We start from the raw sequence: 72089 nt of genomic DNA, 5'->3' as shown, positions 1-72089 counted from the left end.
CTGATCACTGGTGAAATAATATGCTGATATGTAATAAAAATGATTCATTTTCAATGTAAGACGTTACAAATGTGACAGAACAAAGACATGGAAAAGAGAATAACAGGTTTATAGGCTACACAGACATAGTATAGTAGTATAGGGTTCCCTTTGAACACTGATTCAATACAATGCACAATACAGACAGCGTACAGTGGAAATGTGTATTGAACACAGTAACCGGTTTAAACTTGGATTGCTTCGTTTTTATTCAGCAGATACAGCCGCTGCCTTCATTTGTATTCTCTGAGCCAAGCCATCATTATTGTGTTGTCGCAGTGGGTCACCAATCAGCCATCAGAAGAAAACAGCACTTTGCTCGCTCCTGATCCTAATGGAAACAAATGACCCAAACAGCGTCTAGATCCTGGAGAGGAAGGGGAGGGAAGAATGACAGAAAAATGTGAAATGTGTACAGATAGAGGTTGACAGAAAGAAAGGAGATGGACCATGTTTTTTTTTTCTCAGCAGAATAAATTCCCAACAAAACATCTCCACAGAATGATAAAACATGTTTAAAGTTTGTCTCAATCAAAAAGGTTTTTTGTCTACGTAAATTTTGTGATCAGTTTTAAAAACACAAGCCGTTATCACACAAACATGTTGAGAGAATTTAAGGACTGCCCCCCTGGTTGTTCACACATGGACCTCTTGGTGGGAGACTTGGCTTGGCTGGTCGGACGGGGGGCGTGGCCAGAAGGTTTGTGTTTGTCCTGTCATGTTACCTTCTTGTATGTGACATGTTAAAGAGGATGTGATTCTGCTACGTGTTGCTGCCATGACGGTGCTTTGTCTCATCCCCATGGCGCCTTCTGCTCTCCACAGAGTGTCTTTGTCACTGATTATCATGGCGTTGTTTAGGTGAAAGTCACAATCTAATTATTCTCAAGGGACAGACATTATTTCTTGTGCTCCACTTGCCGACCCAAGATTCACAAACAAATGGGCTAAACAGATCAAATGGAGTTGTGTGACAATACTGCATCGTGCTAAATCATGGCGGTGGGAATTCTTCACCCTCGCTGTTGGATGTTGTCAGTGCGTGATTACTCACTGGTCGTTGAGTAATTTGGGCTGCAGATTTTTTGTCACTGCTTAATGAAAAACGTTGACATCATATTTATAAAGGTTTCTGAAGGCTTTTAATAAAAACTAAATTTTCATGGATTCTTGGAAGTGTATTTACTCACAGTACCATAGTGCCGCACTTTCTTAGTGCTGTGTCCGCAGCCCATTAGGGAGGCTTAGATGGGAACACACAACAAGTTACTCTAGAATTTAACCATTGTTATTGTCCCACACTTCATGAACTGCTCCACATCTAAAATATACAGAAGTTGCTGTGTCGAGCTTAAAGTATCTGTCACCAGTTTAGACATTTTAAAATCTTGATTGACAGCTTTTCTTTATTAGAATCAATCAAAAGATCCTGTTGTAAAAGCAGCAGTCATGCTTTATTAAAGTCATATATGTTTACGTTGAGGAGCTGTGTCCACTGACAGCACTCACGACTGGCTTCACACTGACGCTAATCGTTGCTAGGTTACAAAAGTAATCTTCCACGTCTGTCTGTAGTGACCTTTAGGTCTATTTTAGATCACTCTGAGTGCTTCTCAAGGTAACATCACCGAGAAAAAACACGACAATATAGTGACTATTACAAAAACAGAGCATGCTCAAGACGTCATGTCAATCTTTGAAATCTTTTATTTTCTGGAGTTTTTTCTTGAGTTGAGGAGGCAATGATTAAATATTTCAGGTAATAAATTATGGCTGAAGGGGGGAAAAAAACATGTATTTTTACTGCCTTCTTTTTGTAATTGTATTTGGTGTATTTATATCTAAACTGTTTAGATGTTCTCCTCTTTGTGTTCCTTTATTTCCGTATATCAGTCATTTTTAAAAGCCTCCTGTGGTCAGGTGATGTAAATTAGCATTTTGTGTGAAACTGCCTTCAAACAGCATGTCACATCGTATCTTCACGCTGCTATAAGTCAAGCTCCAGAGTAAAGGCTATAGACTTTTTCCTTCCTTTAACCTTTCATCTTTTTGACTTGAATTATCACCAGTGGCTCCTACACAAGCAAACACAGCTACAGATTTAATCATTGTTGTAGTGAAGCCTGACCACAATGGGAAATGTCTCCTGAAATTCTCCTGCCACTTCTAACCACACACCTCTTACATGCTGGAAACAGGAGACGAAAGGGTTAATGACATCACTCACTTTCTTCTTCTTTAAAATGTATCTTTAGGTTCACAGTTCTCAGTTCGTCTTGGTTGTTGTGCATCCCATCATTCAGAAGCTTTCAGGAACCGTTCCGTTGTTTTCTAACAACTGAAACTGACAAGAAGTCACCTTCAGGAAATGGAAAGGAAAAAAGGAGTGCGATGACTTGTTTTTCCCTTCCATACGGGCAGGATGTTATTTAGCCCTGACTCCCTCTCTCTCTCGCCCCCCCCCTCCCTCCCTCTCACTGTGATGCTATTTTACAATAATAAATGTATTACAATGAAAGTGTTCTCATGGATCACTAAATAAAAGCGCTCTGTGTTCTCTTACTCTCCTTCCTCCTCTACCTGGGATGGCTCCATTGTTTTTTTCTTTTGTAGCACACTTCCACTTTCTTCAGTATCCATAGCAACGTGCATTTTTCTTTTCCTTTACCTGATAAAATCAATGTAGGACAGAGGTTTTCAAGTATTGCCTTTCAATACTGGATGCATTGTTGAGGATAATGCAATGACGATTTCATCATTTTCCTGAACAATGCATGTTAAGCATCAGTGGCCGAGCTTTTTAGTGGCCATGGTAACCACCATCATTTATAATGTTTGTCAGTATGTCTTAGTCTGACTTGTGTGAACATTTTATTACCGTCGATAGTTTTACAATGCTGAATGACCCTACAAGCTGGGGAGCAAAATTTTAGATCACAAGGCATGTGTTGGAGTAATCCCAGGATTAGTCTGCAGAGGGCGCTGAACAGCATGTTCTGCAACTCAAGTGATTGTTCCCTGGTATGAAACAAAGACATTTCACGAGACCGCTCAAGGTTAGCAGGTGAAACTTCTTACTTAGACTCTCTTCTCCAAGCACGGGAGAGGTCGCTCTGTCCTGGCAGCCCTGCAGCGTTCTGCCCCTCAGAGGGCTTTCAGAGAGCTGACCAATCAGGCAGCAGATGAAATAAAGACTTTTAGGCCGAGGCTGAAGAAAGTGTGGCAGTATAAAACAACAGACAGAGACAGATCTGTATAGTGAGAGGAGCACTCTGGACTGAGGCCAGCAGTCACTCACAGCTGCAGTGCCAGCGGGAGACACCGGGGGGACACACAAGGAAAAAAGTAGCTCAAAGGTTGGTCAAGGTAATCGACAAATGAGGGAGAATTATGAAGTCAATGATAATAAAATGCTTATCAATGCAGCATTGCTGTGTTGGTAAAAGAATGAAATTCACTGTTGAGGCTTAATGTTGTATGGACAGTGTTGTGACAAAATCTCTAGTATTAATGGATGAAGCCTGAGTGACGTCACCTATCTGCTTCTGCAGGAGGCTCATCGGCAGCAGCCGCCATGATGGAAATCCTGTCTCAATCTAACGACATGATTAGAGACAAAACTGAGGCAGGTTTTAAGCCTCTTATTGAACCGTGACATCAGCCCACCTGTCTATGGCTAACACGTATTTAAAATCCTCTGAGTATAATGTGTGTCCATGATGACAGAAACTAATCAGACCTACAGTATGTTGTTTTTTTGTACCAGGCTGTAAACATGTTGATTTATGCATGTGACCTCCTGCTGGAGCCAGCCTCAGGCGGACACTCAACATTTTTCTTGACCCGAGGTTGCTGCTTGAATGTGGCAAATTAACCGAAAATATTTGTTCAACACAATTTTATTTTAAAAAGGTGTTAAAAGGAACTACCTACACTGATTAAGTCAGCTTTGTTTGTCCTGTCAGGAATTTCAAATTAAATTTTTATAAAAACAAGATTTGGACTTCAAAAAGTCTTTTTCTAAAACTGAGTCTGAGAGACAAAAATGCTCCTCTTCTTCTATCCAGGCCAATACAGTACTTACATAACAAAAGAAGAGACGAGGTCAGCGCTGTACATCCACTTACTTTATATCCAGACTTTTTAAAGTGCACATTCTGGAAATGAGAAGGTGAGAATATAAATAAGCTTTGACTGGAGGAGAAAATAAATGGACAGTTATGGCTCTGCAGAGAGGATGTGTACCAGCGAGCGGTGTCTGGGTGCTGACTTGAGGTGCTCTAGCTTCCTGAGGATGAGAACAACTTGACAGTAGCTGTGTCACACTCTGCACTTTCTTCACACGTGTGTGGGCAGAGAATATGAGCTTTGTGTTCACCTCTGTGTGTGTGTGTGTGTGTGTGAGTGTGTGTGCGCTGCATCCTTGTTACCCATGCCTGGAAGACTTGTGTCTTGAAAATAGACACACTTCCTCCCCTCCAGTTTAAATAGCTCTGTCTCTCTACCTCATATCAGCTGGTTGTCTGTGGCGTACTCGTGTAGCCTGTGTGAGGTACTGTGGTGTTAGCCCGAGGAACTAAAATAGCTTTACTTAATCCCTCAGGTTTCAATAGCTGTCGCTATACCTTATATCACCTGAGCTAAGCAGGGGGGGGGGAGCTGTGGAGGCAAAGAGATGAGGGTGAGACAAAATCAGACACAAAAGGAGGTGACAGACGCAGGAGGGCATTAGGAGAAACAAAGAAAACAAAACAAATCAAAACTTGTTCGCAAAGACAAAAAAACTTTGTCAAAGAGCTTCAATGCAGACCCCCCTTTCTTCCTCTCTTGATTCATCTGGCTTTCCTTTTCTCTCTGCGGGGGCGACACTTGGTCAGACAATCAGACGGTCGGTCACTCTACCCTTCAAACAGTGAATCTTCATCTATTATTTACCCTCAGCCCTTGTTCTTTCCACTACCGATTGCAGGCTTATTGCAGAGCGCTGTAATCACATCTCCCCTGAGCCAGCTGGGCCTGAAACAAAAAAACCCCCCCAAAAAACAGGAATGGAGGATAGGTTCACATCTGAAGCTGCAGCATGCCGGGATGTCATCAAGCCATCAACAGCTCACAGGGTCAGTCATCCCGCCGTGACTCAGGCGCAGAGGCCTCGGCTTTTAAATAGCTCATAATGTCCTGGAGGAAAACAATGTCACACACACACATCGAGTGCTGTGTCAGAGTGCACAGAGAGGGCGGACTGATGTGGCAAGAGATGAAGTTTTGTGCTGCGGTCAAAGACACAAGCATCGCCTGGAAATTTTGCCTTTCAAATTAGATTTGTTTGAATTTGTAATAAATCTGAATACTAAAAAACTAAAATACATGATACAGATCTAAATCGACTATGTTTAAAGTATGTCACAGCGAGGAGGAGTGATGGGAAGTTTGACTCTTTTCAGAGCCGGCTCTTTCGACTCGGCTCTAAATTTAGGATTTTTTTTAGCTGAACTTTACAAAACGGAATAGTTTGGCTGTTCGAAACTCGTTTGCGTTCCGTGTTTTTTTTTCTTTTTAAAGGTTTATTTTTGGCCTTTGTAGCCTTTATTGTATAGGACAGTGGATAGATTGGAAAGTGGGAGAGAGAGTGGAGAAGGACATGTGGTATGGTTGCCACAGGCCGGACGCGAACACCGGCCCGCACTGTGGCCTTGATACATGGGGACGCATGCAGTGCCACCGGTGCCCCCTGTGTTTTAATAAGAATTCCTTACATTGCCTCGTTCTGTACATTTATTCTGTTACAAAGCATTCTTACTCGTGTTTAATCTTTCAATCAGACGTTTGAATGGCACAAATACAAAATAAAAAAAAACTGAGAACAAATTCACAGAACAGAACCAGAACTCTTTAATCAATCATCTGCTGTCTGCACAGTTTCAGAGCGCTTCTCACGAGCTCTTGTTGTCACTCGGTTACTAAACTTGACGTCCACTTCGCTCTGTCATCTCTGTGAAGTGTGTTTTAGATATGTGTGTGTGTGCTTAATATTTGCTTTAATTCAAAGATGTATCTGTAAGACACGATGAAAACAACGGGAAGGAGTCGTGTCTTGGCATCAGTTTAGACCTGGGAATTCTTCCCTTGATAAGAAAGTCAGATGAGTTTAGACAAAGCTGATATTAGAAGGCCAGCGCCTTCTTGATTTTGATTGGTCAGTGAGGGAGTAGGGAGATTGACGAGCATGAAGCTGTTCTGAAAGTTGAAACTGTTTTCAAGTGAGTGCAGCGACAAAAAAAAACCAGATGCTCTCGACATGAAGCCTTAAAAAACGCTGAAGTCGCATTTGTTGTGTATTGAAGTATTGATGGGATGTCTGTGGAAAATGACCTTTATACACAGACTGGTATCAAATCTACAACAATTATCACTATTCTGCTTGAATAGCATCCTCTGCAGAGACAGCAACTAAACACACTTTTGCTTCACGAAATGGTCTCATCGTCAGATGTAGGCGTGTCGTCGTGAACAACGCATCTGTGAAGCAATCTAAGCAAAAAAAAGAAAAAGACAAATAAACCCAAGAAGGTGGGCATGAATTAATAAGACAGTCTAAACGTGAAACATACTCCTTACAGAAATGAAGCACCAGGCAGCTGCAGAAAGTCGAGTAAACCTTCAAAGCGTGCGCCCGCAGCGGCTTCAGGTAACAGGGCCGTGACATTCTAGAAAGTTCAGAGGTTTCTTAATGAGACTGAGGTCTGCACACAGGAGGGAGAGGGGCGGCTACACACACACACACACACCTACACACACACACACACCAGGTGTGGATACAAAGGCACAAGATAAGGAAATAAATGAATTGGCCTCTGAATTATTCACTAGTGCACACAAACGGAGTCACAAACAATATCCCATGCAGCTCTAAGAAGCCCGGCTGATCAGTGCAGTTCCTCTTTGGATCTCCTTCCACTGTAAAAGGATAAGTATCAATTAAACAGCAGCCTGGCAGATCAAATGGTTTGTCTGTGTGCATGTGAAACACGCTCCCCTGAACATGCACGCGTTTTAATGAAGGTCCAGGTCTTGGTTTACGTGTGTGTGCTCATGTGAGCGTGCAGCGTGGGTGTGAACGTGTGGAAACCTGCTGCCTGCTTGAGGCTTTGCAAACACAATCTTATGACAATTTAATGAATTAATCAAAGCTTAGTGGTTTCCTGTTTTTGGCTCATGTTCAGCTTGTAGCGAGGGATGGAGGGCCAATGAAACGCTGACCTACAAACAACATGAGAAGCAGCTGCAGAGTCGATGAAGCGAGCAGGTGAGACCGCATCACTGTTACACTATGGAAGAAAACTTAAACTTTCGGAGAATAAAAGGGATGTTTTTTACGACATTAAATTTGTTAATAAGGCTCTGGTTATTCTGTTATTCTGACAGGTTGTATCAGAAGAGCAGCTGCTCAAAAATGAAGAAAGTGGAAGAAATACTCACGACAGTCTGATGCTGATGTGCCAAAAGGTAAAAGTATTTCCTTATTAGTGAAACCTTAACTAAACATGCTCCCCCTTCCTTCTTTTCATACAGGCGTCTCTGATATTACAAGAGACTCAAAGACAGACCTCGTTCACATTAATGTGCTGTACGACTCAGGTTTGGTAAATTTACAACATACTTTAGTTTCCTCTGAATGTGGCTCCAACACTTCTTGGTATTATTACAATTCAGACAGTTTTTTTCCCCGTTGCTGTGCAGGAGTCAAAGTCATCTGGATTGTCTATTATTCATGATGTTCTGGACATACAGAAGAATTGAAAAAATGTTTCTCTCTGAACCACGGCGTAAAGTAAATCGTAAACTAAATCGTAAACTAAATCGTAAACTAAATCGTTAAAAGATTTTTAAAATGATATACATAATATGAAGGATAAAACAAAAAATACATATATAGAAACATTTCAAGATAGCAATTCATTCATTCAAGATATCTGTAGAAAAGACCAGAAAAAACTCCTCGTCTCTCTTGAACATTTTGTGGCGGCCTGGTTGTGTAGACGTTTAACTAGTGTTAGTGTGACGTTCCTGACTGAACAATTCAATTCTGTTCTTTTAATTTCACTATCATGATTTGCCCAATTTTCATCCATCCTGATCAACCCGTTCACTCCCCTTCCCATGAGCAGAGAGACTCAGTCAGTGATGAGAGCGGCTATTTTATCAAGGTCAGAACAGAAACACTCATGGAGCCCGGGTGGGCCCGGCCCACCTATTTTGACCCATTCATTCTTGCAGTTCATCCAATAAGGAGGAAAGCTTTTAGTGAAAGCTTCTCAGCCAATCAGCGGCTTCGACCCCACCTGTGGACTCTTGAAGTGCCCACAGGCTGCATCATCAGTCACCAGCAACATTTAATGAAATGAATCAAGTCGGGGGGAGTAAACTTTTAAAACAAGCTGAATGCAACTCAACTGTTAATTAGCCAAGCAAAGAAAGCAGCTTGTTTTCATTGAAATTCAGTTCAAAACGATCCGAGGAGCACAAGGAGGAAACTCCTGCCATTTTAAGGAATGCGATTAAAAGTGATGAGCTGCCATCCTGCACGGCCGCCCCATCCAGTCCACCACGGGATGGTTACAGGTGGGTAGGTTTGCTAGTTTTATCGTGTTATTTCATGGCGATGCAGCGCATTTGTCATTCTGAATTTATAGCAAAGTTATTGAATTGTGGACAGTTCCCTGACTGCCATGCTGGGTAAATAAATGGAGAGAGAAACAGACCCTCCAAAGATCAAATTCCGCTTCAGTCTTTTTGTGTATTGAACGTTCAAAAGAGATACATGAAGTTAGGTTTATTGCCAACAAGGTGTATGCGTCTGTCCGCTTCAGCACTGAGCCACACAGGTACACAGGTAGCCGCTGTCCTCAGCGCCGCAGAAAAGCGTTGAAACGGAGATGAAGGGGAACCCGTTTTTTTCTTTGAGCTTATTTTTGGATCATCCAGTTCTCTGGAGGCCCACCCTAAATCAAAATCATGGCGCCTCTACTGGACAGAAATCACCGTTTTGACTCTCTTCTGCACGTCTAAAGAGAGAGAGAGGTGGTCGAGCTACAGAGTGAATGTACAGAGGGAGCGACTTTAGTAACAACATATAACCTGAGTGAATCAGAGAAAAAAATACAGTTTTGTTCCGTTTCATTTATGTGAATTATTTCATGATGTAAAGCGGAAACAAACACAGGCACATATCTGAACATTACAAGAGAGGATTTTTCTCTGCACTTTTCCGCCAGAGCACAGCTCTTCGTCGATCACGCTTCTTCCTCGTGACTGCTTTGTGACCTCTTTGCTGACCACGGCCCCCCCACCCTCTACATCTAACCGTAATGGAAAGATAATAAAAACACACTAACTAAAAAAGCAATGACCACATCTTTTCAACGGCTCTTTGAAAGCCACATGAACCAGCTTCCTTCAAAAAGCTGAGAAACCTATCACTAACATTGCTGTAGTATGCTAAATTGGCAATTAAGAATCAAGTATTTAACACAGCTGTGTAAAAAGAATTGATAGCACACTCTCACTCACATACTGTGTTTGCATGAAGATGGATACAGGCGCTGTCTTTGATTTATAATCACCTCAAAAACACGACACAGCAGATCATTTTGGAGGTTCACATGTCGCCCTGTCGGCATGTTTTGACAGCGGCCTGGAACAGACGAATCAGAAAACAGTTGGATGATTCTTCACCCTGAATGCTCGCTGACACCTTAAAACCTGCACACTGCTCATTTCACAGGACAAAGGCGTTTTCTTTTCTGGAGCATGAGGAGTCTGGTCCAATACGACAGTGTGATGGTATCAACAGAATCAAAGGGAATGTGTCATCACTGACAGATATTTGTTGTATCCTAATCCATCTGGAACCTCTCCTTTGTAATTCTAAACAGCACCAGAGAGCCGCCAAAGCCCACGAGCCTTCCAGTATTAATATGATGATGGGGGATATGAATAAGCCCCGTTTCCACTAAGCGGCCCGGTATGGATCAGTACAGTTTGGTTCGGTAAAGCCTGATCCTGTTTGTGTTTCCACAACCAACCATGCCACATTTGGCAGGTGATGTGTAAGCCGGACGCCGATAGCTGCATTAGCTACGTGATAGCGCCACATCATAGCAGCTAATCGCTAACAGCTAACCCGCCAAGAAAGTTAACAAAAGAGAAAAACGCGACCCAGTAAATAAAGACCAACAATGGAAGACATCCAGAAGCTTCTTTGTGGCGGGGTTGTGTTTGTCGCTGTCACATGGAAAGTGACGATTGTTTTGACCAATCAACGGACTGCAGTGTTTAGCTCCACCTTTTAGGGTCGGATCAATATTCTTAGCACTCTCAAAGTTCCAAAAAGTAGGACAGTATGAGTTGGTAATTTGGGGAACTTCCCCGGCTTTAGTCGATGGAAACGCCACAAAATGCCTGCTGTACTAAGTTTGACAAACCAAACTGAACCGCTTGGTGAAAACGGCTCTGGAAAACTTTAAGATCATCATTAGTTTATGAGGACACTTTCACTGTTATTTGGTCTGTAATAATATAGGCCCAAGGACATGTAGATGTGGACAAATAGAAGAGTCGACATTAAGTTATTTGTTCTTTACCGATATCATCACTCAACATCGGAGGAAATGATATGATGGATTAAATTTATTGGTATACAAGTAGTAAATGTGCTGTTATAAAATAAGTAAAACACACAGCCTTCTTTTCTCAGGTTCGAGCAGTGATGCAGGGATGTAACCTCAGTCCAAACAATTAGACCAATCCACATCACCTGGCTTCACCCTGAACAACACGTCTCCTCTATGCTGACGACTCGCTGTTGTTGTCTACTCAAGCACCTGAACCTTCTCCATCAGGCCTGATCCTGACAGTAAACCAAGAGAAAACTAGGATTGTGATTTTCCAGAAGGAGGCCAGAAGCCAGGAAAATATTTGTCAATTTTATTTGGGCACCTCTAAATTACATCACACACAGTTACCCATATCTTAGCCTGAAGATCAGGTCCACAGGAAGCTTCACCCTGGTTGTGAAAGATCTAGGTGTCATGGCCTCTGCTTCATCCTAGCCTGCATGGTGGATGTGTGTTCTTAATTGCAGGAGTGGGATCAGATGTGTCGGCTTTAACTCCAGCACTCTGCCAGATGGTAGACTGTTACCGCAGTTAGCCTTGCTCAAGCCAATTCTCTGAATATCCTTTTCCTTCCCATATCACTGAAACTTGTTCTCCTTTGCCTACAGTTATCCCACGCTCAACTTCTGCCTCCATCCTGCTCCTTCTTTCACTGGCTTCAGATCGGATTAGCACTACATTCTGGACTCACCTGCCGGCCTTCCACCTCTGCAAACATACCTGCCTATCTCAGCTCATGATCCTCCCGTGAACTACAGAATCACTAAGATTGTGGTTTTGTTAATAAATCACTCCTCTGCACCTGCTCCCAGCCTCCGACTCCGAACTCAGCTCTGCTTAACACTGACAGACAAATCAAGAAGGGCCGTCTATGCTATCAGAAGAAATATCCAATTGGACATCCAAATTTAAATTTGGTTCAAAATGCTTCAGTTTGTGTAAAGAGTAAATGATTCCACTCACCATCACTTGGCATACAATATCGCCTTATTTTACGACATCAATTGTTTAAATAACCATTGATAATTATTTCTAATCAGTACCCACTGGGACTCTATGTAACATGAGCGCCCTCTGCTGGAGCCCGTGCAGACTTGAGCGGTGCAGCCCGTGTATCTTTGTCTGTCTGCACTATGTTTATTTGTAAATAAGCTCTTCTAAAATACTACAAAATAAATGTGTTCTTCTCGATATTGTAAGTAAGTAATATTGTTCCATTAACATTTTTAAATAATCTCACAAATTTTTGTACAACTTTTCTGTGATTATATCACTATGGTTTTGAGTCACTTAAGTTCACCACATTGTGTGTTTTGCTAGCTAAAATGCAAATTTCTGATCTCTGTCGTGTAGCCTGCCTAAAAGTTAGCCAAATTATTTGCTTCTATGTTTTAGTAATTGTGGAGCTTATCACTAAAAGAGGCTGTGAGAGAGCAAAAGTGCTTCTGTTGTTCTCAAATTAGACGGTGTGTTGGTGCCAGCATTTGTCTGATCCATCACACAACGCAAGAGAGAGCAAACAACCGCCACATGAGAACAAATTATTGTGTATGACAGCGAAGTCTGGGGACCAAAATTAAATCAGGACTTTTACAGATGGGACAAAACAGTAGTCAAAAAATTTCATTCTGAGTTATATGTCTAAAGAAAGACCCCAAACAACGGATGGAGAGCAGAACTTGGCAAATATCCCCTCCGCCTCAAAATACAAAAAAAGAGAACTCCAATTCTATCAACACATAAAAACAAGTGAACACCAGTCCTACCACTGCATCACCTTGAGCCGCAGAGAGCTAAAACCCAAGAAAATGTCCCATAACTACCTGGTCCTGAAGCTGTCTGGCCCAGGTCATGTGATCTGGGCAGAGTACATCAACACCCGAATACAACCAACCCAGGCTCATGACCCAAATACACCCCAAATTAGACCAAACTATGACCCCAAGACCCCAGTGGTTCCACCAAAGAAAAAATACATAAAATATTGAAAGAAAACAACTAAAAACAGCGTTTAGGGTCAAATAACATTTTAATTTCCAGAGATTACACATTCACAGATTACCTGAGAACAGTGAAAAGTCCTATAAGAAAACCCTGATGTTGTACAGACTCAGCGAGCACAGACTAGCTGCAGAGATGGGGCGCTACAAAAACAGCTGGCTCTCAGAGGAGGACAGACTCTGCCCCATGTGTGACACCTAACAGGTGGAGACGCAGCTCCACTTCCTCACATCATGCCCCGAAATATCAGGCTGTGAGGGAGCAATACTCCCCTCAGATAATACTGTACATGGAAACTCAGAGCTTTTTGGGCCCGGTGTTCTCGATCTATTTAAGGTGGCCTCACGTCCTCGTTCGGGGGGAGACAGGAGGAAGAGACTGAGGAGAGGCTGCATGTTGCTCTCTTATCTGATTTTTGGTTGTTGCTGATGTAACAGGTTTAATAAACTGGGAATTTGTACACAGTTAACTCTATCTCCTCCAATACTTTGTTGCGGCTCTGAGCTGGCCGTGACAGTTTGGACAAACAAAAACTCAACTGTGAATATATCGCTGCAAAATTCATCCCAACTTGTCAGAACCGGAGGACAACCAGTGGAACCCATACAAAGACAAAACCAACCCTAATCCAACACACATAACACTTACGTTGACCTCATACACACACACTATATAAATATATATGTTTTAATGATCTGTTAGATCAGGGTTAGGGAGGTCACTGAGTATGTTGAACTGGCCTGTCACATGCTGTAAATGAGAGTGGGTGTGAGGGGGGTTTGCAGCCTCTTTCAGAGTGATTAAGCCAGCGCCAGGTGTTCTGCATCATCCTGACGACCCTGAGCTTCACTCAATCTGCAGGCCTCCACCAGCCCCAACTTCTTAAACACTCACTTTGCAATGAGCCTGACCTGAAAGGCTAAAAGAGTCCAGCTTTCAGACAAGTTTGACTAAAGCATGCTCACTTTCAAAACCGGACTTTCGAGATATTTCTTCGAGTCTCGTCTGAAGAAGCGTACAGGTACTTCCAAAACTCAACTCGAAGAAAATGGACGATTTTGACAGAGACTGGATCCCAGTCCAAAATGCACGCATGCAGACACGCCCCCTTAGACGTCTTGATACCAGATGGATCAGAAGAAACTAAATAAAAATAAACTAAAAACAGAAACCTGAGAACACGCGCAGGACTTGATGGCAGTAGTGTCAGACGTGGCAGGAGAAGGAGAATTTTAAAACCACATATCCTCTGCACACCTGACACACCCAACCACAACAGTCACACACTAACACACATCTGCATGCCCCAAAAGACCTCAAGGTCACTTCCAAAAAACGAGGACACAAGAGAAGGCTTCGCCACCTCACAAAAGGCCTGCTCGGCAAACACAGAACGATTTGGAGTTCATCCCCCCAAAAAAACGCCACTTCCTCCCCAAACAAACGCCACTTCCTCAGACAGTGGGATAAGACCCTCGGAGCATTTCTGAAATACCCACACCTCCAGAAAAAAAAAAACAAACAAACTCAGATGACAGAGAGCTTGGTGCTGGTTCAAAACATCTCTCCCAGTCTGATACCTACTCACAAGGAAGACATAACTACACAATCTACGAACAAACACACACCCTCACACACAGATCAGAGGACAGCATAGAGAAGAAAAACCCATCTCAAACAAACAAAACTAACAAAAACACTCACACAAAAAGAACAACAATAAATGAATGAATTTAATAAAATGACGAGTTGTTAAAAAGTGGCTGTTCCTGGGAGACACGATCCTGGCACTGACCCTGAAATTAAAATAAAGAAGCTGCAGGTCGATAGCTACCCTGGCACCTGTTTCTGTCACAAGAAAACAACAATGATGTCAGAGGAGGAAAAAGCCATCCTGAACTTTGGTTTAAACGACCACACAGAGCACTTCACGATGGACTCTTAAATTAGGATCCCTGGGGTTGAAAAAGAAGAGCGCCAGTTATCAATTTTTCACTTCCGCTGCCCCAAAAGGAACAATGAAATCTGATTCACCTAAATAATAACGTAACAAAACGCACTTGCCCTTTACTACCTCTACCTGTACTCCTCTTTCACACCAAAGACAACAACGTACACTGGACCAAAGAGATGACGGCAGCCATACTGGACCACTGGATCCAGCGAGTCTAAAAAAAACCTTGTGTGAGAATAAAGTTCAGTCTAAGTCTAAGGAGGCTGTGGTAGTTCCTATTTCTGTGGGGCATCAGATAGCCTAGTGGTTATGACGTGCGCCCCGTGTACAGGGGCCTTGGTCTTTGTTACAATTGCTGTGGTTTAAAATGTGACCTCAGGGCTTTGCTGCATTTCATCCCCCGCTCTCTCCACCGTCCTGTCCATTTAAGGCAAGGGCCTAAAAGACCACTTTAAAAAAAAAGTTTCAGTATCTGTAGTGACAGATTCTCAGTCTGACAGACGACAACAGTTCATCATCCAACAGTAAACATCTGTACCCAAAAAAATGGTACAGTTCAGTCCTGGGTTTGTGATTTTTCCTCACGCTAACGTCAGCAAAATAGACCAATTCACATGGAAGAGGAAAAAGTGTAAATAATAGTCTGAGTAACACCCACCCATAATGTAATCCGCTCAAATACAAACCTTCAGCATGCCATTATTGTGTGACTTTTTGTAATAAAGTAAATATAGATTCTGTTCAAGCAATCGACTATAGCAACCATATTTAAAGTCCATTAGGAAACCAAGGACGAATGTGGATTAAAAATGGTGCAGTCAGGGAAAATACAGGAGGAAAACAAAGCAGGCGAGGGGCCTGAAATAGCTCACATTAAAGCTGAAAATGTTGGGTTTTTTTGTAAGATATTTGTCTTTGGGAAAAGTGCATTTCCTTTTTTATTTCTCTCTCTACATATATTATCATCATACATATAGTTAATCCAGAACAAATTCTCGGCCACACAGCAGGAAACAAGGGGCCCTTTTTCTCCTTCCTTCTATCTCCATCTGGTTCATAATTTATTAAGAACACATTGATATGCAAGGCACTGTGCTGCTTGGGCTTCATTCATATTCACTACACTGGTACAGCAAGGAGGTAGAGAGAGATATACTGTATGTATAGTGAGGCCATTCATATGTGTGTGTGTGTGTGTGTGTGTGTGTGTGTGTGTGTGTGTGTGAGTGAGTATGTAGTGTGTCAAATGATCAGATTAACCTGAGTTGACGAGTGGACCTTCAGAGTACAGTCGATGGAGATCGGCACGCTGTGTTCGGCTCGCTGTGCCAATCGAGGACTTTTGACCATAAAACGACAGCTAACTGAAAGTCACATCTTAAAGTAGTAAATGTGATCTGTCACGGTTTAAACCAACATGGTCATGTTGTTACAGGATACCTCGTTTAACATGTTAGATGTTGAAAATATAATTGAACCGAAACATTACCCTTATTATCCCGGGATCTTCTGTGAAATGGATTTTTTATGCCGTCGACTTGTGCAGTGTTTTCATACACATTTGTCTTTTAAATTCTTCCAACATGTATGAAGTTCAATATTCAAATGATATTTCCCATGTGTGCATAATCAGGTCTGTCCATAACGTTTATGAACATCCATACAGGACTTGTTTTTGTCAAAGCTAAACCAACATGCTTTGTACCCTCAGGTAGTGAGCATGTCCGCTCCCCCTTTTTATGAAAGCCCAGAGCACACAGCAGGCACGCTATAACACGCAGCAGTGCTGGGCTCCCTCTGGAGTCGAGCGAACCACTGGCTCAGTGAAGGGGAAATAGATTTGCCTCAGTGCCACAAGAGAGGTGACAGCTCACCACCCACAGAGGGCCTGGAGCATTATTAGGTCGTACGGTCCTGCGATTAGAAATGGATTTCCTTTTCCCAGTGAGACCTAAAAGCTTGATGACCCCCATGAGCTCCAGCCTCAGTGCCAGCCAGCAGCAGCAGCAGCTTTTCAGCTAAGTTTTACTGCAATGCAGCAACTTCAATATATACTTAGCATGTGTGAATTAAGAAGCACAATTAGCTTCGATATTATGACCTGGATTTCTATCTGCAACTAAACTGGACCTGCTCAGAACTAATTCATCGTGTCCTCCCAGCCTCAGGTGATCAGGTGTCTGTAGCTCCAGAGCCTTGAAGAGCTCTCGTCTGCCGTGCTGAGGTTTATACAATGTTAAGGCCATTGTTTTTCATCAACAGCCATGGGCAAACGGTCAAAGGAAGATGACAGACATCGGCTTCTGCCAGCACACATTACTACTTTGTGAAGACGTGCTGAAGTAAAGGTGATTGTCCTCTTCTGACACATGGACAGCAGTAAATCTGACAATGTTACTCTAATTAAAATAATGTCCGGATGAAGGTGTTTATGAGTTTCTTGCAGTTTTAATCTCGTCAACAAAATAAATGACCAAAACATTTTTTAAATGAGTTGATGAAACTCTCCTATTTGACGATTTGATGGATAGTACTACTCCATCTAAATCATGAAGAAATGAAAACTACATGGTGATGAGCACATCGTTGATAACGAAGTGTTAAACCCCCTTTGCTGTTCTACAGTCATCAAAAGGTCTGTGGTGAGTGTGTGCAGCCTGGAGCCTCTCGTCTCACGCTCTCTGCCTGCTCACTGAAGCCCCGCCCCCTGGAGCTTCAAAATAAAAGCATGCGTCTGATCCGCTCATTTCAGAACAACAGGGTTCTTCAACAGATTGCAAGGAAGTCCGTTGTGCCATCTTTATTGTGTGTGAGGTGTTCAGGCTCCAGCTCAGCTCCTATGAGATGTGCACCCCCAGGAACTTAAAGCTGGCCACAGGTTCCACCTCTTCCTCATTTATGTGCAGACTATTGTGGAGTGCTTTTTTGTTTTTTTCTTGTAGTCAATTATTATTTCCATAGTTTTCTTTGTGTTGAGGTGCAGATTGTTGTTTTCACACCACAAAGAGAATATTTGAACCTTCTCCCTGTAGGCCGCCTCGTTATTGGAGATCAGTCCTACAATGGTGGCGTCTTCAGCAAATTTGAAGAAGGTGTTGGAGCTGTGCGTGGGTGTACAAGGAGTCGAGGATTGGGCTGAGGATAGTAAAAAGGACAAATGAACTGAGGCGTCTCGAGTAAAAGTGAAATTCAAATCAAATAAGGCGGGGCAATGAGGCCTGTGTCACTTCCGGAAAATGACGTAACCGATGACAAACAAGAAAAACTCAGTTTGGACAGATCACATCATTGGTTCGTATCACTTCCTTATAAAACACTTCAAACCCCACGGCACACTGTGGGTGTTGAGAATAAGTAGAAGGAGCAGTGTAAATTATTTCCCCCACTGTAGGGCGTTGATGTGAGATATTCTATGTATTTATTTCCTTTTACACCAGTTGTGGGGAGTAAAAATGTACATGCGTGAGGTGTGCGTGAGGTGTGTGTGTGTAGGTGTGTGCGTGTAGGTGTGTGTGTGTCAGTTGCTGTGTTTGTAAATGCCATTTAGTATGTGCACCTTCTTTCACCTCCTTCAGTCACATATGAACTAGACTACTGTTGACTGATGTATGTAAAGACGTCACTGGGGAGCCACAGTTTGACAGCAGTGTTTTATGTATCATGAATAAAATGTATTTAAAAACAAAACAAAAAAACCCCCCACTGGTGTAGGGTAATGATTTATTCATGTGATGGTGCACGTATATGTTATGGTAAGTGTGACTTAACAACAAAACACTCGAAGAGCATTAACATTCCTGCCAGTTCCATTTGGGTTTGTTTTGCCACAAATCCCTTTTTCTCACAGATGGAGCCAGCAACAAAGAAGAAGTCCTGACCTGTATGGGAGTAGATAAAGTTGATGTGTAAACACTCATAATGAATATTGTATACACGCTATACATTGAACTATCAGTCTTAGTATGTATGATTTCTTTAAAGGTGAGGTGCTTGCTGTGTGACAAACATACAGCAACAATACTTCGCCATTACAGAACCATGCACTAGCATGCTCAGCCTGCCAACAGGCCGGATACAAGGGGTTGTGGCTTTGCTTCTACACTCAGCAGACGAGGCACACCTGACTCCATTCAGCAATCACCTCCTCTATAAGAACCTTGTCTGCTCTCCACTGCTCTGCCAGATAATTCCATCACGTTAGTTAGCGTCTCTGTATGCTTCCTGTTGCGAATTATTTAATCCTGTGGGATTTTTTCACGTTGGTGTACTTCCTTATGTTTCTTTTTGTCTCAAGTTTCGTTGGCGTGCCTCCTGCTGCTTCAAGTTTTCCAGGCTGGAGTTTCCTTGATGATTGCGGATTGTTTTCTGGCCGGCCAGCTCCCTGTCCTCCCTGACTGCCCAGTTTTGTTTATGTTTTTTAGAACATTGAAACTACTTTTGAACTTTTTTATAATTGAGTGTCAGTCTCTGTAATTTGGGGTCCAACGAACTAAAACCTAACAGGGTGTGTGCGCTTCAGGCTGCTCATGCATGTAATGGATCCCAACTATATTCTCCCCTGTAGAAAGGTGTGTGAACAGAGCCAAGGTGTCGGTCATCACAACAGCTCTTCTTTTCATCCTCAGGCTCTGAAAGCAACAGTGGATAAAACAAATATGAGGAGGCCAAGGAGAAGGCCAGAGAGCAGGTCTAGAAGGCTGTGGCCGCCAGTCTCACATCTGACATGTGGACATCCATCAGTGTGGACGCCTACCTGGCAGTGACCTGTCATTTCATTTACAATGAAGACCGGCTCTGCACTACTCTGATTGGGGTGCAAGACTTTCCGAAGGCCAACACAGCAGAAAAGCTGGCAGCGGGGCATGCACAGCTCATGGAGGAGTGAGGCATCAGAGATGAGGTGAAGTGTCTTGTCACTGATGGTGCATCAAACATGAACGCGTGTGTGAGACTCAGCTAAATGTGAGGCAAGCAGTATGCATTGCTCACACAATACACCTGATTGTTTGCAAGTCCTTGGATGATGTGGAAAGAATAAATGAATTGAGGCAGAAATGCAGGAAGTTGGGGACCCTCTCCCAAACGAGCACTACGGGGAAAGAGCAGCTGGTCCAAGTGCAGGAGCAGATGGGAAGGCACCCTTACAAGATGATAATAGACACACATTGGAACAACACGTAGTATATGTTGCAGCGGCTGTATGAGCTGAGAGAGCCAGTGGGGGCAGCCCTGGCCTCACTTAAAACACACATTACCCCCCTTACAGCAGCTGAGTATGACTCAGTCAACAATACTCTGTGTACTCGCCCCATTCCACCAAGCAACGGCTGAAGTTTCTGCTAACAAGAGGATATCCTCTTCAAAAGTGATGCCTCTTATGAAGATGAATCATGCCATAACAAACGAGATGCAGACAATGAATACATCCACCATTGCGAGGCAGCTGGGGGACAACCTGGTTAGACGTCTACGGGTACACATGAATCGTTTGGAGTCAGCAGGTGCCCTGACGATGCCAACCTTATTGGAGTCAAGATTAAAAAAAAAAAAAGGGATTTCAAAATGCTACAAGAACAAAGAAAGCATGGCTGAAAAATGGATGTGCAACACAAAAAGGAAATGAAGCCTCATCTGCCACCCCAGAGCAGCTGCAACACACCCATGTGGCTCAATCTGCAGGCAATAGCAAGTAAGCCCATCTGTATCCTCAATTATAATAGTGGTTTTATGCATGATACCCCGTCCTGCCCTTTCTTGTTGTTAGGTGAACTATCAGCTGTTGGATGACCAACAGATGTGAAGATCTACTGGTATATTAGAATGGACATAAAACCCAGTATCCTCACCTGTACAAACTGGCAGTAAATTGGTTATGCACCCCAGCGTCCTCAGTGCCTTGTGAAAGGGTGTTTTCCAAAGCTGGACAACTTTTATCAAAAAGAGGAAACTGCCTGAATCCCAACACGTTGGATAAACTTTTGTTTTTCAATTAAAAAAATAAACTCTTGAAATGTCATTTATTTAAGTACAGAACTCCATGTCTGTGTTGTTGTCCATATACTTACACATGATCATGCTATAGAAATGGATTGTTTATTGTTTCTACACAGAAGTAAAATCATACATAGTGAACCTTTAGGTGAAGCAATGATCTGGAAAGCCTCAGTGATTCATGGGGCTTCATTTGCCCATCATTAGCTGAAGATGCAACCTTGGGGGTACGCCAGTGTTGAGGATGATAGTGGAGGAGATGCTGTCTCCCAGACAAACATGCTGGTGAGAAAGTCCTGGATCTATCCATCTATCTATCGATCCACAGAGAGAGGGGAGGTGTCCTAACTGCAAGGTGTGCAGTTTGCTGGGCTGGATGAAGTTGAATGCAGAGCTTAAGACAACAGGCAACATCGTGACATACTGTAGGTTGGGCCAGGTGGGCGAGGACATCGTCTGCAGATCTGTTGGTCTTGAAGGAAAACTGGTGTTGATCAAATCATACATTCCCCCTGGTTTTGATGTGGGACAGAACCAGTCTCTCCGTGCATTTCATGATTAGCAGTGTCAGGGTTGTTATCATCCAGGCTTGAGGCTGCTGATGTGTTGGGTTGTTGTGGTTTTCTGGCAGGTGGGGACTGTGGCTTTCTGTGAAGACAACAGCAAGCTGGTCTGCACAAGCAGTGCTCATCCATGGACTCCATCGTCCGTCCCCCTTAGAACTGATCATAATTACTCATGTTTCTTCTGTGAACTGTATGTGTTGCTCTGACTTTTTCATGTAGTGAGTGATCCTATTACAGTTTGAGAAGTTTTATTTCAGCTGCAGCTCTGACGATCACATACAGAGCAGCATGGAGACGTCAAAAATTAATATGAAAGTACAACTCAAAGCCATAAGAAGCTATTCGTAATCATACATATTAAAAACAACAAAAATGCCCCAGGACTTTTTCTCTCTGTTGAATGCTGAAGGAGATCAGTGAAAAATAATCATTAACTTAATGGACGATAACCTGACGCAAAATCCTGCAGGACACATGCAGTGCCCCTCTCAGCTCCAGGAGCTTAAAGATCTGATTGGTCAGTGGGCGGAGCTTTTCACAGTCTGCTCTCTTATCTCCAACATAACCTGCTCCGGAGTATGTTAGGTGTTCAGCATAAGTTACTGTGGGGATATACCCAGGTAAGAAGTGAACGACCCTTGTAGGACTGAAAACCCAGGGTTAACCCTGAAGTTACCTCGCTAAGCTCAAATCCGGCTTCATAGTACAGGCCCCAGGTCTGCTCTTGCTCTCCTGTATGCATCCCTGGCTTTGAGCAGCACTTGCACACTGTTGTTAAACCAGAGTTTTTGGTTGGAGAATACTTCAAGCTGCTTTGTCGTGGTCATGTTGTCTTGACTTGCCCGAGACCTTGAAAAAGTGGTCGAAAGACCAATTGGGAGTACTACAACACTAGAATCAAAAAAGAACACGGAGCATGTCAGAGCTGGTTGTTTTGACAACTTAGGTTGTAAAAACAGAAGCAAAGTAAACATAAACCTCATATAATCCAACATATTCAAATATAGCATGGTTGTTGGTCATGCAAATTGAAGGGTGACTACCTATTAAAAAGGTACAATGAAGTGTCCTCGAGCTACAATTACAGACGTACCTCAGGGCTGAGTGATTCAAGAGGTTGAGTTAAAACAAAGTGAATGCTGAGGCACAACCTAAAAATACTATCATCAAAATGGATGAGTCATTTTCATGTTTCCACAGAAAACAGGGGCCCAGAAATTGAATTTCTTTGTAAGACGGATTTGGCTCCTGATTTGGCATATTAAAAAAAAAAAAAAATCATTATCAAAGTTGAACGGAGAAACCATCAAGAGTATTCATGGAGAGGGTTGGAAAATGTGCTTTAATTTTGGTGCAATTTAAAAACAGTTCCTGATCAGAACGGGTTTTCTGCAGAGTGTTGAAATCTGTTTGTACTTTTAAAAAGCTATGATGCAGTTAAAGCCTAAAGTGTATTCAGTTGGCTGAAAAATTTTTCTTGACTCGAGGTTCTTACACCACGTCCTGACAGTACACAAGCATTATATATCACGTAGCATATCCAAACTGCTAAATATTGAATTCATTGCTCTGTGCATTTCAGCTCCCCCCGTGCAAACAAGGTGACATCTCGTGCTTTTCTTTTAAAGGTGAACAAACTGAGGTGTGATGCTTTGTATGAACAAGCAGCTGACTCAAATCACAACACTCAAAAGCTTGTCAGTCGACAGCTCGCAGTGAGCTGAGATGAGTTTGTTTCGTGGTGTTGACAGAAGTCAGCGCTCAACATTTTAATTACAGATTCAGATGTATATTAATGCAGTTATCGCCACTTTAAAAATCAAGCTAACGCTACAATAGGAAACAACAGAATTAAGCTGATATTGTCGCTAACGCTAATCGCATAATTTTAGGACAGGTTGTTTTAGTGCAGGGTTATTCATAAAGATTTCAAAACTAGAAAATGTCCTCAAGCAGAAGTCCATAACATCAGAATGTCCAAAAGCATCAAAGGCCGCACTCTTCAATAGAGAAGTCCTCTTCAAAATAAGCCTGGGTCCAAATTCAGGCCGCAGTCCGCCATTTGAGTACATGTGAGAAATACATGTTCGTATATGAATGTGGAAACTTCTGTATATCCAAGTCTTGAGTCTACTCAAAGCATTATTCATTTGAAGCCTCGACTTGTTATGTAAATCACACTCACAGAGTCAGCAAGCATAGCAGGAACCTGGCAGAGCTACAGTCCACAGAGCATTCTTGTCTTCCACCAGAACAAACGTCATGGGCTGAGAAAAGTTTATCTTAAGAAATGATCAGAAATTCTGACGTGTTGAATGTTCACCCCCCAAAATCCTACATCTTAAAACAACATCAACACAACCCACATACACATCCATTTAACTGCTTCGATCATAACCTCCAAAATGTCCTATTCATGAGTTGTATACATCCTGTTCAGGTCAGCCAGGATCAATCCAGTATGTAAAGGCAAGGGAAAAAAGAGTGAGTACTTTAAATGATGTTTAGGACCCATCGCAGTGACCAAACTCTTCTCCAAAGTTACCTTCATGTCATGTCAAACTTTCCCGAGCACTGGAACTCTCCTGTCAAACTTCAGCTTCACGGATTTGCATAACTTGGATCCTCTTCCTCCTAAAACATGGATTGCACGGCCGTTTTCAGAATTATTTCTCACACACACACACACACACACACACACACACACACACACACACACACACACACACACACACACACACACACACACACACACACACACACACACACACACACACACACACACACACACACACACACACACACACACACACACACACACACACACACACACACACACACACACACACACACACACACACACACACACACACACGAATCCAACGCTATTTATTCATACATCTGTGTAACAAGACTGAAGTGTAAATATAAGTCTCCATTTTTTTCCAACACTGTCAAAAAATAGTTTCATGGTTTTAGCCCATTCTCCATGATGATGAGTCACGTTGCCAAAGTTTGACCCCCTCTGTCCGTTCACATTTAGTGACAACCAAGGAAACAGACAGTGAAAAACACTTTTTCACTACATTATGAATAAGACAGTTTTTTTTGGGATATCAGATAAAAGCTGAAGTGTAGAAACTACTCCCTTTCCTTTGTGCTCTCATAAGGCAAACCACTGGGGAGCTGTGCGTGCATGTGTGTTCCACTAATGACTGAAAGATTAGAGAAATCAATCATGGTAATTATTGTCAGTTACTTTGAAAAAGGTTCAGGATGAGGTCAAGGATCGAGTTAACAGAATAATAGTGTGACTCTGTACTTGCTTGTGTGCTTGCGTTTGAAAAAGGCAGATCTTTGTGAAGGCTGACAATCAGCAGGGCAGCAGATGTTTTTCTGTTTTTTCTGAGGCTTTCATGACAAAATCAGCCGACTATCACCTGAAGAACATTTCAAGAATTAGAGGACTTATGTCCCAGCAGGACCTGGAAAAAACTTGTCCATGCTTTTATCTTCAGTCGTCTTGATTACTGTAACAGTGTCTTTACAGGTCTGCCTAAAACATCAGTCAGACAACTGCAGCTGATCCAAAACGCTGCTGCTAGAGTCCTCACCAAAACCAAGAACATGGATCACATCAGTCCAGTTCTGAGGTCCTTACACTGGCTGCCAGTCTGTCAGAGGAGAGGTTTTAAAATCCTGCTGCTGGTTTATAAAGTGCTTAATGGTTCAGGGCCAAAATACATGAGTGACCTGCTGATTTAACTACAAACCGCTCAGACCAATCAGGTCTGCTCCTCTGTCCCCAGAGTCAGAACCAAACATGGAGAAGCAGCCTTCAGCTTCTATGCTCCGTATATCTGGAACAAACTCCCAGAAAACTGCAGGTCAGCTGAATCTCTCAGATCTTTTAAATCAAGGTTAAAGACTCACCTGTTTACTGCTGCCTTTAACTAAAATATTTTAATAAAGGTTTTAATCTTTTACACTGCACTGTAACTTTTAAATCCTTTTTATATTCTTCCTTCAATTAATTTTATTTGAATTGTTTTTACTTGAACAAATTTTAAGTTTTAATAATTTAAGTGATTTTTAACTTTTATGTGTATGCATCTTTTCTTTCCTCTGTCATGATGCTTTTGATGTCTTGTGTGAAGCACTTTGAATTGCCTCGTTGTTGAAATGTGCTATACAAATAAACTTGCCTTGCCTGCCTTAGATATATGAGGCTGTGGCTCAGTGGTAGAGTCGGTCGTCTCTGAACCAAAAGGTCGGGGGATTTTAACCCCAATTCACTCAGCCTAACATCTGCAGGAGCAGAAAGGAACCTTGGAAAGAACAATCCCTGGTGATCTACATCAGTTACCATGGTAATAGAGCCGCAGAGTTGATTGTTACTCAACTGGAAGGTTGTGTGTTCCCAGCTCCCTTTCAGACACTTCCATGCGTCCTTGGGCGTGACACGCTTCTGATGGCTGCTTTACCTTGCGGCCTCTACCCTCAGTTTGTGAATAGGTGTAAATAGGTGTGACGTGATGTAAAAAGCAGGAACCTATAAGTGATTTTATATAAAAGCTGAATAAACTGTGTATTTCTTTAACCGCTCCTAATAACCAATAGTGATGTTCTAGTTCAAGGCAGCAGTGATATCTTTATGAAAGGCAGTTATTGGTCTTCCTGACAAGATTCACACTCGGCCCCGACCAAGCAATCAAAGTGAGGCAGAGTAGAGGTTTCAAAGTGAAGTAGTACATAAGAGCAACAAACTAGGATATTAAACTAATTCCTAAAAACGGCAACTACTTAGCAGAGATCCCCACGCTCTCGCAACAATACTGGACTCAGTTTGCACTTCTGTGTACGGTTTCTCTGTGTACTCCAGCTTCCTCCAATGGTTTAATGCCCCACCATAAGGTAACCCTATGTGGCTAATTATGTGTTCTACTTGATCTTAGAAGTCGGATATTCAGAGTTCCCAATCGGAGGTGTGAACTGGAACGCCCCCTGAAGTCGGAATTCCGACATCGAAACTCAGAGAAAATTCAGTAGCCTGAGTTAAAATCCAACATGGCTGCTACATCTATGAACCGTCACATTAAAGCTGTCACTAATATTTTTTTTTTATCCGCTTGTTTCTCTTTTTGTGTGATTAAAATCAGTCACACTGTTCTATCTGTGGTAGGGTTTTCAAAAAAACTCGATACTGAATAAAGTAAAGTGAAGCCGCCCCGGGGTGGCCGCACGTTACAGCAGCTCCTGCCCGTCACTGGGTTTTTCCTTATTTTATTACTCATTTCCTTTCTTAAACCTATTCTTTTTTCGTGAACCATCTGCCACGGTATGGACACAACTCTAGTTGAGTTTGCTCTGGTTTTTCTTCTATTTTTAACTTTGCTGACCGCAGAGGTCTCGTGCAGCGGTGACCCCATTGTTTACATTTGTGATCAGCTGTTAGCCCTTGGTAGCGCAGCAAAGCTAACCGGCAAAAGACCCGATGTGCCCCGCAAGCTCAGGAGACAGGGATACAGTGCCAGGGTAGAGTGCTGCAACAAGAGAGGACGTTTTAAACCTGTCCTACCATCAATTGTCACTGGAAACGTAAGATCTCTGCCCGCCATAGCTGCGTACGTTCTCCCCTCTGCCAATGCCTGCTCAGCGTGCGATGTCCTGCACTCTCTCACAAACAGGCTGCAGACACTACACCCGCAGGCTCTCTTCCTTATCACTGGGGACTTTAATCATGTCTCTCCTTCTACTTTGCCCATCCTCAAACAATATGTCACCTGCCACACCACAGACAATAAAATACTGGACCTTTTCTATGCCAACACTAAGGAGGCATACACCTCATCAGGAATGGGTGAATGACACTGAACACTTTCTTCAATAGATTTGAGCTATATAAGTTTAAGTCCAATGCTAATGCTAACTGCACAGACTTAACCTGTAATTATGTTTACTCTTAGTCACATAGGGGCTGCTAAATCTTGTTTGGGGATTATTGTATACAGAGGGGAGGGGGACAGCGGGTGTGTATTGTAACTAATGTCTTGTGTCCTGCCTGTCTGTATACTGCTACTGGATGCCTTGAATTTCCCTCGGGATCAATAAAGTATCTATCTATCTATCTATCTTGAGCAGCCATCTACCCCTCCCCTGACCCATTGCATCCTGCTGCAACCATCACCATCGTCTGCCCCTACCCTCACCTCATCCACCACCCCACCCCGACCTCTCCTCCCACCCCCACCTCACCCCCATCCCCACCTCATCCTCCTGCACACCACTCTGTCCCCCCACAACCCCACTCTCATGACTACCAGCCCATAGCCCCCCTGCTCCAGCCTGTCCTTCACAACAGCCCAGGTGAACAGAGAACAGAGGAGGCTAAAGGTCAGGAAGGCAGATGGTCCAGATGGCATCAGGCTCCTCAAAACATTTGCAGACCAGCTCTGTGGGGTTATGGGGCACATGTTCAACTTGAGCCTTGAACTGGGGCGAGTACCACAGCTCTGGAATACATCCTCCATGGTACCGGTGCCAAAGACTTCCCGCTCCAAGGACTTCAACCACTACAGGCCGGTGGCCCTTACATCGCACCTGATGAAGACCCTGGAGAGGTTCGTCTTTCAACATCTGTGCCCCCTGGTGAGCTCATCAATGGACCAGCTGCAGTTTGCCTATCAGCCAGGCATTGGGGTGGTTGATGCTGTCATCTACCTCATGCAGAGAGCTCTCTCTCTCACCTGGAGAGGGCTGGGAGCACTGTGAGGATCATGTTCTATGATTTCTCCAGTGCTTTTAACACCATACAGCCCATGCTTCTGAGGGACAAGCTGCAGCTCACAGGAGTCAACCTCCTGGATTACCTGACCAACCGGCCACAGTTTGGACACGGGACTGTGTTTCTGACCTGCTTATCTGCAGTACAGGGTCCCCACAAGGGACCGTCTTGGCTCCCTTCCTCTTCACCCTGTATACTGCAGACTTCTCCCACAACACGACCAACTGTCACCTGCAGAAGTTCTTTGATGACTCTGCCATCGTCAGCCTCATTCCCAGGGGAGGGGGGGTACAGAGAACTCAACAGGGACTTTGTGGACTGGTGCCAGCGGAACTGCCTCCAGATCAACACGGGTAAAACCAAAGAGCTGGTGGTGGACTTTTGCAGACACAGACCCACTCCCCCAACACCGGTGAACATCCAGGGAAAGGACATCGAGATAGTGGACTCTTTAAAGTACCTTGGTGTTCACCTGAACAATAAACTGGACTGGACTGACAACACACAGGCTCTCTACAAGAGAGCAGGGCAGACTTCACCTGCTGAGGAGACTCAGGTTTTTCGTAGTGCAGGGAGCAATCCTGATGACTCAGTGGTGGCATCAGCTATCTTTTAAAGGAGTGGTCTGTTGGAGTAGCAGCACTACGGCTGCAGACAGGAACAGACTGAACAAACTAGTGAAGGAAGCCATCTCTGACCTGGGCTGCCCCCTGGACCCTGTGGAGGTGGTGGGAGACAGGAGGATGATGAAGAAGCTGTCATTCCTGATGAAGAACGTCTCCCACCCCCTGCATACATACTGTAACAGCACTTGGCAGCAGCTCCTTCAGTGACAGGCTCCGCCCCCCTCAGTGTCTGAAGGAGAGATACCGTAGGTCCTTCCTTCCTGCTGCAGTCAGACTATTTAACCAAGCCTGCTCCCTGTAGATCATAAAACACACCAAACTGGACACTTTACTCCGACCTCTTATACAATAACAATGTTATAAGATGTCCCCTGATATTACTTGTATTTTTAAATTTGATTGCATTGCAATATTTATTTATGGGCGGGGGCCTCAGCGACCTGATCCCCGGACGCAGCTTCTGGCCTTTGGGACATGGAATGTCACCTCACTGGAGGGAAAGGAGCCTGAGCTGGTGCGGGAGGTTGAGAGAAACCAACTAAATAAAGTCCACGCACTGCTTGGGCTCTGGAACCCAGCTCCTTGAGAGGGGCTGGACTCTTCACTTCTCTGGAGTTGTCCGCGGTGAGAGGCGGCGGGCTGGTGTGGGCTTGCCCATAGCCCCACAGCTCAGCTGCCAGGTGTTGGATTTTACCCCAGTGAACGAGAGGGTCGCGTCCCTACGCCTTCGGATAGGGGACAGGTCTCTCACTGTCTTCTTGGCCTACGGCCCAAACGGCAGTGCGGAGTATCCGGCCTTCTTGGAGTCCCTGGGAGGGATGCTGGACAGTGCTCCGACTGGGGACTCCATTGTTCTACTGGGGAACTTCAACGCCCACGTGGGCAACGAACGTGAGACTTGGAGGGGGGTGATGGGGATGAACGGCCTCCTTGATCTGAACCAGAGCTGTGTTATGTCATTGGACTTCTGTGCCAGTCACAGTTTGTCCGTAACAAAAACCATGTTCGAGCAGAGGTATGTCCATAAGTGGACGTGGCACCAGGACTACCTTCAGCACGCACTTCGGCGGTTCACTACCGAGTGTGAGACGGCTGGGATGAGGATCAGCTCACCAGGGGTCACCAGGGAGGAGCTCGGAGTAGAGGTCAGCTGAGGTGGTTCAGGCATCTGTTCTGGATGCCCCCTGGACGCCTCCCTAGGGAGGTGTTCCGGACATGTCCCTCCGGAAGGAGGCCTCGGGGTCGACCAAGACACGCTGGAGAGACTACGTTTCTCGGCTAGCTTAGGAACACCTCGGGGTCCCACCGGAACAGTCGGAGGTGGTGTCTGGGGCGAGGGAAGTCTAGGCGTCCCTGCTTAGACTGCTCCCCACGGATAAGCGGTAGAAAATGGATGGATGGATCTTAAGTATAGATATCAAAAAGTGAGTATCGTATACTAACAGTGCTGTTTTTTTTTTCCTCGCTTCCTTTAGTTGACAGTTGACTTTGGCTGCTTCTCACTCCCCTTATTCGCAATCTCCTCAGTCAAACCAGAAGTAGTTCCAGACCCGCCATGTTGAAGATCGTTCCAAAGCTCTGATAGTGAACAGAGTAGAGGAGTTGAACGGTATTAAAACTTTGCCCCCACATCTAGGAGATTTGAACGAGATGACGGCGGATAAATTGTTTAAGTGTAAGTATTTTTTCCTCCTAACATTCCCTCGCTTCATGTGTTCACTAAAAGAATATATAATGCAAGAGGATGGACATTGAAAACATTTGAATTTGCTATCCTTGGTGATTAAAACAATTGTTAATATGAATGTTCATTAATTCTTTGAATTTGGTAATAAAGTGTATATACTATTTAATCTGTTAACTATATTATGGTCATTGTTTTAGGTAAGTGTAATAAAAAGGTGACGTAAGACATCTCATGGCAGCAGAGCTTTATTTGAATAGGAGCCAAGTGTTTGTTGTGTGCTGAAAAGTAAGTATGGGTTACGGAGGCTGAACTAATGTATCGCTCAGATATTTACAAGTCACCCGTGTACCCAAATAGAAAAGAATATGTAGGCTGTACCTGCTAACGGAATATAAGCAAGACTGTTTCCATGAAAAGTTTGACAGCCATATGTTGCTGTTGGTTCACCTCAGCATACATTTGAAAAATAATCCACAGTTTGTATCCCCATTGAGCATTGAATAGCCTACAGAAACACCCCCACCAAACAATAACATGTTTTAGGTTATATAAGCACACTACAGTGTGTAATGTCATCAAGGTTTTTTACCTCTGGCTATGCTGATCTCCACACTGGTGTGTTGAAAACAGGGATGATGTAAAGATGGGAACAACAGTGAATACAGGGCAGAGACGGCGTGAGTACTGAAGTTAAAACTGAAGCATCACTGCTACAACATAAGCCTCTCATGGAATCATTTAGAGGTCACGAGTGTGAAAATAAAAGCATTTGATAGCGTGAATTGGTGCCTATTGATGTGAAAAATAAATTGCACGTGTGATTTAACAAGGACAGATGAAATAACGATGGCATTGATTAAGACCCGTAAAGAGAACGACCGTCTCTTTACGGACAAACGCCACCCTGCAAAGATGGCGTGGGGGTGAGTTGAAAGTCACAGTTGAGTCATGTGAAAATGCTGACCAAAGTCAACTAATGCCCAGTGATCAAGCCTGCGTCATGCTATCACAACTGTCATAAATTCATACCCTGTCACTAAGACCACTTCCATTATGTCTCCACAGGGAAATCATCCATTTGCTTCACCTGGCGGGACAGGTTACTGACTCGCAGGTGAGCAAGAAATGGGACAATTTGATGCATCAGTTCAGGTAGTTTCATGAAATGCAAAATGTTCCGGTATCTTATTTTCCTTTAGTCTGCATCCTGCTGATAAACCCTCTTTTAATGTCTTGCAGGAGCTGAAATGTCCACCTACGAGTGTGATGGTTAGAAATAACTTGATGTTAAAAATTGTTGCAGTATTTTTGTGGTGTTTTTGTGTTTATATATCTCTAGTTTATTCTAATGTTATTGTCGTTGTCAGAAGACACCAGCAGGGGGAGCAACCGTTACCGAGTGACACATGACGCTGCGCTTCACCTCACCACTTAATACACAAAGGAGTTGAGGAACGCATGGACGTGTCGTGTCTAATTCTTTTTACTCAAGTACCCCTGTTTCAGGTATGCGTGTCTTATCCTGATTTAGATTGAGATGAATATTCCCACAGGAAGTTATTTCTCTTGGAAAAGTATCTTTTTCTGTGAAGTTTTCAGTAAAATGAAAGACAACAAGTAAAGCTAACAGTTGAGGATCTAAAATACACAGTTGTGTGTGGCACCGTGTTGAAGCGTAAAACCTTTGTTGTAAGATTGTATTCGTGTGTCGGTTTGTGGTCGCCTGTATGTGTGCATATGTTGTCACCACTTAATACACAAGTGAGTTGAGGAACGCATGGATGTGTCGTGTCTAATTCTTTTTACTCAAATACCCCTGTTTCAGGGCTTTACACGAGCACGGGGACAGACCACGGCAGCAAGCTGGCCGTTGTTTGCCCTCATGCACGATGCCATCGGAGGACGACCCTCTATCGAGCCGCCCGTGATGGACTTGTGTGGGGGGGAAGCCACACGCCTGAGGCTGCTGTGGTCTCTGCAGATGGCTCATCATCTGGTAGATCTGCAGCTTGTAGCCAGGCTTGTCAGGAGGAGGACGAACAGCCTGGCACTACCCCCCCCCCCCCCCCCCCCTAAACGTCGCAGGACAACTCGCCGTGACCTCTTGGCTTTTATGCAGGAGGAGGCGAAGAAGGAGGACGCCCGCTATGAGAGGCTACAAAAAACCTCAGACAGCCTCCTCCAGCTCTTTACGGAGAATTTTAATTTAAAAAAAAAAATCATAATTTGTTCATTGTTGTTGACAGTATGGTTCTGTTTTCTATTGGGAAACATGTAAATGTATTCTGGGACTACAGTTACGCAATGCAGGTTAGTACGGTCGTTATTCCGAGTGCGTTAGAGATGATAAAGTTGAAAGAAAAACCAAACAATGCTATTAGGTTTAACATCAAAGGGTTTCTATGTCCAAAGGAACTTTTTATGGTTGGTTCTGACAGGTCGTGTACACAATGAAGATGACTTTCCAGTCCATTGTGGGCATGAAGGTAGGATGTGAGTTTTCAGTTCTTCACTTGGTTCCATTTCATACCAGTGTAACCTGATACTTGTGACCCAGAGAAATAACAAACTAACAAAGTGTGGTTGTATGAGTGAAACACTTTTAAGGAAGTAATGCACATATGGCTCAGAAAGGTTTACCTCATAAACAAGGCTATGTTAAAGAATTACTCAGGATACAATGTTCAATGCTTCATTACAGGGCACAATTCAAATGTGTAAAACAAATTTAGACACTGTAAGATTTAAATAAAACAAAGTAAACATTTAAATGCCGGTCAAGGATTTTTGCCTGATGGTATGTAGCTTGTATAAAGTAGTATAAATGCTCTGAAATGACATAAGGTTGCTTGACAAAAAAGGAAAATAAACCCCAATATGCTTATTATACACTGAGCCACAGGTGGAAAATAAGACTTCAGTGGTGTTTATATATTCTCACTGATGATTTGAGAAAAGACAGGGAGATGCTCTCACTACCTCTGAAGGTGAGATAATGAGTCAGCACAAAGCACTGCAGACTCAGGGTTTATAAAAGCTCCACACACCTGAGCTCAATCACAGCCAATCAGTGACACACACACACCTGACTGCAATGAGTTGATTCTCTTAACACTGTCGCAGAGCTGAAAGAGTGAGTGACTCAGAAATTTACATTAAATTTGCTCACTGAAGGAATCAAAAACTATGAATGAACACAGAATTATATAGTAAATAAATCTAAATAGGTTTTATATGTTAGATTCTTCAAAGTAGCCACTGAGTGCATTTACATGGACTTGAGTGTCCCGGTTTTCATCATATTCGGGATATGACGTTTACATGCTCACGGAGAAACCTGGTTATTCAAATTCCTGTATACATGATAAAAAAAATAGTATCCCGGTTTCTGATTACTGCATCTTATCTGCGCAGGCGCACATGATGTTTATGTTTTACAACACAACACTGTGGATATTTAGAAATATAAAAGACAAATATATCACTTCAATTTATTCCTTTATGAATCCAAAATAAAGTAAAAGTCCCAAACAAACGTAAAATGATCTTTGAAAGTTTAAATTATCTTTTTAGTCCACAGAAAAAGACGACATCCATTTGCTCATCCAAAACAAACTCAGTCCATCCAGAGTAAAAAAAAAAGCAATCCAACAAATGTCGATCACTGCTATACCAGAATAAAAACGAGGCGATCTCACCAGGATGCGTGCCGGATCGGGCCGTATTTATTTTGCCCGCGTGCTCTATATTATAGCCTAGCTTCAATTATGTTTTATGTTTTATTCGTGAAACATAAAAGTTTTTCCTCTCTCCAGAATAAGACGCTCTCGTTGGTGCTGTCATGTTTGTTTTACGTGTACGTCACTTGGCTGAGTCTGCGCAGGTGTTGGCAGCTGTCAGAAACCGGGGTAAGGCGTATATTTGCGACAGCATCCCATTTTCTATCAGAGTTCTCCAGGTAGCAAAACCGGGTTTCTCAGAAAACGGGATACTGCAGTATTCTGGTTTCTGAAATCAGGATATGATGTTGACATTGCACAAACACAAAAACGGGATACTTAAAACCCCAATCATAACCGTGATACTCAAGTCCATGTAAACGCACTCACTGTTTGCTTTGAGTACTGCTTTGCACACTCTTGGCATTCTCTCAATGAGCTTCATGAGGTAGTCACCTGAAATGGTCTTGAAGGAGTTCCCAGAGATGCTGAGCACCTGTTGGCCCTTGTGCCTTTACTCTGCTGTCCATCTCCTCCCAAACCATCTCAACTGGGTTTAGGTCAGGTGACTGTGAATGCCAGGTCATTTGGCGCAGCACTCCATCACTCTCCTGTTTGGTCAAACAGCCCTTAGACAGCCTGGAGTTGTGTTTGGGGTCATTGTCCTGTTGGAAAGTAAATAAATGGTCCAACTAAACTCGAACCAGAGGAGGTTGGCACATCGCTGCAGGATGCTGTGGTCCCCCTGCTGGTTCAGTTCACTTTCAATTTTGAATAAATCCCCAACAGTGTCTCCAGCAAAGCCACTCCCACACCCAAGGGTGTAGCTTTGATTTTGACATTGCTGGGGACATAGAGCTTAATATTTGGTTGTTAATCTTCATGTCAGACTCTTTTTAATCCCAGCTCATCACAGACCAACTCTTTACAAACTCACCGATGTTAATAATCTCTTTAAATGTCCGTCTAGTCTCTTTTTAATGTCCGTCTTTTCTCCGGTTTTAAACTCGGCTCACGTCGAGAAATTTCATTGAAGTCTGATCAGCTGCAGCGTCCAATCAATGAGTGATATTTGATAAGGGGGCGGGCCCGTCAGTGAAAAGACTTAAAGTCAGCTCCCGTTTCCTCGGTCCCCGTTCCTCAGATCTCCCTTCTTGATCCTCCTTTCAGTTATAAGAGCTTTGGGACGATCTTTAACATGACGGGTCTAGAACTACAGTGCTCCCGGTTCAGCCGGGGAGCGAGGACAAGGAGATAGCAAATAAGAGAACTGAGATACAGGGATTGTGTAGTCTAACTGATGTCAGTGGTGATTTTCTTCTGTTTTTTAGTCTTGGTTTCAGCTAAACAAAATCACATTTGATTCCAGAAAGGACATCCACACCCTCCCTCTTGCTGCCGGAGAGTCGGTGTGCTTTTTTCATTTAGAGACTATTTTAGGTCGATGAGTCGTGACAGAAGTAAAAAGACATATTTTCAGGAGTGTCCTTGGTGCTGAGCACAGTAAAGTACAATCTTCCTGTGTCGCTTCATCTCTCTCGTATGTTATCCTGACTGTTAATTCCACATTCTTTCACTTTTTTATGATGTCTTAAGAAAATCTGTATATTCAGGATAAAAAGGGAACTATTTTCTTCGCTATCCTTTATCTATTCCAAACTGTAGAGCAGGTTTCCTCTCACCCACACACCGAGGTTAAGCAGCTGCAGAAGTATTGCACAATATATTGAGTTTGAACTATTTAGCTGGTTTTCTGAGGCCCACATTTTCTACTGAAATAATTAGAGAAGGGAAACATTATTGTCCCAGCTCACACTAGATGTAGCAGCGACATACAGCCGATAGTTAAATACTTGGTGCCCAACTCATGTGTTCCTTGTGATCGGTCACTAACTGCAGTAATGTTTAGTGGCAGAAAGCTAAGAGGTTTCACTCTACAGACAGTATGTCACCCATTAAACTGACAAAGAGTGTCATGGAGCAAAAAAATAAATAAAAAAACCCAAAACATTTGTTGTCTCAATTCACCTTATTTGATGTCATTTTGTAGAGTGAAGCCTTTTCTGTCATCTTTCCTTCGATGGGTTCCCTCTCTATTGATTCATCTCATGCGCCCCACGTTTATTCCCGCATCTCAACCTGTGAGTTGAACCTTTTTTTTGTTTTGCTCTCCCAGCCTTTAGACCCTTCTCCCTACGATCTCTGTCAGTATAACTGGTGACATACTGTCTGTAGTGGAGTGAAACCTTTTAGCTTTCTGCCACTAAACATTACTGCAGTTATAAGTGACAGATCGCAGGGGCTGCAGACACACAGATAAGACACAAGTGTTGAAACAGAACTGCTTTTATCCTGTGATTTTGTTTGTGGGTTTTATTGTTGGTTTGTTTACTTTCCGTCTGTTGCTTTTATTGTTTCTGTTTTTATTGTAGGTTGTAAAGCAGACAATAAAAGCACTTATAAAGAAAGACGCTCTACAAGTAAAGTATTATTCTTATCAGGTTTGCATTCCTTCATCATTGTCATTCGTATATTTATATTAACGTGTTCATCAGGATTAATTAAACTCTGCAGTGAATGTGGGATTTTTTATTTATTTTTTTTTAAAATCTAATGACTCACATATCACAAAGGCGCTCCACTGGATTGAGTAAAGAGTAGCTTCCATGTGATTGGCTCATCAGATATTTGCATTTAGAAGTTTCATCAGGTTTTAGAGCTGTTATAACATCACAATCCTTAAAAAAAAAAAAAAAAACAATTTCAAGATAAATGTAAGTTTGTATTTAACCTCAGTCTGAAAGCAATACGCAGATTTAATATAGGATACAAAAAAAGCAGAGTTTAAATGCAAAGTAATGGAATTTCAAACCTAAGATGAATCCTGATTAACTATTTGTGAGGACAGTGGGGGATTGGGATGCAAGTGAGGACCCAGGGGTCTCTAAAGTTATCTAAGAAGAATAACCACTAAATTGCTGATTGATTGGAAAGGGGGGGGCAAAAGGATTAACTGCTACCAAACAGCTAACGTAGAACCAACATTGTCCAGGAGACTCAGAAACACAAAACAAAAAAGTAATGGCTGTCAGAGAAGGCTGGAGTCAACATGACACTTTCCAGCACCCCAATATGCTGATTATACACTGAGCCACAGGTTATTGGAAATGAAGACTTCAGTGGCATTAATATATTCTCACAGACGGTTTGACAGGGAGACGCTCTCACTACCTCTGAAGGTGAGATAATGAGTCAGCACAGAGTGCTGCAGACTCAGGGTTTATATAAGCTCCACACACCTGAGCTTAATCACAGCCAATCAGTGACACACACACCTGACTGCAATGAGTTGATTCTCTTAACACTGTCGCAGAGCTGAAAGAGTGAGTGCCCTCACACTGTTGATATTCAGAGATTAATTACGATTACATGGGTTTGACAAAGGTATGAACCTGTTGTGCAAATATTGTGTACGTGTCGAGAACAAAAATGGCAGAAGTAAAAAAAAAAAAGCAGAAACAATTTACTGATGCTGGAAACAAGAAACCATGGACAGGTGCAAAAAAAAAGGAGCATGCAGCAAACTGGCCATGTGAAGAAAGACAATCAATAGATGATAGATAGATAGACACTTCATTGATCCCGAGGGAAATTCAAGTTTTTTGTAACATGGTTAAAGTCCCCTGAGATGGCAATGAAAGCATCAGGGTGCAGTGTTTGTAATCTCGAGATGTTAGAGTGGATGACGTCACACGCAGTCTCGATGTGCGCTCGCGGAGGAATGTAAACACAAACAACAATGGCGTGGGAGAACTCCCTGGGCATGTAGTAAGGACGGAGACCTACTGCCAGCAGGTCGATGTCTTTGCTGCACGTTGCCTCCTTCACAGTAACATGTCCATGGTGGCACCATCTGTTGTTAATAAACAGCGCGAGTCCTCCTCCTTTCCGTTTGCCGCTGCGTTTCGTGTCTCTGTCCGCTCTCACTGTAGTGAAGCCCGGTAGATCCACGTTAGCGTCCGGGGTGTTTTGTGTCAGCCAGGTTTCTGTGAGGCACATTGAACTGCACTCTCTAAATGTCCGGTTGTTCCTCACAAGAGCAGCCAGCTCGTCTGTTTTCTTGGTTAGACAGTTTACGTTCCCCATAACTATCACCGGAACTGATAGTCGCTCTCTATCACCTCCATCGTTTAGCCGCTAGCCTAGCCTTTAGCTTCGCGCCGGCTCTGCAGCCTCTGTACCGCCGCCTCAGCTCCTCGGGTGTCGGGGGAACGATGCCGGCTTGTCCCGCTGTCCAGAGTGAGAGCAGCTTCTCCCTTGAATAAGCAAGTTTTCCGCTGATATTTCCACGAAGGCACGAAAAAGTATCCATAGGATACATAAAGTTATACACTGAAAGTGTACTATAAAAAGTAGAAGTTGGCACAGAGCCAAAACAAACGAATAACATATCTAGACGAGTACAACAGGGACGGAGCTACTGAATGTGCGGCCACTCACGTCGGCGCACAGGTGATTACTGCTATGAAAGAGTAAACAGTTTACTTCATTTTTCATTCATTTAAGTTATTATGATTTAGAGAGTCAGAGAAGATAACTGGTGGTATCTTTGTGTGCAAATATCAGACCTGATCTTGAGGAAACCAAACACCATGAAGACTGATCTGATGCTCACAGTACTTTTTTACTCAATCAGTACAACATCCTGGTATTGTGCGCTGCATGCTGCACTTTACCACTATTAGTATAGTAGGAAAACAGCCTCAGAGTATAAAAGTCCACAGAGAGTCAGGGGGAAACGAGACACAATTGAGCCCTGTGAGGTCACGACTGACACAGGAAGCAGAAAATCTAAAGACTCAATTCAACAGCTTCATCCTTTACAGGGCGGCCCATTCTGAAGGCTACACTAAAATGCAACCAGCACACAAAATGCCTTCCATCTTTCCTGGGCCGAAACCAGGAAAGACATTAACGAAACCAATTCATGTAAAATGGTGGACTTTCAGGTAGCAGATGATAGCACTGATAAATGTTAGTATTTTTTTTTTTTCAACTTAAAGGGATACTTCACCCATTTACATGAAGCTGTGTATCATTAGAAACATGGTAGTAGTGTTGAATGGTCGTGAATCCAGCCCTCATTTTGCCCTGAGACGAGAAAAATATGTTTTTCTTTGCTTGAAAGTTTTCTTCATGTGATGCAAAAAGCGTCCTAAAAGTTCCCTCGTGTGTGCAACTTGGTCCTGTCTGGAAAGAGGGGGGTGCATGTGGCTGACTCACCGATCTGCTAACCACCTCTCGCAATCCGGTGGTGTGTCGCCCCGCCAGCTCACGCTTTCTTCCTGGATGTCCGCTCGGTATAGTGCTCAAAACAAAAGTCCCCCGTGGTGTCAGTATTAAGAAAAAAAAACAATTGTTCATCGGGTCACCGTGCTCTCCTTTCAGGCGACTTGCGTCTTGGCGTCCTTTTCGTTGTATTTCCTCCCCCGAGGCACCTCCGCAGGTGCTGCTTATCAAGGTTTTTGAGCCGCCACCACACCTCCCCTCCAGGTGTGATATCAGTCCTGACCCTACCGTTCCACCTACCAAACACACCCACTGCCAAAGACACCCCCCCCCCCCCCCCCCCCCCCCCCCCCGGAAGAGACTGCCCTCAAGCATAATCATAACAGCGTCACATTGCATCACATGAAGAAAACTTCAAGGCAAAGAAAGACATATTTGATACATGAAGCATGATACACAGCTTCATGTAAATGGGTGAAGTATCCCTTTAACATTTGTTTAAAAGCTAGTGCTAGTGATGTTAGCTTGTCCTGATGTTGCTGCTGTCTAGGTCGCTTACCTAGGTAAAGGTTTGGGGACAGCTGGTAAAGTCCTCTTTTGTCCAGACTGTCTCACTTCTGTTCGCAAAGTAACATTTGTAAGGCTGAGTCTTTCCAAGGATGCTCTCCTGAATTGGGGAAACAACACACTTGACTGGATGTGTCACTTTAAAGCACAGATTTTGACATGGCAGCCTGTGATTGACAAATGACCTGTCCACCAGTGTGGAGGTGTAACAACTCCTGCAGCTTTCTCACTTTTTTATGCAGCTGATTCAGAGGCCGGACTGTGAGTGTTTAATCTGTGTTGTTTCTGCTGTCTGCACTCACCATGACGCCAGCTTTAACCTGTTTGGCTGCTGTTCAATAAACTTATATATTTTGGCCTGAATATTAAAGCATGTCGGTCTTCATCAAAATAAAAGCTCTTTATTTTTAGAGCTTGCACTTAAGACAGAGAGTGATCTATCAGTGAAGAGGCTGGTGAACAGCACACTGCAGACAGTGAAGGATGAAGAAAAGCATCAAGAGAGGCTTGGTTTATACAAGACGTTAAAGAGAAGGCTGGACGAGCAGCAAAGGCTAATGAAGCTGTCATGAATGGATCTGTAAAGGGGTCATAAACAAAAACAAATGGGGTCAAACATAAAAGCTATGATGAACCCATAGCACATCCAGATGCTTGTTCTGTACAATGATGATCACATTCATCGACCGGTCTGTGCTGTTTATCATTCTCTGTCATCTCCTCTCCCTGTGAGTATTATCATCTCTATCTTATGTTTCTCTATCCCCACTGCTTTCTTTTATTCTCCGTTTCTCTGTCACACACACACACACACACACACACAAACACATACAGACTCAGTCCTAATACCCCTTCCAGACAGATATTGTTATAAATCCAGCATGAATAAACACACAGGCTGCTTCTGCTTACTGGGACCTCAGACAAGGAGCCATTGTTGTATTGTACAGAGATGCATTAAACTAAATGAATTCCGCAGAGTCGCAAATATCGGATGCTGTTGGAGGCTTTTTTTTGGTGTGATTGACCAGAACAATGTGTATTTTTGTAGCTTGTTTTTTTGATAATATCCAGGTGAAGGATATTGTATATTTCCCGCTGTTTAGTTGCGACAAAAAAATGTAAAAACCCTTTTTCCTTTAAAGTTGGGACACTGTCGAGAAATGTGTTGTGATTATTTTCTAAAGATTGAAACACAATGTATCATTGATAATAGCACAGGAGAACATATTACATGTTTGATCACACAAGTTTCATTATTTTTGGAAAATGATATAACCGTATTAAATTTGATTCCAGCAGCATGTTTTAAAATGAAAAAGGCATGTTAAGCATTTAGTTGCATCTGTTACCAGAAACTAAAGTCAAGCTGCTTTCATGTAAACCTGTAAATATCTAGATAATCTGAGAAGGGCTGCTCCTGATGTTCTGCTGACCTGGCTGTTCACATCTGCTCCTCACATCAGGAGACTGCCAGACAGGACATCCGCTATACGACATTATGATGACAATATTTGCCTTTATATCAGTCCTGCTTATTGTTCAACAGAAAACCAGCACCAACAAAAGAGCAGAGATCTTCATACTGGAGAACAGAAAACGAAATGCAGCTGTTTAATTACATCCACGGAGATCGTTTTTCAGGAATTAATACAAGAGTCCAAGTGACACACTGTCCAGCAGCTCCAACATCATTGATTATGTTTGGAACATTTTGAAGGTGAAATTAAGACAAAGGACACCCTGAACCCAGGGAAGGAGCCAGCCACACAACAATATGTTTGCTGTTTTGCCTCGTCAGCAGAGATACACTCTTAAATCTACTCGTTAGACTGTGTTAAGCCATGTGCAGGTTTCTTGGCCCCATAAGATGCACATTTTATTTTGTGGGTATTGTCACCAACAGAAGTCGGTGGCCCAGTTTGGCCACCCCAGTCTCTAAAAAGTGGGACGAGGGCACTAACAGAACCAGATAAAAACAGGGCACTAAACTGCAGACTCACACGAGGCAGAGTTCAGTAAAAGCAGAGTTTAAATAACAGTCTGTCTTTAAAAACAGACAATCAGCAGAGGGAAGGGCGAGTAACGTGGACGCTAAGAAGACAATGTGTGGAATGTCTCTGTTCTATCTGAGTGAAAAGTTGATGGGTACTGCATGAAATAATAACATTTATCTTTTAGCTTTAATCAAACATATTCTGCCCCACATTTCATATAACAAACATGACATCAAGTCGGGAACCTCAATATTTTACTTGAGCTTCCAAGTTGTTCTGACTTGAGCAAGCATTCATGTGCACAACTCAGGATGAAGAACGTACTACATGTTCAGGGAATAAGCACAAGGCGGGAAAACCATAGGCCGTGAAAGGCAAGGTAAGGCGAGTTTATTTATGTCGCACATTTCAACAACAAGGCAATTCAAAGTGCTTTACACAAGACATCAAAAGCATCATGACAGGAAAGAAAAGATACATTAAAAAATCCAGTGTGACTTATTCATAACGATGTATAGGTTCTTAAAATCATGTTGGGTCTGTTTATAACGAACGACTACCATAAGTCATTATCTCAGTGTGCACACTTATCTTGTTGCTTTAAAGTCCCTGTTAAAGTCTTATGTCCCGCCGGACACAGATTCACCTCCTGGTCTTACTCGTACCGAAATGAATTCTTAATAATCCACCCCGGAACGTCTCCCTGAGGAAACGAGTTCACAGTTTGATCTTATCTGTGTCGAGTCACAGCTCAGAAAGCTGGCTCAGACCTTGAAAGGATGAAGACTGAGTATCGTCAGCTATCTGTTCGGCTCTGGAGGATCATCGGCAGCAGCCTCAATTCTGGAGATCCTGTTTCATGCTAGTGTTCAGTCAACACAACGACAGACTGCGAGCTGGAGCTGAGGCGGGTTTTAAACCTACTGACAAACTGTTACACTGCGCCCACCTGTTAGTCACGTACTGTTCGTAAAATGAAAACTGAGACCTTTTTTTTTTTTGTTTAAATCCCCCCATACCATGTCAGCCCATGAGGACAATGACTACTCAGACGTAGTTCGTTTTATTAAGCAGGCTGTAATCATGATTTTTATGCTGTAAAAACTGGCTTTGTTGCTGTGGTGGGACTTCTGGTGTTCCTGGAGTGGACACTTGACAAACTGCAGGATTTTGCACTTTCCCATTGGCTTAATCAGTACAACACATGGAGCAGGATCTAAAAGACAGAGACGAAGGTAAGTGGAAAACAAAACAGAAACTGACCATGATACTAAAAGATAAGGACAGAAACAACAAATAATGACTGAGGTAACTGTTTACTGAGTGTTAAACATGATCGTTTTTCAACTATATTGGAAATAGGGTTGTATGAAATGTGGTCATCCAAGTTTTCTACTTTTAAAATCTCAGATAACTGTGTCAAAAAAATGTGCACAGAGTTCTCCATTTTTTAAATGGAGGCCCAACATGGTCACTGATTGCACTTAGGGCCTGATTTACTAAAAGGTTTGTGTGTATTAAAACGTGTGCAAACTTGATACCACCAGCACAAAATGTGCTATCTGATTTACTAACAGCATGCAGTGAGGATTGCGTCTTTCATATGAGCAAAACAACACGTATTGTTCATTTAGTTGTTCATTCATTGCCTTAATGAATATGCAAAACGAAGCGTTTCTGCCTCAGCGTGCAAAATACTGGGAGGAGAAAATGCAAAGAAGTTCAGTTAGTACACGCAATGTGATTCACCAAGCCAGGTAAAGACTGCTGTGGTTGTGACGGTGTCTGAATTTAACACCTTTGAAAAGAACGAGCTAATCCAGGAGCCCCAGTGTTACACACTGCAGGCTGCAGTTAGGAGGAGACATAGGCACAATAAAAGACGTGTTAACATGTTTCAATGACAGAAAAATAAATGGTATGCATTTATTTTGTATCTTAGTTCAATAATAGTTTAAAAGAAACACCATGATTAAACTGTGAACATTCACAGCGTCTGCATTCTAAAGATTTTCAACATTGACATTATGTCGTCCTATTTCCCTCTTCTCGCCAACATTACATTTTAAACTGGGCATTTCCTTTTCTCGGGGTACGCGTCTCTGGTGCGCTCCGGAGCGCTTCTCCAGAGCGCGCTCGTCTCTTCACTCTACAGCCCCCTCCCCTGCTGCTGCGCTGTGGGACGCTTGAACTTGACTTTTTGTAACGTACTTGACTTTTTGTCTTGACTTTGACCTTTTGTAACATTTTTCAAACAATTGGACCCTCAATTGTTGATATCATAAACCTCTCCCTTTCAACAGGCTCCGTCCCCACTCTTTTTAAGCATGCCATAATCCAGCCTCTGCTGAATCAACGAAATCTTGACCCCACCCTTCCATCTAATTAAAGGCCCATCTCCAAACTGCCCTTTGTCTCAAAAGTTCTGGAAAAGGTAGTTGCCACGCAGCTTACAGATGCTCTATACACGTATGAGCCTTTCCAATCTGGTTTTCGCAAGCTGCATTCAACAGAATCAGCTCTTACTAAAGTCACTAAAGACCTTCTGATGGCAGAAGACGACGGGAAATGCTCACTGTTAGTACTTCTTGACCTCAGCTCCGCTTTTGACACTGTGGACCATGGTATTCTGCTAAAAAGGCTTGAGCACTCGGTGGGTATCTCAGGATCTGCCTTGAAATGGTTCTCATCCTACCTCTCTCACAGGAGTTTGTCCGTTTCAGTGGGACAGTTCATGTCTGACACAGCCCCTTTGACTTGTGGTGTCCCACAGGGTTCTGTCCTGGGTCCAATACTGTTTCTAATGTATGTGTTGCCCCTGGGTCAGATAATCGGCCATTTCAGTGGGATGTCATACCATTTGTATGCTGATGACATACAATTATATTATTCTTTTAATCCAGAGGAGAGCCACAAATTATCAATTTTTAATGACTGTTTGCAGGCCATTAAAACCTGGATGTCCGAAAACTGCCTGCAACTAAACGCAAGCAAAACAGAAGCCCTTATTCTCGCTCCCCAAAAATGGATACCATCCGTTACGCAGCACATTGGGGCCCTAAGTAACTGTGTAAAACCTTCCCTTCGGAATCTTGGTGTGTCTTTTGACCAATCACTATATTTAGACAATCATGTCAGCCAGCTAACACGTTCATGCTACTTCCACCTACGCAATATAGCCAAACTTAAATGTATGGTTTCAAAAGTGGAACTAGAAATGATTTTACATACTTTTATCTCATCTCGTTTAGATTATTGTAACGCTCTTTTTACCTGTCTCAGTCAGTCCTCTTTAAACCGGCTCCAGAGTGTCCAGAACGCAGCTGCTCGCCTTTTAACAGATACAAACCGTAGATCCCACATCACCCCTGTCCTATCCTCCCTTCATTGACTCTCGATTTTTTATCGCATTCATTTTAAAATACTGGTGCTCAATTTTAAAACTCTGCGTGGTCAAACACCCGGGTACATAGACGATCTTCTCCACCCGTATGTCCCCAATAGACCTCTTAGGTCTGGCAAACTTCAACTTCTGGCAGAAACAAATACACATTTTAAAACCCGTGGTGATCACGCATTTCAAATTCTTGCACAAAGAGCTGTGAAATGCGCTTCCTCCGAACCTGAGATCGGTCGACTCCTGTGAAGTTTTCATGAGGCAGTTAAAAACACTTTAGTTTAGACAGGCTGTTTTATTCTACTCTTTTATCTATTTTACATATTATATGTTTGTTTTGCTGTTTCTGTTTTTAACTGTTAATCCCCTTTTTATTGTTGTAAAGCACTTTGTGATCTTTTATCTGTGAAAGGTGCTCTATAAATAAACATTACTTACTTACTTACTTACTTGAATGGGGGGCTCACCATGCTTGAGTACTTCAGTACCTGTTGCCATGAGATTTTTGTCCGATCAGACACAGCGCTGACCAGCTTCTGGTGCGCAACGATGGCACAAGTGGCACACACACTCTGAGCACCAGTGCCAGAGAGGGCCGTGTTTAATTTAAAAAGGTTTTCTTATAAGCCACTTTTTCCTTTTGTTATATTTACATTTATCTGCTATTACTTGAAAATACTGGACGTTCATTTGCCTCTCACTAATACCTATTTTGCACCTGCAGTCGTCCAGCTTTCCGTCCAAACTCTCCGTGACGCAAAAGCCTGACAGAAATACTACCGCCTCCACAAGGTTTGCACCTGACGTCATTCACGCAAATGTTCTTAGTAAATCACCCGCAAAACGCCCACAAGCCAAACCTGCAAACTTTTGCGGTGAACACGCTATTTAGTACTCTTTAGTACTCTAGGACTCTGCCAAGGCAGGAGAAGTTATTTTGGGTTTACCTTGGTAAATGGAAAAGCCTGCTGTTACAGCTCCCGTCTGGCAAATAAAAGTTCCCTACTGTCTGGAGAAAGCTTTGTCAATGCAAAGAACTCCCGGCCTTGTTGATTTTGCTGATGCTGCCTCTACCACTGTGCGTGTGACACACGCTAAGAATGGGAGTCCAAACTTTTGTTACTTCCACCCAGAGAGCTGTCATAACATCCTCACCTCCCATGGTCACACAGTCAGGCTGGAGAAAACGTATATACACACACACACAGCCCTGATGCATTTCCAACGTCGACGCCAGAGCCTCCAAGTGTAAGACATATCTTGCTTTCTTATCCCAAACTATTGTATCCTGTGCAAAAGATGCCATGTCCTTTTTTAAAGCTGAAATCAGCTGTGCCAGCCGCCCAAACGTAATCCTCATGCTTCCACCTACTGAGTATTAACATTTAATACCTGTGCTATTGTGGCACAACTATTTATAGCTAAGTGTACTTTTGACAAAGCCTAAATCATTAATCAGAGTTTCATTCCCAATACCAGGCACTTCTCTTCCCTCAGTTCATATTTCAGCCTTTACATTAATATTCTGATAGCTACTAGTTTTCACCTCATTGAAAAGCATGTCCTGATGCCCTCCTTATAGCTCAAAAAAAAAAAAAACATGTTATTGTACAGGAAGAATGTGCAACACTTAACACACAAGAGTCAAGTCCATCCTGTGTGAACGTCTCCTCTAAGTCATAACGGTCTACGATCAGTGAGAAGCTCGAGCCTCGCCAGCTGTACTGTTGTCAGAGCCGTGTTTACATCATGTTTACATCATGGACAGAAGGCCTTGTGTATGAAGCTGGACTAGAAGAAGAAGAAGAACATACTTACTGCTTATTTGAATCTCACATGACTGTGTTTAGATCACAGTTCTTGTGAGACATTTTACTTGCAATACGAAGCTACGAGTTAACCAAAGAGTGCTAACATTAGCATGCTAACACAACAGTGCAGACCACGGGCAATTGCATCTTGATACCATCATGGTCTTGCCCCGAATTACATTTCAGAAATGCTGACCCCCTATGCCCCTCATGCCTCTTAGATCCTCAGGTGTCACAATGGGGGGGCTCAAATCCAGGGGTGTCCAAAGTGCGGCCCTGGGGCCATTTGCAGCCCTTGAGGAGACTTTTTGTGTCCCTCAACTTTCATCGAAGATTCAGAAGATTTTGGCCCAAGGCCTCATTCAGATGGCATATTTGCTATTTTTTATTTCATGTTAACGAGGGCTGAAAATGTTCAGTTCAATGTATGTTTTTTTTAATTTCTTTTTTAAACAGCTTTGACTATTTTACACGTTTTTTTGTAAACTATCAAAATGAACCGTTGCATAATTTTTGCAAACAAGCAGACTGTTTGTAACCCAGGTGTTTTTTGCTCCTGATCGTCTTTGCGCTCCGTCCGAAATCTCGCGAGATTTTAACAAACTGAGAGATTTCGAAGCGTCTAAATCACGTTCAAAATGGCCGCGCCCACACTGACAGCATGAGTGTGGACCCGACCGGCGTTTGTGCTGCTGCAGGTAGGCGATGGTCCGATAATATTTATTCTGGTAAAGATCAAATTGTTCACTGTCATGCCTATCAACCTCCTCAGATGCCTCTATTGTTGTGTGTGACCTCCACTGTGACGGGTTCTTTGTTGTTTGAGCGGAACTGGCCAGGTCCGGGGAAATCGGATGGCGAGCCTACAGATGAGAACCCAAAAAGAATCGATGCGAATCTCCGCCGGTGCTGAAGGAACCGGCATTGTGTGAACTGTGTATCAATTATCGTTGCAACTCTTGGTACACTTTGTACATAAATTGTAAATAATTGTTTTTCCACATCTGCACTGTACAAAATACATATCACTAAGCACTGCAATATTGTGTCTGTATTTCATTGAGCACCCCATTTTTCCTCCGAGTCAGCCAAGAATCTTCTATATACTAGCTTTACATTTTTTACTTTACATTTACATTACTAAATTGCAGCATTATACATGCTACATGTTGATTAACCATTTATAAAAAAACATTTTAAAGCTTTTAAAAGACATTAACCATGTTACAGGCTTGACTGAAAAGAAGAAAAAAAAAGTCAAAGTATGATGTTCTTTTAATAAAGGGTTTCTTTTGTGAACCTTTTCATTCTGATCGATGAAGCCTGATTTGTTTTATAGAACAAAATAGTTTCTCACTGTAATTAGTCATTGTGTATTTGTGTTATTTTTGTAGAGATCAAACTACAAAAAGTCACTTACAAAATTATGTAAAAAACAAAACCTGTGGCCTCGCGAGCGATTCTAACATGTTAATTTTGGTCCCCAATCTAAATACCACATTGACGTAATGGTCAGACAACACTGGATGAATCCATCATGACGTGGACAACTTAACGACTTTGTTATTGCCAAACTTCTTTTCTTTGGAAGGAAAATGTGAATTCACTGAGCCTGAGGTCATCCTGCCCTGTAATCTGTGAACTCAGCATCAGATCCTCAATACACCTTGAAGACACGTAACATGTATGTAAATGTACATGAATATCTAGACATGGAAAAATCAACACAATCCAGATCAAACCTTGACCAATTTGAATTAATGGGCAATAAAAACGTTGGTAGAGTCACGTTCCCCAAAGAACAGTTCCTTATGTAGTTATCAATCCCCTGACTTTCCATGTAGCACTATTTAAAATAATAATATCCAATGAACCATCTTGCCATCTCAATGATTGCGTGTTTAATACATCTGATCATGCACCTGAATCACTTCAGGATCCGATGACTATTCTTCCTGCTTCATCAACAAACTGACCTACCCCTGTGTCTTTGAACTTCACTTTTCATTTCACTGAAACATTGATTTTTCTGCCAAACCTTTCAAACCTTTCAGTTCTCACTTGAAAATAATCAGATTATTTTGTCAGAATTGTTTTTTAATGAGTTATAGTCCAAGTGCCTGGTAAGTGCCTGTCCCTGCTGTCAATATAAAGGGGATGTGAAAACGTGTTTTTCTACATGACTATCAGATGTGTGATGATAAATACAGACAAAACAAAGCTACTTTCTGGTGGACAGAAACTTCGCATACAACTGCAGCGTGCAAATCAGGTCAGGTCTGAAGTCAAAACCCAACAATTCCTTCAGGTCAGCGAGTCACCAACCATGTCAAGAGAGCCCCAAAATGTCACCTCACTGTTGTAAGAGCACTGAAATGCAAATACATGAGTCTGAAAGACAAGAAGGCTCATCTCAGGCAGCTGGTATCAGAGGAGCTGATACAACCATCAGGCTGCAAGAATCTCTTTGGCTTTGATTGTGGAGCCATCAGGAAAAAAAACAAAGCAGCTCCAAGAAACTGGCAAACAGAAGAAGACAGCAACATCAGTCAGACAAGTTTTCCTCAGGGATGATGTCAGCAGACTGATTACAAGCGAAAGGGACACAATGACTCAAGAAGGTTAAGAGACAGAGGAGGCTGAATCCTCGCTTCATCATTCACTCATTCTTCAGATAAGGGACTAAACAGATTTAAAAATCTCTTCTTTTTTTAAATGCACACTAAATTGATTGTATTTGCAAATGTCTTCATTATTTAACCATGTAAAGGAACAGGTCCTAAATAAAAGCACGTTTCATGTTCCCGTTTAGAACTTGATTTGTGTCAACAATGTCAGACAAACTAAAAAAAGTTTAAAATCCTCCAGTCCAAGAAAAATCCAAAGAAATATATTGGAGTAGTGTTTGGTAACTCTGATATGCCATAAAGCACAATATATTAACAATATAATAATGTTTCACTGTAACTACAAGCATGTTAAATTAACATATAATAACATGAAAATTAAAAAATGATGCATTATCCTGACATCAGAGTGAGCCCTTCATATCCACATAGAAGTGAGTCCCTCCACTAAAACAAACGCACTGCTAAAATCAGCATCCTTTATTTAGGTGAATATTTTGACCTCTTACTGAGGACAGGTTGAATAACGTGGACCCCCAACTGCAGACCAGACAATCAAAAAAAAAAACATTGGATGATAAAAATGACATTGACACAGTTCTAACAGATTTCACTTTTTCAGCATAAATTAGATTTTTTTTGGTACAACATGTTTTGTCCCAGTTCTCAAGAAATACATACCGGAGCAGCAACAACCCACTCTAGCTTTCTTCTGCTGTCAGGGACCATTTGGGTAGTTTAAACCAAAGGAGAAACGGAGAAGACCAAAGACAAAAAAATGAGTTTGTGGCAGACAAATTATGCAAGCTTGGCACTGCAAAGGCGAGAGTAGATCTTCAACCGCACTCTCTGCAGCAGTTCTGTTTGGACTGCAAATGGTCTGCGTATCCATTGAGCTGGTCATTAAGTAACGGGCTGACTACCCCAGTGGTTCTCGGAGAAACTAAAACTCTCACTTCAAAGTGGAGAGAAGAGAGTAAGAACAATCATTGTCAAAAAAAGACAGCCCAATTAAAGAGGATGAGGTTGCACTACAATGCTGGGACAGGCTATTTAACTTCAGGAGGCGTATTTAATATTAACTGGCAATACACTGTAATGCCCCAATCCACAAGTCTAGCCCTGATGCCCTTCTGCACCATCTTCACAGCCCACCAGCTGTATGGGCTCAGTTGGACTCTATATTTCAAGCCCTGAAAAGAAACTCATACAGATTTAGTTTTTTAGATACGGACGTGCCATAGCACGAGAAACGCTCAAACTTCTTCAAATCCACTGAGCCACACCGGAGAGGATTCTCAATAGGGACATGGAACTTTTTCAATGCAAGCCACAGAAAAGGAGCGCTGTGATCTTTTCAACAGCAGTCATCAAATTCCTGCTACCTCAGCCTCAGTGTTTCTATGCATGACGCACTTAAAGGCTAAATAATTGGGGTCTTAATACAGAACCTTGAGGTAAAACCATTGTACACTTGTCACAGAAAATCCAATATATTACTTTTTTCAGAGTGAAATTTTGAGTCATTGAATGAGTTCAGCCTCCTCTGGGCCATGTGTAGCTGCTTCGTTATTACTCACAGTTGGTGGACTTATGCGATGGTAATGGTAGTCGGAGGGCACCAAATCCTAATCTTCCCCGGGGTGCCTCAATGACAGGAGCCAAGAAAGAATGAAACGAGTTTCACATTGTTCAGAGCTTTCAACACAGGAGATGAGTCACGGAGTTCTTGGAGTTTCTCAGAGTTAAGGAGGTAGCGTCACTATTTCTGAGAGTTTAGGAGATGACTCACTAATACTTGGAGTTTCTGAGAATGTAGGATAGCCTAAAAGTTGCACATAAGTAGTGTTTGCTGAATGTAGGTATTGCAGCAAAAGTCATCCCCGGCTGCAGAGAAAGTGCTCGGATAACTGCCGTAATCAGCACAAAATGTGATGGAGGCAGCTTTTTCTTTCTCTCCCCTTTGGCAAAAAAGTTGAATGTTGTGGACATGTCCTTGGAGAACACCATCAAATCTAAAATAAGATCTTTCAAATTTGAGATTTACGATCAAGACTGGATTTGACCACTGTGGCCCCTCCTCATCTGGATGTTCTTCCCATCACTTGAAAAGCTTTTCCATCCCTATAGCTTCTCTATCTCCCCTGTGACAGCAGCAGGAGTGGCTCCAGTAATCCAGTTAGAGGAAACTCACTCTAAATAGCAGCCACAGAGATTATTCCTCCGGGTAAAATGGCACTACTTTGTGTGTGCACGAGTGTGTTGCGGGATGTGTGTGTAAGTCTCGGGGGAACATGCAATGTAATCACAGGAGGCGATTACCTGGTAGCAGTCGGGCTGTTGTCAGTGTGTGTGTGTGTGTGTGTGAGTGTGTGTGTGTGTGAGTGAGAGAGTGCAAATCCTAGGAGAGCAACACAATGTAATCACAGGAGACTGTTACAAAGTGGCGGTCAGGTGTGTATACGTGTGTGTGTGTGTGTGTGTGTGTGTGTATTATTGGTTGCAGAGATAAGAATGTATGCGCTAAGATGAAATATCTGCTCTGCAGATAGGTGGAAGAGGCTGCATCACCAAAAAACACAAACAAACACAAACACCAAATCTGCCCCCATCAGCAGTCTGCACCTAAGTTCACTTCGATATCAGTTAGTATTTAATTTTTTTATTTTTTGAAAAATCAACATTTATCACTCTGAATCCAATGTGTAACAGAGTCAAATACAGTGGTGCATATTTCATCGTTTGTTTTTATTATTATACAAAATGACTTGGCAATTGTCTGATCAGTCTTATTTTGTAGTCCACAGCCCCTCCTTCCTTTGTTTTCTTCTTCTTTGGTTAGGTTATTATATATTCCTTCGGTCTGACCTTTTGTACAGTTGCCTTCAGGAGAGGTGGGTGTCCATTGTTTTAATAAAGTTTTTATCACCTTCCATCCTTTAATTATTGTGTTGTATTTTGTGTATATTTATCACCTTCAGAATGTGTTGAAGTCTTGTTAGCTGTTAGTATATTGATTTAATTGAGATATCCTGAATGTTCTTTTTTTATTTACTAAGGAGCGCAGCTTGCCATGCACAGTAATTTAAGCTAGTTTATGTGCAAGCGCAGTAAAATAACGTAATGTACTTTTCTTTAATCTGTGTTGAAGCAGAGTTTTGTCTGTGCTTTCCCAATCGCCAGATGTCTGCATGAAAACCAGGAGGGATGCAATCTGCCATTTACATCAGCGGAAGAACCGGTCGACTGTTGAGCTCGTGAGTTGGGTGTTTGATTCCGAGCACCTGCCGAGTAATCCCAGTGGTATTTGAATATGAATACGTATGAATGGAATAGTTCTGATGGGCAGTTTCACGTGGTAACCTCTGTCATCAGTCTGCTGTCCACGTCTGCTCTTGTGTGCAGTTTGCGTGTTATCTTCTAAATTGAAAGTGGTCAAAGATATTTTCAAATCTTTTGTCAGTGGAAAAAAACTCACTGAGCATGTGGAACAAAAACATTTTCCATCACCCACTCTATGTTACTTCTCAAATCCTGCTCAGTATTAAAAAAAAATCAAAAAAACATTCCTGAATGCTACTTCTTTCCAGCTCTACCAGGCTGGTTGTCAACTTCTTCTTTTCAGTTTGTCTTTCTTTCATTTCTTTGTGTTGAGTGCAAAACAGGTTTTTTATTAGCAATTCAGTGCCAGAAGTTTTGACCGTATAAACACTGTTTTCAGTTGTGTACTGGTTCTGTGTGTATCATGACTTTTTGATCCTTTCTCTGAGCAATTCTGAGTACTACTTTTGAAATCCAGTCACATGATAAGCTTTAAGGCTTTTGGCATTGATAGATGTATGAAAACCTGCCTGCAACCTGTTTCTTTCATACTTCAAGCTGTCATCTTCCATCTAAACTCTAATACCTGATGTGTACTTCCTTATTTATGTCCTTTCCTCTTCTGTTCTCCACTTTGCTTTCTTTTTTCTTCGTTCAGACTGGCTTACTCCATGCACATTAATACAGCCTTACATTTGTATGACCAACGCTGAGAACGTTAAGACAAACCCTCATCAGCTGTACTGAGTACGTTTTTAGCTCGAAGCTAACCACTCTGGCTCTGTTGCTCTACAAAACGTGATAAAAGTCCCAAATAAAGCCGAAACCTCTGTTAAAAATAAAGAAAACCGCACGACTTGAAAGGAAACGCTGCAGGGCAGGACACAAGTGGAGGCAAAATAAAGCAGCTGCATTATGACATTTTAAAGGACAGCCTTACAAACCCAGTATTAAAGCATCAGAGCTTCCAGGCGACTCTTTGTCACCACACTCGGATGGCTTTCCTCTTAGCTGTGTATCTTTTTCTTTCTGAAAGTGTTAACCCAAATCCTGGCAACATCTTGACAACCGAGGTATGCCAGCTGCACTTGTTATCAAGCCCATAATGTGTCAGAACACAAAATACTGATATTTCTTTTCTATTCCACTTTTTCTTCAGGAAATCGATCGAGTTGTTTAATTCTTCTTGCTTGAAGCAGTCTTACCATTAAAGTCACATAAAATAGGAATGTTGTTTGGTCTCTGACGGAAAACACTTAGTGCTTTTGAACGCAACACAAATTGGAGGAAACGGCAAAGGTATGTGTAATGTGTAGGTAAGGCTGTGTGCATAATTTTTGTCAGGAGTCAAAGAAGTAGCTATCCAACAATCCATTGGGAATATCTCTTTTGCAGGAGTTAAAGTGTTTTAGCTGGTAATACAAGTGTAGAGCTATTTAGTTTGTTTTACATGAATATGTAAACCTTTTTATGTAGCAAGGTTATTAGTCACTCTTGGATCGTGGGTAGTGTAGTTCTGTTCCCAGATAACGGGAATAAACCGTATCTTCTTCATATGAGTGTGTCACACAGGAGCATATACCATCGTTTACACTGAGGTAGCTCTGCAATCAAAACCAACCAAACAGCCCTTTTCACTTTTTATCAGTGAGGTATAAGTAAAAGTATGTCTTCATCACTTATGTTGAAGTGGTGTTGACCTGGACTGCTTTTCACTGAGAGATGTTCCAAATATTTGCATACATGAGTGGGCCAGAATGATGCAAAAATCTTTCATTATAATGAACTGAACCAGCTGAACCAGAGCCCACTTCAACCCCAAAGATAGAATTATTGATTCATAGAGTATCTGGTGTATTTGGAAGGTGCACCTAATGTACCCAACATAGAGGTCTGCCATACGGGCACCTTTTTTTATGGAGAATTGTACCTGTGAATATAAATATCCCATGCCTAATGCCCCACGAACATTCAGTAATAGGATAAGGCAGACTGTATTTACACTGAGAGGTGAAATGCAGGGCATAAAAGTTCCCATAGTGATTTCTGCAGCACTCGCTGCTTTTTATTTAGTTTCTGTGTTTGCATGTTAGTAACAGACTAAAATAGGAGAGTGAGAGTTTCCAAAAAGGGCACAGAACATTTTGTAGAAGTATATATGTATGAGAATCACACTTAACTTTTTACTGTAACTTTTCATACATTTCATTGTTGCTTCTTGAGTCTTGGGCATTTTGCTGTCTTTCCCCAGGGGATGCAAAGCTACATCATGCCGTGTTGCATGGTTGGCCATGGGAGCCATCTTCCAAGGCATGTAAACATACCCTACCCATTTTGTTTGGCTATAAGCAGTAAAAAGAAGAAGACACTGCCACAGCAGATGACGTCACGCATCTTAATTTAGAGGAATGTTTTTCCATTAAAATGTATAATTACCTTGTGTTATTAATTGCAATTTTAACTCAAAACACATTTGAAGATGTTAACACTTGTTATATGAGTGCAGATGATATTGGGGCCAAAAGGTACAAACTTCTGGCTTTTTTCGATCTACTAAATTGTGTCTCTCCATCATAGCAATTTGTGTCCGATGACACTCCATATCTGTCGTCTGGCTTGTCATTTTCTGTCTATCAGTTCTCCCATGATGGAAACGGATGATCTGACCATGTACAGGGGTCTGAAAAGTAAAGGATTCCACTTGACCTGTGTCTCCTGGCCCGTGTGACGTAAAGCCTCTGAGCTTCAACAAGGCAGCACAGCATGAAAGATGGATCACTGCGAAAAGATGTTGGAGTTCTTTCAAAGCAATATGCTTCCTGTTTACATGTATCCGGAGAGGGAGACACACACTGACCATCAAATGGCAAGCTGAGAAATTCCCATCGAAGCAAAAAAAAAATCACATTCGCACATTTACTCTTGATTGCCCGTAGTCATCCATGCGAGGTCCAGCACACAATAGACACTCACAAACATTTCGTCTGTTCACTCTGGTGCACCTCTGCCCCTGAAGGTATTCAGGAAACACACCCACACAAACCCCCACCACATGCGCTATCTCCAGTGGTTCCAGACAGTGGGGGGGGGAGACTGTCTGACATGGTGTCACGCTGAGTTCTCCTGTCTCGCCTCTGATTTGGTTGTCGGGGTGGACAGGGCTCTGCAGTGATTTTTTTATTGGTCTTGAGAACTCTGCACGACTGCTTCATAACCTCAGTTGAACCAAAACAACTTCAGCTGAGTATCAAATCCACTGGCAAAAAAAAAAAAAGAAGTCACATTTAACCTTTGGCTAAAAAAAAAACTAAAGAAAACCCCTTTTAACTTTGTGGTATGATTAATAGTTAGGGGGTGTCAGTTTATCTCTTTTCACGTCTAACCTGTTAGAAGGTGGGGTTTACTGTTAGTGCTTCTACTGAGCATAAACCCAGTGGAAATTCAAAGGGAAACTAACAGAAGAAGAATAATAAAACATAACTTTAGTGGCTTCAACTTTTATCACGCTACTGAAACCTGAAGGAGGAGGAGTAAATGTCCCATCATAATTTAAAGAAGTGTCATCAGATTAGACTTGCACTGTTAGAACATAAAAGCTATATAAGACTTCACTTAATAGTGAAACAATAATGAACCGCTAACGTCAGCATGATAGCATACCCACAATGGCAAAAACAACAGCCTGTGCTGACAACTACCTCTAACCTGCATTACACTCAAAGTGGACTAATCTTTCTTTTAATGTGAAAGTAGATACGTCGACTAGTTTTTCCAGCAATCCACCCAATCGCTGTTCAGGCATATTATTCAAAAACACAAGTTAGAGCCTGACTTATAATACGAGCCTCCACTTCAATATATACAGTATGTAACACTGTACAGCGAGTTCCCTAACACCTCCACCCTTAAGGTACAGTCCCTTGGTGAATGTCTCTTCAGTCTCACTTGTGGGTCACCACAAGCTTGTAATTATGACTGGATGTCGGACATAACCTGCCATTGATGTGAATTGTGTAAGTATTTGCAGACTTAAAACTGACTGCATAAACTGGCTCCAGATCCTCTGGCAGAGTTCATCAGCCAAAGAAACAGCCTGGAGAGTGTCACTCGAGCCCCTGTCAGAAGTGCACAGGAGCACTCTCAGTAAGTCGGCCTGGACAGTAAGGAGTACAAAGGTGTGGAACTAAGTGCCTGAAGAGGTTAAACTGATCACGACATACAAAACATTTAAAATGTGGCTTATCGACACCTAGAGTTGCCAACACTAAAAGATAGGCCTGTCATGATGTTTTGATATTATGTAATGTTATAATGATGTAGCTTTTTCTTAATTGTATAGTAAATCTTATATTTTGTATTACATTGTAAATGCATTGTGTGCTCCCCCCCCCCCCCCCCCTCTTCTTTTTCTTGTCTTTTGTTCCTTTTAAATTTTAATTTGTATTGCCTTTTGCCATCATGGCCAGGGGACTACAGATGAAAACTAGCCATCCGCCTAATTCTGGCTTCTTTTTACCCCATGTGTAATCATGTGTTTTATGAAATTGCACTGTCCCCTTGTAAATAAACTAATAGTAATAATAACAATGATAATAGATTAAAGTCAACAAATGTCCAAGCTTTTTGGGATTAGCCTTTTACTGTGACCCGTCAATAGTTGTAAATGCCATCCCTACATCCATACTTTATTTCAGTGGGGTTTGTGGTACATCAGTACCGAGTTTCACCATCACTGAATTATTTGTTCCTCAGGTGGAGGAGATAAATGTAACGTGTTATCCTAGCAGCAGTCCAGTACAAGTAGACCTGGTTCAATTCTGTGTTATTTTAATGCAGCTAGTCTAAAGCAATGTGTCTCTGTAGTTTGGATGCTAATGATAATGTTATGACTCTGGGTTAAAACCTATAGCCAATGATGCAGCAGTAGCAACTTGAGTGTTGGTTGTTGCTGTCCTATATGTTTAAATATGTTGTGTTAGCCAAAATGTTCCTTCTTTTTTAGCTAGTGACGAGGTCTACAAGCTTTAGCATAGTTTAAATTGGCTTTGTCGAATGCTTTTCCCACTTACAACTCAATCCAAGGCCGCTGTGGTGTGGAGCTGGTTTTCCTCCAGTAATATTTGTGCTGCTGCTTGTCTTGTCCAGGATAATTAAAAGTTGAATCAATAAATTAAAAAGTACACTGAATGGTCTCCCTTAAGCCCTGGGTATATACTTGCATTTAACTACCCGTATGCAAACGCATGACATCAGCCTTGCAGTGGTTTGCAGCGAAGGTTGTGCTAGTCCTTGCGCTGAAAAGTTGAGAATAGTTTGACTTCCATGGGAGTCTCAAAACTGCAAGAAAAGAGCCACATGCTGCTCAAGAAGTGAGTGCACGCCATGCTCCTGCGTGACGCCCTTCTAGTGAAGCGTCTCCGTGTGATCGGGCTCTTAAATAACATCCAAATGAACAATGAGTATTGTTGTCTTGTTTTCTCTCAGTCATTTACTAAAACAGCTGTATATGCAAGGCAGTCCTGCCATTGTAAACACGGCTCTGACAACAGAGCCCCACACATTATGGACTGTCATGATGCCTAGATTTCTATGGTAAACTTAATATTTTTGAGCTGTGGAGAAAAAAGGACTTTAAGGACACATTACTGTTTTTTATGACCTTGTATAAACAAAACAGAGGTGTTTGAGAAAATATCAACAGTCATTAATTGTTGCTGATGTAAGTGTGCCTCAGTCTGAAAATGTGTATTTGTCTCCCTCACCCACTTGCCTCCATTCTCCCAGGACATCCCCTCCATGCACCAGGGTGCTGTGGATATACCTTGTACTCTCTGACTGGAGTCGGTCAAGGCCACAAAGGTAGTTGTGAAGAGACACGCATGTCCTTGTTTTGTCCACAGCTGCCTCAACAGAAGGATCTGATCAAGCTGGGAAACAGCCCAGCATCATTGACCCGGCCGTATGTCCAAACCTGTGAATCCATACCTGGCATCATATACAGCCATCAGGATGAAGCTGAAGCAGCCTTTGTGCTTAAGAAGAAACGTCCACGATTGGCTGGGACTCTGACGTGTTTACCTTCGATAGCTGTCAAGTCATCGTGTGTCTTTCTTAATTCAACGTTTCCTTGACTTGAATATGGCTTGAAGATCATAAAATAAATGTTTCCAATGTATTTATTGTCTAATTTTAAATGAACTTTTCTGAACATAAACATGCTAAATCAAATCATTCTCAAGCATCTTTAAACATCCATACGTTTCTTTATTCCATTTTAACAGCAAACAAAAACAAATCAGAATTTAAGTTAAAAGAAAAATTAAATTAAACTGAACTTTAGGATTTATCTTCTTTCTTTTTTTTTTTTACAATTTAAACAAACCAGTTACATTTGATCAATATTGATAATCATATACCCTTCTTATTAAATTATCTTTTCACCATTCAAACCAGATAATCAACAAAGGACACACACACACACACACAGCAGGTGATAAGCGGGTCAATACTGAATATCGATATCTCCAGATCTTTATGCTCTAAAATCCATTCTCAAATCCAGATATCAACACTTCGATGAGTCATTTGAAGTAATCTGCTGTCTGTCATTAACAGGAACAAAGTGGAAAGGAACTAAACTAACTCTTGTCTAAATGATACTTGGTTGGTGCAAACTACTTTTTCTTCCACCGGTGTGTAACGTGGAAGCGCAGCGGCACACTGCTCAGTCAGTCTCAGTCTGTAGACACAAACCGAGTCATGTGAGCTCTCACTGTAACACACACACACACACACACACACACTATAAATAACTACTGCACCAGGTATCTGTGTAGGAGTCTGACGGCTCCGCAGTAATCTCTAAAGCTCCCTTGTTAATGTTTTGCCATGTGATTAATATGTCATGTGTATTGGGTTGTGCTTCGTCATGTAAATCTGTGTTTTGTGTTTCTTCTATTGAAGTAAGATCACACCTCCGCCCTCTTTTTGACTTTTCAATTATCCATCGACAAATCAATCACACTACGACACTGGCTGTGGTGCCTCTGCTCTTCTGACTGGGGAGTTTGTGGTACCACTGGAAAGCCGGGACTTTTCAGGAAATCCAGCTTCGCCCACTTTTTAAAGTGTGCAAACATGTTTGACAGTTTAAAAGTCATTAAACATTTTAGCACGGATGCTATTTTTAGCCATGTGCGGTGCTCTCAGTCTTCAGGTGTTAACAGTCACTATTATGGAGGGACTGTCTGTCTGTCACTCTGTGCGTGGTCTGATGATGAGAACTCATTTAAAGATGTTCCTGTTGGAGTCTGCTGCCCTCAGGAAGTCTGAAGGTCTGACTAAAGCTGGCCTGAAGGCACTGACGTTACGGGTGAAGTGAAGAGCGGACCTCAGGCAAAGTGCCTCCTGCCAGGCCCAATTTATGAGCTCCACTTTACGAGCTGGACTGCATTCTGACTTTGTTCAGCAGGGGACGCTGAGCCTGGGGAGAGATGAGCTGACAACTTGAAATCCAAAATCTAGAAAGGATAGATAAATGACTGGTCAATGCATGTGATGTAAAGTCATCAGTCTCTGAGGAGGCATTAAAGCTCTCCAGCCTCTTAAATGAGACCTGAGCAATTCTTAGAAAGGCACCAGTACAGAACAGAACACCTCTTCTTCAAAAATCTAACGCATCAATCGCATGCATTATTGAATTATGTTTGTAAAGGAAAGTTGCATGATCTTCCTTTAACTTGTTTTCCAAACAAATTACTTCAATTATTTGTGTTGTAACACACAGCATTGTGATTCATTTCAGTGAAGCCGGTGGGGGTATTAAACGATTTTCCTCCGTGATTTGACTCGTGAGAGGTTTGACAAATGTGCGTTGTGAGACGGATCATATCGTCGTCATCTCTGCAACAGTGCAGGAACACTCTGTAATCCTTTCTCTTTGTCAGTCATCTTCCTCCCTGCTGAATCTATTTGAATATTCCTCCCACTGAGCATTTTGACTCTGTGGCTTATTCAAAAACCCACTGCCAATTACCAGAGATGCCGTCAGAAAATAAAGCAGGAGTTATTTACTTTGAGGAAAATGAGCTGTGAAACTTCTCGCTGATACGTGATGGGTTAGGAGTGAGGAGGAAAGCTATCAGCGACTTGGGAGGTCGTGATGGCAGCACAGGTGCTGGAAAAAAAACACATCTGTAACAGGTTTAGATTTAAAGTTAATATTATGGCTGAATGGTCTGTTTGAGATAATGAGATATGTGGCAGAGAGATATAGAGTGAAAGAAAGGGAGAATTACCAAAAGTTTCCAGTGTTTTTATTGCACATATTCAACTTTTATCTGATCATACGATGAACAAATGTCTTTTTCTTGGTGTTTTTTTTTAACTTTACAATTTCCTGGAAAACCTTTCAGAATAACCTTCACTGTGAGACACTGGTTTAGTCTAAAGTGAAGCGCTTTCTTCATATGAAACAGGGAGCAAAGTACAAATTTCAGACATCCCAAAACACAAATCAATATCCAAGTCAACTTTCTGGTTTTAAAACAAAACTATAAATATGCAGGATCAAATAAAGCTTACAGCAGGTGTTCACACTGGTTTTTTTTAACATCCCCAAGTCTGTGTCTGTCATTCCGACCCTTTCATGCATCAATGTCACTACAGTAGTGGACATCTAGTGCATCATCTCATTTACTCCCACCCATTGCAAAGCCATTGCAAGTTAAAAAAAAAAAAAAAGATAGTGAAACCAGGATGGTCGATAGACGGTCAGCAACATCAAGTTGCTCATGTATTTCTGTTCAAAGCTTCTATAAAAACAGACCATTGTTGGTAAGAAAAATATAGTGACATAAAGAAACATCTAAGGAGTCCTGCAATGGCTGCCTTTTCGAAGTGTTGGTTTTGATGAATCACATGCCCACTACATTGTACGTCATGCATCACTGCTATGTTTCAACGACAATTCATCGGCAACGATTAGTATAATATTGCTGCTGTTCTTGAAAATAATTCCTCTGCAGTAACTTGTAACACTGGCCCCAGCTCACCAAAGCAAAACATGCAAACAGAGGCCAAGATACTGTGAGGATCTGTAATTCGTTCAGAGACTTGTTATGAGTGTCACCAGGTCATCAGTTCAGAGACTTGAACAGGTCCAGTTCCGTTTTGACCCGGCTAACAACACATTTTAGTTCTGATTTTGATGTGCTGGCAAAGTGTTGAGTATTTTTCCTTTCTGTAAAGCTAACCATTATATTATTTTATAGTTCACATCACATTTCATATTTAAAAACACTTAATAAATAGCTGTATTCATATATTTGTTATATACAGATTTTTACAAAATCGCATGCTGTACACCTGAGTGTACATGTACTTACATCTTCTTTAAAAAATGTGAATAAAAAAAAAAACTTCAAACCTTGCTTTTCATGCCTAAACATGAATAAAAACACTGAGTAAAAAAATGTTCACAACATCCAGCCTGTTGCGAAATGTATTTGTTTCCCACTATGTATTAGTTTTTCTTCCATGTTGCAAGTTAACATTCCATACCAGACAACATTAAGGCTTTTTGGTGTGTATCACTGTAGACACAGTGTCAAACTGAACCAGAGGACCAAGACACAAATGCACCACTCCTGAAAAAAACACTTGGAGCAGAAACAGGTCGATGCACAGGAATCCAGAGACAGACAGAGGCGTCCAAAGACGGCAGACTAAGACAGGTCAACATTCAGAAACTGGTCCCAATCATTCACAAAGAGAAACCTCACGATTGTTTTTCTCCATCACTAAAGAGCTGGAACAAACGTCACAAAGGAACAATGCGAACTGGCACAGACGGGGGGAACACAGAGACTTAGGGGGCGTGAAAACAATGAGACACATCAGAAGACGGAGACACCGAGGGGAGGACAGGAAGCAACAGATCTAAAGCGAGACACAGTATGACATAAACAAGGAAGCACAAGACATAAACATGAGACCAACAGAAGAAATAACTATACTGTCGCCTTGACACTGGAAGAAAGTCTGAAATGTGAAAATAGTATATGTACCGAGTGTTGTGTTATTTGTTTTATTTTTTATTACTTTATTAAAGGAATGTAAATGTGTTTGGTTTCTTTACTTTTTGCTAGTTTCTGTTTTTTGTGAGCTGTTGTAACAACAAAAATTATCAAGGATCAATAAAGTTTGATCTTTTGACATTTGTTCAGAATGGATGACAAATGTTTTTTTTAGCCTGTATTCAATATATTTTAATACACAATATTTATTTCACAATATACATTTCAGATCACTCCATTTGAATTCCATAAGATCCATCGGCTCGGGACCCCGATGTCGGGAAAGCTAAAATTAGTAGCTGATGAGAAATAGAAGAGGGGAATAGAAGCTAAAGAAAACAAAGGAACTGGAGATACATGGGAATTGTTTTTGGTTAAATGTCATCCATTTGACGAGATTAGATTGAATGTCTGAAAAGTTCATCTCATCTTGATCTATGTATAATCATATATCCAATAAGAGTGGCAACAGTCACCTCAGGGTGTCGGGTCACGACGCTATTTTCAATGTGAAGGTGTGAGTGGGAAAGAAAGAGTTCAGGTGAGCAGTACGACGAGGCATGAGTTTGAGGCCTTTACTCGGCATGCAGTAATAACGTGTGTATACGTGTGTGTTGTTGTGTGTCACGGACTCACACACAGCAAAGAGAAAAAAAAAGTCTGTTAGAAATGTCAGAAAATAAACTCAGCTGAGTTGACTTCAGACTCCACTCTCACTGCGTTACTCAGACGATGCGCTGTGAGCATGCTGCATTCAGGGACACTCAGACAATGAGAGTTACATTCAGGTGCATTCAGAAACAGAAGAAGAAAACCAGATCGCTTTTACAATCTGGAAATTGTCTCTGCAAAAGTTTCTTTAACGCACCACTAGATCCATATATTAACTAATGGTTCTGCATGTTGACATGCTCCTGGTAAGTTAAAGGCCTGAGTCCACTAATGTCATGATTTTGAGCTGGCAGTTCCCACGACCTTTCAAGCACTTCTAACCAACACTCACTGTTGCTAAGGAACTAAAGTGAAAACTCCTCTTCCTTGGGTAATTCCAGTTAGGGTCTCTTTTAGATAACGAAGGTTTGCTTTAAAAGAAATGTAAGTAAGTCTTTATTTATATTGCACTTTAAATCATTAGTTAGAATGTGCATGAATCCTGTCCTTGACTGGAAACTGTCACCGTCAAACAGAGAGGTCAGGTTAGACTGTTTTTGCCATTGTTGGTTGACAAAGCTGATCTCAGAAGTCCCGCCCCTTCTTGGTTCTGATTGGTCATTGAGGGAGAACTGACACTGATGAGCGTTGCTCTGTTCCAAAAGCTCAACTTTATTCGACTGCTTAGCACTGAAAACGTTGAACTGCATCAGTTCTCCGAACTGACAAACTCTGAATTCTTGTACATATTTCTCCACATAAAGTTAAAAAAAAAAGTGTCTTCAAACCAACCACATGGAAAGTTACAAATAAAACAAACTAGTTCACCATCATTCACTTTCAGCAACGCCTGATTTCCAGGACATATTTATGACTGTGTTGTAACACACTGTTGAGCTGCTACAGTTTCTGGATCTTTTCAGCAGGATCTGGGACAGAACTCACTAATTAGCTGTGTTGTGTAGAGATCTAATTTTAGACGGGAATTAACCATGATCACATTATTCCCTTTTACCGAGACAATTACAGAGCTGATTGGCATCTGAACGTCAATGGCCTCTTTCAGGGATCTCATCTCTTTTATCTCATTTTATTATTGCCCTGTTTATTTACTGGCAGTCATTATTTTCTAATGAACCACAGTGATCATGCTTGCAGTGGTTGCTATGGATACGGCAATGCCTCTGCAGAGCCTTTATAGTCCGCTGCTCAATAAGTAACACGGTGCAGTGGGTGTACAGCCGGCCGCCCGCTGTACAGTGTCATGTGTCTGCTGTGGTTGGTCGAGGAGAAGAATGAACTGTCACATCCACACGCTGCCCACTCATCCAGGGAACACCACTGTCATGTCTTTTCAAAAAGGAGGAGGGATATACACACTCTGATGTGTGTGTGTGTGTGTGTTCAGTAGTAGATGGATGTGATTGAGACACTCTGGTGGCAGAACTCCTTGCCTGTAATATTATGCCTTCAATGCAGCTGTCCAGATGTACTTGTGATAACAGATGTGGCGCTGTCGCCGTTGCTGCGTGCTCATCTCTGTCTTCATCCGTCAAACGGCTTCACAGCGCTCCCGCCTGTCATCCTCTTTTCCTCTCCTTGTTGTTTCTCATTCTCTTGTGGCTCTCCGTTCTGATAGCTCACGTTGTGTTCTCCTTGAAAAATCTGAATCTGCTTGAGATGTATTTATTTCCTGTGACAAAATCAAAAAAAAGGAACTATAGTTAAGGCGGATGGATACAGGCGGGGAGAGAGTGAAGTGACATGAGACACTTTTTACCTTTATGATTTGTCTGCAAAATATTCAAAAAAGAAGTGACTGAGCACAACAAGAGGTTGTGTAATTATGTAAATTCAAACCACTTGTATGATTATAGGTTGAGAATCAACACTAACAAAAATCCCCCCCATCAGAAAATCCCCCCATGATTGGCCACTAAGAGCAAATGCATGGTCGCATCAATTCTGTGAACATCCACGAACCTGAACACACACAAACACAAACCTCGTCCACACGTAGCCGGGTATCTCACAAAACGTTTTGGCCTCTCAGCCACATGAAAACGCAGATTTACAGCATCAAAAACAAAGCTTTTAAAAACCTCAGAGGAAAGTGAAGATTTGCAAATTCTCCGTTTATGCGTTTGCATGTCAACGTCAACAATCAGGGTTTTACGTTTCAAAACGTCACTGCCTGCGACAAAATATGTTCTTACGTCACATGTGCGACCTGTGTTTACATTCAGAAAGTATGAATGTGCTTAAAAATGCACTTCTGCGGTTACGTGTGGATGAAGTTTTTTCTAAAAATGAGGTTGTGTGTCCATAAGTTTTTTTCTAGACGGAGGGGGCAGGATATTCTTTTTTAGAAAAACCCGGCTACGTGTGGACAAGGCCTAAAGTTCCTGTATGTGGGGCACACAGTGTCACTTCTCAGAAGCACAAACTTTCAGTTTTTTTTCAAGAATCCTCCAACTTTCTACGCTGTGGATTCACAAAGCCACTCGGGTTTTCTTTTTGAATGATCAGGAAGAATCCAACTGTTCGCTCCAAAACTGACATGAAATTTAAATGACTTCAAATAACTTGTTTTTGTTTTGTGGGGTTCAGACAACAAAAGGGGAGAGGATGCACATGCAGAAGATTTGAATGAATTAAACAAAAAGGTCAAAACAGAAACCATTATCGTACAGAAGCCCTGCAAACCAAAAACCACCGGAGTGACTGGAAAATGAAGTGACACAGATGAGAGTGAACACAGAGACTAAATAGACACAGGTGTAATCAGACACAGGTGAAGACAATCAGGGTGATTGAAATGGAGGAAAACCAGAAAAAGGGAAGAAAGCCTGGGGACAAGAACTACAAGAACTGTAAAATAAAACCGCAAACAATTCAGACTGATTTCAGAATTAAAACAGAAGATGGGAAGAGGTGGCACAACAAGAAATAATTGTCAAATAAGACAGGAAACATTAAAGACAACGATTTTGATGCACAGAAAGGGACATTTGAAAAAAAAAGCGAAATGAAAAAAAAAGCAGCAATGTAAGGAATAAACTAAACGAGTAAATCATGATGATTTATGGTTGTTTTGAGAAGTGGATTGGAGCTGAGCAGGAAGCTGCAGTTGTCATCATTATGGACTTTTAACATTCAGCTAGGTGTTAAATGGACCTATTGTGTTTGAACTCCAACAAGCTGTCCAATTATTTGTTTTACCAACGAGCTGAAAGTCGCTCTAAACGGAGCGTCTAATCCCATTCTCCCCTTTAAAAGCAGCAGTCTCATTAGAGGAAACACTTCTGACTGAGTTAAAGTAACTCAGAGTCGACTACCAGTCATTTCTTCTGCCTCACATCTGAGCCTCACATGAGTCACAGCAGGAATCTGCACCTCTAATCAGCCAATGAGTCGCTCAGATAGAGGCATAGAAACGCTTTAATTGGATGTTTAAGTTTATTTCCTTTGTCACACAGAGTTTTAGGTCACATTATGTGGGTGCGATGGCTTAGTTTATAGAATTTGCAGTCTTACTCTGAAAATAAAAAAGTGACACCAATGATAAAAGTTTTGCACTTATAGGAGGTTATAAAACGACACACTGCGTTGATCTACATTCTCTTCATCAGACCAGTGCTGCAGTACTCAAAATCAGTCTTGGTCTTCAGTTCTAAGTCTCATCTCAGAATTGAACTAATTTTTAATCTTGGCCTCAGACTTGACGGACTCCAGATTTAATAAAGACCACCACTGAAAGGCCATGTTGACGTGGCCATATTTCTACGTCATTACTTAATGAAAAGAATGAAAGAAAACCCCTCTTACTAAAATAAAAAAAATCACTTCAATTCATTCAAAATAAAATGTGTATCTCCAGGTCATGGTTCTAAGGGAGTGACACAACCCAGCACACAAGACGATGATTTTTCTTGGTCTTGGTCTTGACTCGGTCTCAAATGTCTCGTTCTTGTCTCAGACTCTGAACACTCCGGTCTCTGGCATGTCTTGAGCTCAGTTTGTTTATAATTTTGACTACACCTCATCAAACATTTTTATTTGGGTTCTCTGCTTAGAATCCCATTTATAAAACTTCAAAAATAACAAAGGAAAGAAGGCTTTTTAAACGGAAATGAAATGCAACTTGTCTTCAGAACAATTTGCACTCCAAAGTCATTTGAGCAGTGCGGCGTCGGCCCTGGGGCATCGCCTGCGTTCAGTGAAAAATAACCCGGGAGAGGAAGTCAGAGTCTCAATTGAGCTATTCCAGGAGCCTGATGCATCAACGTTAGATCCTATGACAGCTCCCATCAGTAACATAAGTGATGTTTCTCTGTGTGCACACATGAATAGGTTTACTTGCTCTTTATTTGAGGTATCCAACAATGTCAAACAAACAAGGAATAAAATCGTACCTAATTGTTTTCTCTCTGCTGGTGAGATTACAATAATGACTCCATAGAAAGAACATGTTTGACAAGTGGAGGCAGCTTCCTTAGGCCGGGCATACTTTGTATGAGCGTATAAATGTTGTGGTGGAATATCAGCTCACAGTGTACGAGCAAAAACAATCTTTTACACTGTACAAGCAAAGCTCACAAATGACACGCTAAAGCTGCACTGTGTGGTTGTCAAGCTCGATCGGAGCGCTCACACCGTTCACGCTAAATTGACATTGACATTGTTGGTAAAGTTTCCAATGAGCCAAAGAGACTTCTTTAACTCTTGATGTCAGAGATACGTATCAAGACAAATCTGTCAGCTGGAGAATCATTGACGAGTATCAAAGAATGATTGAAATGTATGTAGACGACTGGATGAGCTCTGCACAGCCATAATTCCATGTGAAGAAAACACCACAGGACAACATGTCGTAGGGCTCAAAACTGAAGTGCAAAGGCTTAGTTTTGTGAGCTTCACTATGTCATGAAAAAAAAAAAAACACTTCTAAACATTGTATATTTCAAAATTCCATAACAGAAAATAACTAAAAGAGTCAGATTGTTGAGTTATCTCACAGGTCGATCAACACGGTCGAATAAAAGAGCACCTGCACACACAGCCTCCACATGCAGTTTCAAGGATTCAAAGCTGCAAAAAAAAAAAGAAAGGTGAACACAGAAAAGATTTTCTAAAGCTCACGAGGAACACTTGATTTTTCATTATCGAAAAATATTTCAGATATGTGCAACAGAGGAGTTTTCAAATGTCCTTCAAGGCTGAGAAGCTGTTCTGTAGTTGTCGGCTCCAATGATTGCACGAGTGCAGACACACCTATAGCAGCCACACGTTGTCCTGCCTTACTTACCTGCGGTCGACTTGAATTCTTTTTCCCACATGCCTCACCCAGATGATTTCTTTAGTCACCCTTCAGTGTTTCAAATTCACTTAGACACCGAGCTCAGCTGACCTGCTTGGCGTTGTCTCCTCAGGATCATCGGTAAAAACCTATAGGACTCTCACCTGGTTAATTTAAGTGTCCGGACCAGTAAAAGAGGGTGACAATATTTTAAAACATCCAAAACGGGACACTTTAACTTTATGTTAGAAAATCGAGAATCATATTATCAATTGTTTAATGCTTTTCTCTGATATATTAGTTCAATGCTTTTTGCTGACATATTATTTTAAGGGAGATTTCCAGTTGTGTTCTTCATCAGATTTTATTAACACAGTGATGGAAACTTACACGAGGGGAAGTTGTCAGTTTCGTAAATTTGCTTTTAGCTTCGTCAATCCGCATGATAAACCAGTTTAGACCAGTTGATAACACAATGCATATTATCTGCTTTTGAATCACTCAGTAATGGACTTTTCTATACGATTGCACTGTTTAACAGTTTGTGATCACGCCTACTAACACTCATATAAACCCATTTATTCTTAATAAAGAGCTAGAGAGATCTCTGAGGCTGCTTTTCCCCTTCTGCAGAAGCAAACAAAGATTATTCTTGTCTGTTCTTTTCTCATTTATTTTGTTGAATTGTTAACTGTATGTCCGAAGGTTAAGGTCAAACCTGACACTTTATCAAACCCTCATTTTTTTTAGACATGTTACATACTTTATTAATTCCTGAGGAGAAATTCTGGTTTTACTCTCTCTTATTGATAGACATGCTTCACACACACACATAGGCCAGAATCACACACAAGCACAAACAGGACGTGTGGACATGGAGAGATCAAAAAACAAGACTGTTTCCCAAAAAAAAAACGTCAACATCTTTTTTAAATGTTTTTCATTCCTTGCATACATTCAGCTTCTCTGGACTGTTACACAGGCGTGCGGTCGGGGTTTGGTGACTTTTCTCAAGGGCACCTCGGTAGTAATCAGGAAGTGACAAATATGGACATTTGCAGTGTTTGCAAACTGCAACATATTCATCGCGTGTTACATTTCCATAGAGAGCGGTAACTCTCCTGGAGCTCTGTGGAAACAATGACTTCCTTTTCAGCAGACAGCTCGCCAACCTCTTGTTACGCCGTAGGTGGCGTCAGTGATAAGCTAAGCAGCAGCCGTAACCCTGAAACGCGTACAGACGAGTCAGTGTTGAATTTCAACTCGTCTTGCATTACAGATGCTTCTCTAGCGGTTAAAACAGCAACAGCATTGGCAGATATGCAAACACAAATCTCTCCTGTCTGTGTGGTGTGTTGGTTTGGTCTGCCGTGACTCGGGACACAGACACAGTCCTGGTCAGGATGTGTGGTTACCCTGCAATCAATCTAATCTGAAACCAAAACATCCTCAAAAAATGTATGGAACAGCAACCTAAAAAACTGAATCACATATTTCTTCCGAGCACATACTAGCCATCCGTGTTACTTCTATCCAGCCTGTGCACTGTCTGTAAGCGTTTGTGTATAATAGGACTTAAAGCAGCTGTTTTCATCCTGCACTACAACGAACAAGTGCAACAAGATTTGGTTCTTATCTGCACTGTAAAGTTCAAGTTTGAATGACAATAAAGAAAGTCTAAGTCTAAGCTGTTGGTTGGCATTAACAATGTTCCCCGCTCTCTAAATCCTTGCTTGTATTGTTCTTAATCTCAGACGTGCATCGCTTTAGACAGCAGTGCCTTATAAATGACTTGTAGTACTATTGAGCAGACTTCCAGGAATAACCCCCCCCCCCAACCCAATGGTTCCACTCGTCCTTATATCGAGCACTTTCAAAAATTATGGCGGAAAAAACATTTTAAGTGCCTGTTGTAATCTCATTTGCAGTGAGTTGCTGAGCCTCAGGATCACCCTGGAGGAACTGGAAAACATTGATGGGGAGAGGGAGGTACAGGCTAACTTACTTAAATCCTGCTGCTATACCTGACTGTGAAAGACTGGGGGAGAAACTTGATCCTGGATGGGTGGCTTGAAGGATAAATTGCAGTAATTCCTATGCCTGCAGGTGACTGAAAGTGCAGTGGCATTTGATGCAGGAAGAAAGAGACCTGTCATGTTTCATTTAGTTCTTTTTTTTTCCTGCCAAGAGCCTGTTTGTTCCTTCATGTATCCTACTCACAGTGACACCAAAGTGTGTTCATGAGCACATTTGATAATCCAATGGATCACCTGTTTCAGGACAGGGCAAAAAAGATCATGCTGAATGTCACACCATTACCATTGCCTCCATAAATATATCAACTGCTGTTGGCTATAATGATTTAGTAAATCCTAAATATGGAGTAATCACAGTGAAGCTCGCCCGTCATTTGGCTTGAGATACTCTTACTGCCAATTTCCACACAGTCCATGGCCACAGCGGTTTGTTAGCGCTGCACAATACACAGATGTTCGCTGTCATGCAAGTCAGTTCTCCTGTTTCCAGGCGCTACACTCTGCTCCATCTCAAAGAGTCTGTTTTCAATGGAGCACGCGTTGAGCTGGACAGTATACATCAAACCAGTCAGATACGAGAACGCACAGATCGTCTGGTCAATTTCAAAATATAAGACAATTGTATTTTCCATCTCTTTATCAACACTACACAAAAAGTGACAACGCAATATGTTGTGTGCGTGTTTTTCTCTTTGTTCTCTCATGATCTTGTAGTTCTCCTGTGATGTGTGTATATATGAGCTCTCACACTGACCCAGTGAGGCGGGGCTCGCAACGTCCAATTGGAGCAAACCTTGGCGATGACAGAATGCAGTGTGGACAGAGTAAGTGCAAAATGGGAGTCACGAGTCAAACTCCATATTTGAGCATAAACCTTCTAATAACGTATATAATTGATTCAAAATTTTCAATATGTATCTACTGTTGGGTTTGTATTTGTTTAGCTGACATAAACAAGAGGTATCACGCATGTAA

Source organism: Symphodus melops (assembly GCF_947650265.1).
Source record: "Symphodus melops genome assembly, chromosome: 9".
Lineage (NCBI taxonomy): Eukaryota > Metazoa > Chordata > Actinopteri > Labriformes > Labridae > Symphodus > Symphodus melops.
This window is presented reverse-complemented; position numbering follows the sequence as displayed.